At 43.2% G+C, this 72,089-nt stretch overlaps 3 protein-coding genes across 19 annotated transcripts in view; all 3 read right to left on the reverse strand.

Annotated features, from left to right (window-relative positions):
* Positions 1-4,739, reverse strand: part of MPP5 (membrane palmitoylated protein 5) — a 138,227-nt gene extending 133,488 nt beyond the window's left edge. For both annotated transcript variants that reach the window (XM_034769372.1, XM_034769373.1), the window contains exon 1: positions 4,555-4,739. The gene's annotated coding sequence lies outside the window, so the exon portion shown is untranslated. The remainder of the gene's footprint in view (positions 1-4,554) is intronic.
* Positions 4,740-24,410: 19,671 nt separating this feature from the next.
* On the reverse strand, positions 24,411-39,049 carry FAM71D (family with sequence similarity 71 member D). The gene is made up of 6 exons (XM_034769398.1): positions 38,966-39,049; positions 36,848-37,050; positions 34,229-34,499; positions 29,155-29,429; positions 27,989-28,035; positions 24,411-24,558 (listed from the first exon to the last, which is right to left on the reverse strand). Exons 1-6 carry the CDS (start codon positions 39,047-39,049, stop codon positions 24,512-24,514), a joined length of 927 nt encoding a protein of 308 aa, XP_034625289.1. The 3' UTR covers positions 24,411-24,511.
* A 14,266-nt stretch (positions 39,050-53,315) lies between these two features.
* Positions 53,316-72,089, reverse strand: part of GPHN (gephyrin) — a 539,113-nt gene continuing 520,339 nt past the window's right edge. For all 16 annotated transcript variants that reach the window (XM_034769381.1, XM_034769377.1, XM_034769383.1 and 13 more), the window contains 6 exons: positions 65,628-65,715; positions 63,179-63,252; positions 61,604-61,668; positions 58,487-58,590; positions 55,941-56,037; positions 53,316-54,332 (listed from right to left, as the gene is read on the reverse strand). In XM_034769381.1, coding sequence (XP_034625272.1) covers positions 54,199-54,332; positions 55,941-56,037; positions 58,487-58,590; positions 61,604-61,668; positions 63,179-63,252; positions 65,628-65,715 — 562 coding nt within the window. In that variant the 3' untranslated portion in view covers positions 53,316-54,198. The remainder of the gene's footprint in view (positions 54,333-55,940; positions 56,038-58,486; positions 58,591-61,603; positions 61,669-63,178; positions 63,253-65,627; positions 65,716-72,089) is intronic.

Consider the following 72,089-nt stretch of genomic DNA (forward strand, 5'->3'; position numbering starts at 1 on the left):
AACGGAAGAGGAGAAGGACCTAGGGGTCCTTGTGGACCGCAGGATGACTATGAGTCGGCAATGTGACGTGGCGGTGAAAAAAGCCAATGCGGTCTTGGGATGTATTAGGCGAGGTATATCTAGTAGAGATAGGGAGGTCCTGCTTCCGTTGTATAAGGCACTGGTGAGACCTCATTTGGAGTACTGTGTGCAGTTCTGGTCTCCAATGTTTAAAAAAGATGAACTCAAACTGGAACGGGTGCAGAGAAGGGCGACTAAGATGATCAGAGGAATGGAAAACCTGTCGTATGAAAAGAGATTAGAGGAGCTTGGGTTGTTTAGTCTGACAAAGCGAAGGCTGAGGGGGGATATGATTGCTATCTTTAAATATATCAGAGGGGTTAATACAAGGGAGGGAGAGGAATTATTCCAGTTTAGTACTAATGTGGACACGAGAACGAATGGATACAAACTGGCCGGGGGGAAGTTTAGGCTAGAAATTAGACGAAGGTTTCTGACCATCAGAGGGGTGAAATATTGGAACGGCCTTCCGAGGGAAACGGTGGGGGCGACGGACCTGTCTGGTTTTAAGATTAAGTTGGATAAGTTTATGGAGGGAATGGTTTAATGATAAAACATAGTAGTCAAGGAAAACCAAGCAATGGTACATGAACAACATAATGGCCAACAAGGGTCAGGCTAGAGACTCTTGCCTATATGCTCGGGGTATTACTGATCGCCATATTTGGGGTCGGGAAGGAATTTTCCTCCAGGGTAGATTGGCCGAGCCTCTGGAGGTTTTTCGCCTTCCTCCGCAGCATGGGGCAGGGATCACTAGCAGGAGGGTCTCAGCCGATTGAAGTCACTAAAACACAGGACTGGGGACTTCAACGGTAGAGTACAGGGAAGGGTCTTGCGGCCTGCAGCATGCAGGGGGTCAGACCAGATGATCATAATGGTCCCTTCTGACCTTAATGTCTATGAGTCTATGAGTCTATGAGACAACATGAAGATTAAAGACCCGGATCCAAATCCTAATGCAGTTAATAGGGAGTTTTTCCACTGACTTCAACTGAAGTTGAATTGGCTCTAAGGAGTCAATACAGAGTTATTAATACCCACATATTGAATATATCACTATCTAGAAGAAAGGGATACTAAAAGGCACATATCACCATGGTATCTAAGCATACCTGCTAGAGAAGAAAGATCCTGAAGAAATTAATGGCAAAGAACATTAGAGATATATCTACGGACACCTTAACAGTCATTTGTATACTTGACAAATTTACAGTGATCAAAAGCTATGCATACTAAAGAGTAGAATTTCAGAAAGAAAAACATTTCATACTTTGAGAATCAGAGTATGAATGTGAGCTGTAGCAGCGATGTCCATACAGTAATAAACATGTCTATCGGTTAAAGAGGAGACTGGATATTAGGATTCTGTTTTTGTTTACAACTCTGCTTCAAAATTTAGGCCTGGTCTACACACAGAAGTAGCGCCAACATAGCTACATCACACCACACAACATAAAATTGATTTTTACTGAACAAAACCTTAAATATTTTGAATACATAAATTTCTCTTATCAAAAGATGTTTCATGTTTACAGCTAAAATATTTATTAAACAGAGGGATTAACTGTTGTTAATGAATTAAACTGATTATTTCAGGTAAGCCTGGGAAAAATTTTTAAATATGCCTAAGTGAAAAGTTACTAGAGCTTAAGTTTCTATTGCCTAAGTTTCTTGACAATGAGACAGTCTCCTAATTTATTTTGGGTGAGCTACTGTGCCCTATTTATGAAGCTTGACCTCAGAAGTTAAAATAAGGAGGAAAAACATCTTTCTTTATACAGAAAAGCAGCCTTTAACTCAAAGTTTCTGATAAAGGCTCATGGATTTAACACATTTTTATTCAAATGTTTTAAGAGATAATAAATTTAGGCCTTTATGTATTTTGCATTAAATTCAGATTTCATTTTAAAAAAGAAAAATTATAATTTAACAATTGAAAAATCCAATTTAAATTAAAAAATATTTAAAAAAAATCACTGATATTTATCCACCTTGATTTCAGGTGCACAGCATGATACACCTTAAAGAGGTCTGATTTTTAGAAAGTGCGGCAGATCCACCCTCTGAAAAATCAGACCCCTATAAGGTGTCTGAAGTTGCATACACTACAATTGAGGCACTGAAAAATTACTAGTTACTTTTGAAAACCTTGATTGATGTTGCCATTGCAGGAGTAACCAAGATGTAATAGCATCATCACTGGAAATTCATCTATCAAATATTAGAACTGTACATGAATTAACTCCGAAGGATTGCCGTTATCACACTGAAACCATTTTCATTTCTAAACGTAAAAAGACTGCCATGTCCAAGTCTCTATGTAATGCTTCTCAAGAAGCAGGCCAATAAGAACGGTGTTCCAGGAAGATATTATTTTACTATATTGAAAAAAAGATTTTCCAATCGGATCAGCTACCTGCAAGATGCATCTGATCATCAGAGTTCAGGACAAATTCACACCGAAGACGCTACAGTGTGTAACCAAGACCAAACATTAGACTGACCTACCTACATTGCTCAGGACTGTGAATAATGTCAAGCCCTGTGCGATGTAGTAAGGTAGACCGCTGCTAGGTCCACAGAAGAATTCTTCCATCAACCTAGCTACAATCAACAGACTATGGTCAACAGCAGCAGAGCTGCAGCACCGTAGCTGTGCCATTGTAGTATAGACATACCATAATCAAGACCACTAAGAACACGCAGTTGCAATGCATTCATGAAGATCTTTGACTACAACTCAGACTCTTATCATTCCAGAAGTGCTTTCTTTACAAGGCTCTAAACAAAAGATCACCTAGGACAAAGTTACATAACAAGGCAATAAACACGGAAGCATGCTTTTATTTAAGAGTTCAAATTAAAAGATAAATGCACTCAAAACATGTTGGTTTTAACAGCAAGATCCTCAAGATTTTGATTAAATATCTTCAGTGGCCCACAACAAACTTGATTTTTAAACTACAGATTCTTTTATTTCTTGTGCATTTAGAAGAACTTAAGGGTTTACCTATAATCTTTGCTTAATTCTATGCCTCTGCAACAACTTGAAAAATTCATATAAACATGCACAAAACATTGTCAGTGGGACTGGTTCAGCAATCAGAAAATACATTTAGAGAAACTGCTAATCACTTGTACAGTATTTTTAAACATTATAGAAGTCCCCCGTTTCAATGGCACCATTAGATATAAAATCCAACATTTGCTTCTATCACAGAATTCAAAACTACTTTAACTCACACTTTGAAATAGACATTTTAATGTCCCGTTTTAAAATTAAATTGGATTTTACAATTCCTCTCACATCCCTTACATTTTTTTGTTTTTATAACCAGACTTTCCTATTTTGTTTGAGTGAAAACCCACACAAACAGGGAAACTAACTAGACAAAAAATACAAAATACCCCAAAGAAAACTGAACAGTGCCATCCCTCACGCCAATCTCTTTCAGTTACAGTAATTTTAATAATTTTGTAAAAAAAAAAAAAATCTGTATACCCAAGACAGTGAGGACACTTTGTAAGAGATTGTTTTGGGTAGATCTTTTACATAGGGTCAGCTTTCTAATAAAATCAGCAAGATACTTTAAAAAGCATGATAAGATGTAAGCTCTCTGGGACAGGGACGGTCTTCCTTGTTGCTTGTGTATACACTGCCTACCCAATTCCTCGATTAGAGTTCCTAAACATTACCGTAACATTCATCTGTTTATTTTATTGAATATTTAATCAATAGTCTGACCATTACCTATTGTGGAACGCTGAGTGTGTTGGTTTCCAAGCCACTTTAACTTAAGCCTGCAAAGCCCCATAAATCACTACATGGCAATCTCTTTACAGGAACATCATTTCCAAACACTGGCTTGCCAATAGATGGTTAAGAAGAGTAGGATTAAGTGCAGTCCATTATTAAAATAAATATATTCAAAAAGTAAATGAGGCTTTTACTCACGAAAGCTTATGCCCAAATAAATCTGTTAGTCTTTAAGGTGCCATCAGACTCCTTGTTGTTTTTGTAGATACAGACTAACACGGCTACCCCCTGATACTTGACACTCAACAGGAGTCCTTATTAATACAACTTTAAGGCCCAAACTTGAAACATTTGCACAAGCGAGTAAGCCCCATGTAGGATCATGTGGACAAAAGCTGCAGGATCGGGAATCCCTAGTTCGGACAGGAGGGGGACGGATACACAAACTGCAAGGCCACCCCCCCAGAAACACACCCACACACTCCCGACAGCACGGACCCGGCCGGGGAGCGGGTCACGCCGCGGGGACCCTGCCAGGCAAAGTTCACGCGGAAGGGGGAGGTGGGAAAGCGAAGTCCGCACCGCACCGCACCGCGCCTGCCTGTTCCCCTCCCCCGGGAAGCCAGAGGCGCAGCAGGAGCTGCGGCCAGAGCGCCCCAAGGAACTCGCCGCACCCCGCCCCGGCCTCCCTCACCCGGGGAGTCGATCACTGGGGGGAGGGGAAGGGGCGGACTCACCTTCCTACTCCTGCCGCTGCTCCCGCCGCTCCCTCCTCCTCGGCACTGACGCGTCCAGCAGCTCTAAGCCCCTCACGCGCGGCCCGGAGACACCGGAGACAGCCCCGGCTCGCTCACCCCAGGGAGCTGCGCAGCCGCCACGGCCACAGACCAGGAGACAAACACCTCACACCGCTGCGCCCGCTCCGCCTCCCAGCGGTGGCCCCGCCCCAACGGCCGCACGCACGCACGCGCTCCACCCGCCTCCCACAGCCGCACGTCCTCATTGGCTGGAGGGCGGTAGTTTGCGGGGCGCACGCCCCGCTCGCTGCCTGTGCCGGGCTGCTCGCCGGTGGAGCGGCTGAGGGGCGCGTGCTCGCTGCGCAGGGGGAATGGTGGAGAAGGGGGATGACGAGGACGAAGGGACACGGGGAATGAGGGGCTCCCTTGCTGCCCCCGCCCACAGTTATGGCCTCTCTGGACCGTCTCTTCCCTACCCTGCTCATCTCTCATGACCAGCCAAGGCTCCCACTCACCGGGACGGCAGCTCCCTCAAAACGCCCTTGTCTTGGCTAAGCGTCGCTCCCGCCCTCCTCTCGTAGCGTCTGAGCCCTTCTCTTCAACCACCAGCTTCTTCAGGCTGGACTGGCCACCGGTTAGATCCTCCTCTGCGCTGCCCCTCACTCCCGTTGCATCTACCTCCCTTACGCCTCTGCTGCTCTCAGTCCCGCTCCTGCCTGTATCCTGATCAGTGGCACTGGAGTCAGAGGGCCAGAGTAACCACAAGCTACTTTTTTCACAGCTGATTCTGAGAGACTGTTGCACAAGGCTGTTTTCGGGCTCAGAACTCTTGTTAGCATTTTTGACACAGACGCAGACCACATCATGGTTGTAAAACAGTCCAGCCCAAGCACTGACTGGACAAAAAATCAAAGCATTAATACCAGTTAGGAGAGACCTTTGGCAGCCAGAAGGATGGGGATACTCCCAAGAGGAGATGGTCATCAGTCGAAAAAAGCAGGCATTAGATTATAGGGCAGCCTAGGACCTACCAGCTTTGCAGATAGGCACTACTTTGAAGATCCAGCTATTAGACCCCAGAAGGAAGGGACTAACAGAGTTGTGAGGGATGCAGTGGCACCCAGGTCATATAAGTCATTATGCAAGAAGAACAAGTGATTCATAAAAACAGGAGACACTTATGAGCCAGTAGACATAACACCCAGAACAGAAACAGAACCATCCAGAGGCCAACCTCATAGGGAGGAAGAAGATTCCATTAAAAGACAGTTTGCTACAGTCAGAGATAAGTGACAGGGAGACAGAGATAGGTCACTCTTGGTATGGTCACCTGTTGAGAACAGATTATCTCAAAGTCTGCATAACCAGTGAAGACAAGACTCCAACTTGGCTATGTGCAGCAATTTCTGGCTAAAAGGACACAGGGTAAGTGTCTGGGCATCAATTATTTGTTTTTAATGTTTATATTAAAATATTTGCAAAATAGGACAGATGTATCATGATCAATAGAACTGGAGTCAGAGGGCCCATGTTGTCTGGAGAGACTGTTCTTTGTAGACACAGTACCAGGACCAGGTAGCCACTGAGCCACACAGACAAAGCAGTCCACAGGGTTAAATCCATGTGTTCAGTTTAACATACATTCAGCTTCACTCTTTGCTAATGAAACACTCCTCTTTTCTCCTCCACTAACTATTGGAAAATTTCACTCCACTTTCAATGAAGGGATGAGTGTCTAAACAAGATGTGGGACTCCAGGGTCACGTTATTTTATAGTCTTCATATTTTGAAGGGCAGGATAGTGCTTAGGTACGAGGTGGTGGAATAGAGGGTGGCTAAGGACACAATGTCAGCAAGTGTTTCTTGGACCACCAAAAAATCACCAAACAGCTGCCTCTTTAAATCTTTTTCCATCTGCTTCAGGTTCACCAAATGTTTCATGTAGTTTGTCTTATAGGTGTCCAGCCACTTTTTATCCTCTTGCCTATACTTACCCTGTCTGCCCATATTTTCTTTGTATCTCTTTTTTCTGAAACCTATATACTCCATTGCTCTTTCAAATTCAAATAGATCCTCTTTGGTTTTTCTTTTCTTGGCATGTAAACTGCCCAGCTAATCCTCCATTACTGTGGACCATGCCAAGATGTGTGCTTGCCTTTCCACAGAAGCATTAAAAAGCTCTAGTTTCTAGCCTTTTTACATTGCAGATGTTGTGTGCCTTTTAAGGCTCCCCTCCCCTTTTGTATTCCATTTTTTTGTGCAGCCATGTGTTATAGCTGTATGCCAAACCAAGCATTTCCACTCTGATTAGTAACAGGGGTCCATGTATCAAATGAATGAGATGGGAAAGACACTTGGGGAATAATGGAATCCAAATTCAGGCAGACTGCAGAACTATTATGCCTTCTGTAAAGGCATAGAAAGGGGGAGTGGCAGAGTGAGGGTGATCAGTTATGGCAGAATAGAAAGAGAGATGGATACTTCTGCTGGCCTTGTGTGACCTAGATCCACGATTTTATGAGCACTAATGGAAGTGATCGTAAGAATCCACAAATTACTTCCTCAAACCCTGATGCTTTCATGAAAGTGGCACAATGGCTAACTGGATGCTTTTAACAATAAAATGCTGCTTACTGGATGCAGAAACTCCATCATCCTTTGAGTTGTCCTCATCCAGCTTGATCACCACTAGGATGACCAGACAGCAAGTGTGAAAAATCGGGACGGGGATGGGGGGTAATAGGAGCCTATATAAGAAAAAGACCCAAAAATCGGGATTGTCCCTATAAAATCGGGACATCTGGTCACCCTATCACCAGCTCTGTATCCAAGATTTACACAGAGAAGTCCTATGAGCCCACAAGCTCTCAGTTCAGGCTTCTGTTTTGAGTAGTTCTCTTAGATGGCAGAGACCTTCCTCTCCTTCATGGGCAATCTTGGTGCCTGGGTTTGCTTGCTGTCCAAGAGCAGGTTCAGCTGAGCGGAGGGACACTTCTTCAGTATCTTGTACAACTTTTCATTGAGAAGACAAATGTAGACACCAGCCTTCGACTTTGTTTCTGTCTATTGCCTTCTTATAATTATATTTGAGGGTTTTGATCCTCTGCCAGTACGAGTTGGCAGACCAGGTTAATGCTGAGATCTTTACGTCTCCAGAATGTCTGGTTGAAGACCTGTTTGTTTCTTTGGTAACCATCCAGCTCCTTCTGGATCTCAGCCTTGCTCCATAACGCTAAGAAAGCATTAATGTTGGCCTTTAGCCAGCTAGCAGCACATTCATAAGATGCTTGGCTGAGACATACTTTTTAGTTAAATTATCCAAAAGATGAAAAAGTTTTATCAGCAGAAGAAGGTGTCCCCTACATAAATGTCTCAAAGCAGAGCATAGTGTTAGCAACATTATTTGTATAGGTAGGTGGGTCATAGGCAAGTCAGCCCCTAGATAGTATAGTGCAAAAAGATGACCAGAGAGGCTACTTCTGCAGGATATATCTAGGCAGCAGTGAGAAGACTATTTGCACTTACTGTATTAGCATGGTAGGAAACTTGACCACACTGGCATTCAAATAACTGAGGCAGGAATGACTGGGACTCAGTTTTGCTTTAGTTCCCGCAAAAAAAAGTAGTCTGGAACATTTAACTCCATTAGTAATTGATCAAAGTTCTTTTGTGTAAGAATTCAAGGTTTATATCAGTCTATATAGGAAGAAAAAATGTACCTTATCTATTGTAAACGTGTCCATAGACATCCAGGAGGCAATGCAGCTACAATATTTGAATCAAGTGCTGCCTGTGGACACAGGACAGAATTGCACCTGAAACAGGATGGCTGGTGATGGCATTGCACCAGTGGAGTGTGTGCCAATGCAATTATACGAGTTTAATTAGCATTGGTATAATTCTGTTGTGTCAACAAGGCCCTTGGAATCTGTTGGAAAAGAATTGACTGCCTAGCATTTCATAGACATATATTGTGATACATATATGCTTTAGCATGATCCCATCAACTCCTGTTACAATATGTAGTCATAGGACATTTCCCTTCTGATCTATAAGGGACAAATACAAGGATGTAAAATCCTTCATTGTCTTACAAACACTACATTGTAGCTATTAGTTTTAAAATATCTTCCTATTTGAAATTAGAGAAATTAATCAAAGGTATATATTTTTTCTTCCTGGTACCACAATACATATTGTCTAATGATTAGAATACATTCTCCAGAATAAATTGTTAAAAATTTCCAGTTATATTTTCTTTTGTTCCCTTCAAACTGGTAAACATATTAACCCTCTTTGTAGCACTTTTTCAAGCCCTTATTTTGATTATTGCAGCCTTTTGCTTCCCTTGCTTACTGAAGCCAGACTGTGCAGGTCAATTCAAATTGCTACTGTTACAATAATCTTCCCAGCCTGCGGTTCTGACCAGATTACCCCTCTGTTTGGTTCCCTTCATTGGCTCTCCCTTTTCCACATCAAATACAATCTTCTCATCCTTATGGCTGTGGCCCTATCTGCTTTGTTATTGTCACTTGTCACCTCCAACACTCTGCCAGCAATACCAGACTTTACCATCCATTTATCTTCTTCTGCTTCGAGCACCTATGTGCATCCTTCCATGCTGCCGCTTATATATACAAAATGCCCTCCCTGAAAAATCCATTACCTTAGACATTACCTTACCTTTCTCCTTCACATCCTTTCTTAAAACAGATTTCTATTCTGGTGCCTACTAAACACTGCCAGCTGCTAATGACTAAGGAAGTGTCAAGCTGAGATTTCTGCTACTGATCTGCTTATTTGTCTCCATGAACAAAACAAAAATATATACCTACAAATTGTGCATACAGCTAACCCATGCAAAAACATATTCTTTTTACTGTTACCCCATCCTCATTTTCTGTGCCTCTATTTTTTGTTTGTTTGTTTGTTTCAGCCACCCATCTGTTAACACCAATCTTAAACTAAGGCAGGAATTCTGAGTTACACTAAGACTCCTTTAAACCTTTCTGGCAGTGTAAAGTGGCCTAAAAGTTGATGTAAATTACACATTGTACATTTACACGTTTTAAGTATTCTTTACACTGTCAGACCAGTGTAAGAATCAAGCTCTCAGATTGTGAAGTCATTGGGGCAGGGGCTGTCTTTTATTAAATATCTGTACAAAGTCTAACGCAAGGGGGTGTCAACCAGAATAGGGTCTCTAAGCCAGTGGTGGGCAACCTGCAGCCCATGGGCCACATGCGGCCCATCAGGGTAATCTGATTGCGGGCCGCGAGATATTTTGCTGACATTGACCGTCCACAGGCACAGCCCCCCACAGTTTCCAGTGGCTGCGGTTCGCCGTTCCCGGACAATGGGAGATGCAGGCCACAGGGACGTGCTGGCTGCCGCTTCCCGCAGCTCCCATTGGCCGGGAATGGCAAACCGCAGCCACTGGGAGCTGCAGGGGGCCGTGCCTATGGATGGTCAATGTCAGCAAAATGTCTCGCGGCCCACAATCAGATTACCCTGATGGGCCGCATACGGGTTGCAGGTTGCTCACCATTGCTGTAGGCACTATTGTCAAACAAATTGTCACAGTTCAGGGCAACTCCACCTGTATTTCCCCTCACTGGTTCAGCAAGGGCACCCACTCTCAGATTCCAGCTCCCCAGCCATTGTCTTTCTAGGTGGAGATCTGTATCTCTCTCCCTTTTGACTGGGTTATTTCCAGGCTTCACAGTTCCCAGCCTTCACTGTGTATTTCCCAGCACAGAAAGGTTGCCCAAGGACACCTGTTTACTTTCTTTTCAGAGACTAATAACAGAGGGAATGTTACCACACAGCACTACCTGTGCAAGCCTAATTTATTCTTAAAGTGTGGATTCCCATGGTTCCCCAATAGGTTAGTTGGTTCAATTCTGGATAGAGGTTCCCCACCTTCCTTCCGGGAATATTACAAGCAGCCATTCTTCAGACAAAAGGGAGAAATATGTCAGGGCTGCTTCCCTGTGCAGTGGTTCTCAACCATGCATGCTTTTAACAGAATAAGAGTCGGGACAGGGAGAGTCTTCAAACCTCCTTTATAGACAAATTTCTGTCTCTGCCCCACCTCCCCTGAGGTCGGGACCTGGGGACTCCAGTGGCCTCACCTCTGCTTCTTTGGGGGTAGGGGAAGGAGTATTGATCCCTCACCCCACTGGGGTAGCCTTTTGTTCCCCACATACTAAGTTAAGGTGAGCAGAATTCCCTTTCCCACCTGGCTCAGGATCTGTGAGTGTCATCTCTCAAGTAGTTGTCCCTCTACTTGGGCATTTCCCACTCAGGGGTGTGCTATAGATATGGCAGAGCACCACAGCTGCTTAAATGGCCCTACTTTTCGCTGTAGACACTGCCAACACCATGCTCTTTTCTGCTTTGGTTTACCTTCTAATGGTTGGCAGATAGCTTACGGGGTTTAGGACCCAGCAAATTCTCTGTCAAGTCAAAACAGCAAGGAGTACTTGTGGCACCTTAGAGACTAACACATTTATCTGGGCATAAGTTTTCGGTGGGCTAAAACCCACTTCCTCAGATGCATGGAGTGGAAAAAAAAGTAGGCAGGTATATATACACAGTACATGAAAAGATGGGAGTTGCCTTACCAAGTGCGGGGGTCAGTGCTAATGAGACAATTCAATTAAAGTGGAAGTGGGCTATTCTCAATAGTAGAATACCAAGGGAGGAAAAATGACTTTTGTAGTGGTAATGAGGCCAATGTAACCAGGGTGGCCCATTTCAAACAATTGACAAGAAGGTGTGAGTTACAGTAGGGGGAAATTAGTATGGGGAAATTAGTTTTTGTAGTGACCCATCCACTCCCAGTCTTTATTCAGGCCTAATTTGATGATGTCCAGTTTGCAAATTAATTCCAGTTCTGCAGTTTCTCGTTGGAGTCTGTTTTTGAAGTTTTTTTGTTGAAGAATTGCCATTTTTAAGTCTGTTATTGAGTGTCCAGGGAGATTGAAGTGTTCTCCAACGGGTTTTTGAATGTTATAATTCTTGACGTCTCATTTGTGTCCATTTATTCTTTTGCGTAGAGCCTGTCCAGTTTGGCCAATGCACATGTGCCAGCAATGTCCCTCTGCCTACTTTATTTCCCCACTCTGTGCATCTGAGGAAGTGGATTTTAGTCCATGAAAGCTTATACCCAGATAAATGTGTTAGTCTCTAAGGTGCCACAAGTACTCCTCATTGTTTTTGCTGTTACAGATTAACACGGCTACCACTCTGAAATCTGTCAAGTCAGTAGGTCCTGTCCTGTCTCCAGAAACGTAGGCTATCTGACCCATCTCTTGCCTCAGGTATTTATCTGCATATACTGTGGATGTAACGGGATTCCACTTGGAGTCTGACCAGGGAATGTGCCCCCCACCCCAGCTATTCTATTTGCATTTTGATTGACACCATGCCTTGCCAGTCTGAAGCCACCTGATGATGGCTGATCCAGCCCTTCTATATTCAAAGCCATAAATTTTTCCATAAGCAAAGAATATGAACTATAAACTGACAACGCCCCCAGGGCCGGTGCAACCACTAGGCGAACTAGGCAGCCGCACACAGCCCCCGCTCTAATTCTCTTCCAATTGGCGCCGCAAGCCTGGGAGGGGAGGAGAATTAGAGCGGCGCCGGTGTGCTCAGTGGAGGAGGCGGAGCGGAGGTGAGCTGGGGTGGGCTTCCCGGGCGGGGTTAGCTTCCGTGGGGGGGGGCTCCCCGGGCGGGGTTAGCTGCAGAGGGGGGTAGCTGCTGCGGGGGGGGGGCCTCCCTGGGCAGGGGGGTGTTGGCAGGCTGGGTTAGCTGCCGCAGCAGGTGGGATTAACTGACGCAGGGGGGCTCCTCTGGTGTGGGGGGTGCGGGATTAGCTGGGTGGCACAAGGTGGAAGTTTCGCCTAGAGCGCGAAACTTCTTTGCACTGGCCCTGAACACACCTACAACCAGCACCCATCCCGTCCAGGGTCTGTATAGAAATCTGTGCTGTATGTAGATCAAAGGCTTTTACACCAGGAACCTTAATTATCATTTCACACTGGGAACATTTGTTGGGGTTTCATGACATGTGGCTTAACTATGGTCTTAGAAGTCCCCATAGCTCTCCAGCCAATAAATGTCTCCCCATTAACCACCAATCTTCTGCTCCCACTGGCAATGTGATATATCTTTACCCAGGAGGGTGCAGCATGACATGTACACAATGGTATGGGCTGTGAATGGTACAGCATGAGCATTATGTGCCATTGGCAAACTGACTGTGTGACTCTCTCCCTCCTGACTGTTGAGTCACAGAGTTAACTTTATGAGTTTGGAGTGCAACTGGCCTTTCCAGCACTGCACTAGGACTCAGTGGGCATCAGGCAAAGTAACCCCACTGGCTACATATGGCTCACCTCTTCTCCCCACTCATCCAAGGGCTCCTGAGAGGTGGTTTCCCTCCCCCCTTAGTGTGGGTCTCAGCTTGGGCCTGATCCCAATCCCTCCTTATTAGATTTCCTATCAAACCCAGGCTGACTATCTACATATTGGTCGGCCATTTCCCAGCTATGATTACATTTCTGGGCTTTTTTTTCTATTACCCATGGTTTGAGGTCAGGGTGGCAGAGTTCGTAGAATTGTTCTCTATCCATTAACTCATAGGCCTCTTTAACCATGGTAACCCCCCAATCAGTTGCCAGGTTCCTTACATAACCCCTGAGTTGAAACCTCAGCATAGGCCATGGCTCCTTTTTTTCTGAACTCCCTGAAATCTTCTCTTATATACTTCAGGGATTAGCTTAAATGTTTGTGTAAGTGGGGGAATAGGCCCGCTATTGTGGAGAACTTTCCTGGCTACTACACTACCCCGGTGAAATGGGATAGCCAAATGATCTGAGTTCTTGCTCCCACTTCCTTTACCCATAGGCCTGCCTGACCTCAAGGACTCCCCTTCCACTCTTCTGTGTGGCAGAGTCCTTGTTACCCCGACAAGGATGCATCCAGGATTTCTGGGGGCTTTTATATGGAGAAAAACAGTTGTGGCACAGGTGGAGTTTTTATAGCATGTTGGGTGAGCCTCAGAAAGAAAAAGGTTGAGAAACCCTGGTCTACACCAACAACTGGGACAGGTAGCTGGGGACTAGCTCCACCTACCGGACTATAGTTCTGCTGGTGCAGTCTCTCCATCACGAGCTGATACTGATGCTCAGTGTCCCATCCCCTCCATCTACCCCCTAGTGCTGCCACTGGTTTTCCTTCTCTTCTCTCTTGTACTGATAGTGCCTTTTCTGAGCTGCTCTCTGCTGGATTTCCAGATGCATTCTGTCCCTCTCCAGCTGCAGCTTCTTCTTCTCCAGCTGTTGAACTGTTCACCACTCCTGTTGCATTAGTGTGCTTGGTCTGGACAGAACATAGTTACTGCCCCTGTCAGCCTCATCCCTCTAGGGCATTGGCTTCAAGAGCGTTGCTGAACCCTTTGCCAGAAGGCTGGAGGTTCTCTGTGAGCCTGAACTATCATTCCACTACTGGTCATTAGACTATAGTAAATTTACTAGCTACGATTTTGTTCTATCCTCTGGGCTGATCTGCCTTTCTCTGCATAAAGAAGAACAGGAGTACTTGTGGCACCTTAGAGACTAACAAATTTATTAGAGCATAAGCTTTCGTGGACTACAGCCCACTTCTTCGGATGCATATAGAATGGAACATATATTGAGGAGATATATATACACACATACAGAGAGCATAAACAGGTGGGAGTTGTCTTACCAACTCTGAGAGGCCAATTAATTAAGAGAAAAAAAACTTCTGAAGTGATAATCAAGCTAGCCCAGTACAGACAGGTTGATAAGAAGTGTGAGAATACTTACAAGGGGAGATAGATTCAATGTTTGTAATGGCTCAGCCATTCCCAGTCCTTATTCAAACCGGAGTTGATTGTGTCTAGTTTGCATATCAATTCTAGCTCAGCAGTCTCTCTTTGGAGTCTGTTTTTGAAGTTTTTCTGTTGTAATATAGCCACCCACAGGTCTGTCACTGAATGACCAGACAGGTTAAAGTGTTCTCCCACTGGTTTTTGAGTATTTTGATTCCTGATGTCAGATTTGTGTCCATTAATTCTTTTGCGTAGAGACTGTCCGGTTTGGCCAATGTACATGGCAGAGGGGCATTGCTGGCACGTGATGGCATATATCACATTGGTAGATGTGCAGGTGAACGAGCCCCTGATGGTATGGCTGATGTGATTAGGTCCTATGATGATGTCACTTGAATAGATATGTGGACAGAGTTGGTGTAAGCGGGGGAATGGTCCCGCTATTGTGGGGAACTTTCCTGGCTTCTGCACTACCCCGGTGAAGTGGGCTAGCGAAAGGATCCGAGTCCTCGTTCCCACTTCCTTTACCCAGAGGCCTCCCTGCCCTCGAGGACTCCCCTTCCACTCTCCTGTCTGGCAGTGTCCTCGTAAACCCCGACAAGGCTGGGCCCAGGATTCCTGGGGGGCTCGATCCCCAACCCTGCTGTGGTCACCCAGGACAGGGGCTAGGGTGTCCCCACTCCGGGGTACTCTCTCTGTACTGGGCACCTCCCTGACCCACTGATCATTTCATACAATTTAAAGCAAATACAAGTTGTTTAATTAACAATTAATTTTAAAAAAGAATAAGGAAAAATGGGAAAGGTTAAAGGAAAACACATCACCCTGCTCTGTGGCAGGGAACATTACAAACAGTGTCTCTGGAACGTCAGGGCAGTTCAGTCTGTTCCTTGTAGGTCCCAGGCCTGCTTCTCAGGCCCTGTCTGTGCTGCAGGGACGCTGTGGGTTGGACACTTGCTCTGGTGGTGGCAACACGCTCTCAGGCTCTAGGTGGCAGGACCCTTCTTCCCAGCGTCGCCCCCGCCCGGTCGGGGTTATGATCCCCCTGCAAGTCTGGCCTGCAAGGCCTCTTGGCTGAGGCGTCTCCCTGTGCTGGGCCCACTGCCCAGGGTCCCCCTCACTCTCCCCAGCTGCTCACCGCACTCGGACTGCCCCAGCCCCAGCCCCAGCTCCGGACTGCCCCAGCCCCAGCTCCGGACTGCTCCAGCCCCAGCTCCGGCTCCACTCGGCCTCAGCACGGCTGCTGCTGCTGCTCTGTCTTCAGCTCCCTGGGCTGCTTCTCTGGCCTCTCTGGCTCTGGTTGCTGCAGCTCTGCCCCCAGGACAGCTCTGCTCTGCAGGCTGCTTCTGTGACTCTGCTCCCAGCTCTGACCTGCTTCCTGGCTGCTTGTCTGGCCCCTCTGGCTCTGGTTGCTACAGCTCTGCTCCCAGGGCAGCTCTGCTCTCTCTGGGCTGTGCTCTGGCTTTGGGGCTGCAGCTCTGCTTCCAGCAGCTTAGCTCGGGCCCCTGCTCTCTCCTTAGCTCGGCCCCACTCTGTCTGACTCAGGCCATTCCAGTTCACACGGAGGACGGGACCCCCTCTGGCCTCCTGACTCCCTGATTAGCCTGCCCGCCCTGTCAATCAGGCTGATCTAGAGCATTGGCCTCTCCCCATTGTTCCTGGGGACTGTCAGTCTCAGGCTCCTGATTTGCCATTGACCCTGCCCCTTTTAGTGCTGGGAGCTAGCAACCAAAACACCCCCACTGAATGTTAGTAAGGGGGCAACAGTCCCCTTACATTGGCATCGGGGATCAATCCACACAAGCGGTCCATTTCCTGGACACTACTGTGCTAATAAGCGATGGTCACATAAATACCACCCTATACCGGAAACTACTGACCGCTACACTTACCTACATGCCTCCAGCTTCCATCCAGGACACACCACAAGATCCATTGTCTACAGCCAAGCTCTAAGATATAACCGCATTTGCTCCAATCCCTCGAATAGAGACAAGCACCTACAAGATCTCTATCAAGCATTCCTAAAACTACAATACCCACCTGCTGAAGTGAAAAAACAGATTGACAGAGCCAGACGAGTACCCAGAAGTCACCTCCTACAAGACAGGCCCAACAAAGAAAATAACAGAACACCACTAGCTGTCACCTTCAGCCCCCAACTAAAACCTCTCCAGCGCATCATCAGAGATCTACAACCTATCCTGAAAGATGATCCTTTACTCTCACAGATCTTGGGAGACAGACCTGTCCTCGCTTACAGACAACCCCCCAACCTAAAGCAAATACTCACCAGCAACCACACATCACTGAACAAAACCACTAACCCAGGAACCTATCCTTGTAACAAACCCCGATGCCAACTCTGTCCACATATCTATTCAAGTGACATCATCATAGGACCTAATCACATCAGCCATACCATCAGGGGCTCGTTCTCCTGCACATCTACCAATGTGATATATGCCATCATGTGCCAGCAATGCCCCTCTGCCATGTACATTGGCCAAACCGGACAGTCTCTACGCAAAAGAATTAATGGACACAAATCTGACATCAGGAATCAAAATACTCAAAAACCAGTGGGAGAACACTTTAACCTGTCTGGTCACTCAGTGACAGACCTGCGGATGGCTATATTACAACAGAAAAACTTCAAAAACAGACTCCAACGAGAGACTGCTGAGCTAGAATTGATATGCAAACTAGACACAATCAACTCCGGTTTGAATAAGGACTGGGAATGGCTGAGCCATTACAAACATTGAATCTATCTCCCTTTGTAAGTATTCTCACACTTCTTATCAACCTGTCTGTACTGGGCTAGCTTGATTATCACTTCAAAAGTTTTTTTTCTCTTAATTAATTGGCCTCTCAGAGTTGGTAAGACAACTCCCACCTGTTTATGCTCTCTGTATGTGTGTATATATATCTCCTCAATATATGTTCCATTCTATATGCATCCGAAGAAGTGGGCTGTAGTCCACGAAAGCTTATGCTCTAATAAATTTGTTAGTCTCTAAGGTGCCACAAGTACTCCTGTTCTTCTTTTTGCGGATACAGACTAAGACGGCTGCTACTCTGAAACCTTTCTCTGCATAGTTCACCCAGCTGATTTTTCTTCAGCTGTTCATAATTAATTTTTCCCTGCCCTCTTTTCACTGTCCATTTCCCAAAAAGGCTATTGAGACTTTTTTTTTTCATTTTTGAGCATTTAAATGAGTGGATCCCAAGGAAATGCCATTAGTGCTCTGGGGAATATAGTTCACTGGTATACTGAAGAACACAGTACTGTCAATCAGGTAGCTACCAATATTTATCTTTGATAAATACATTTGTATGGAAATCTGAAAGGGATCCTTTGGCTCTTAGTAAATTGCCAATATAGTCTTTAATGTCTCTTAATCCAGTCGACCCTAATCTACACAAAAGGGAAACATGTCTGCAAAACCCATTGTATGACAAGATAAAGAATTTTCTGTGAAACTGCTGCCCTCTAGAGAGGGAATGAAAAATTACAGAATGATTAAATTTCAGAGTAGCAGCCGTGTTAGTCTGTATCAGCAAAAAGAACGAGGAGTACTTCTGGCACCTTAGAGACTAACAAATTTATTTGAGCATAAGCTTTCATGGGCTAAAACCCACTTCAACAGATGCATGCAGTGGAAAATACAGTGGGAAGATATATATACACAGAGGACAAGAAAAAATGGGCATTGCCAGACTAACTATAACGAGAGTACTCAGTTAAGGTGGGCTATTATCAGCAGGAGAAAAAAAACTTTTGTAGTGATAATCAGGATGGACCATTTCCAACAGATGACAAGAAGGTGTGAGTAACGGGGGGAGGGGGGGGAGAGAAATTAGCATGGGGAAATGGGTTTTACTTTGTGTAATTACCCATCCACTCCCAGTCTTTAGTCAAGCCTAATTTAATGGTGTCCAGTTTGCAAATTAATTCCAATTCTGCAGTTTCTCGTTGGACTCCGTTTTTGAAGTTTTTTTGTTGGAGTATTGCAACTTTGAGGTCTGTAATTGAGTGACCAGGGAGACTGAAGTGCTCTCCGACTGGTTTTTGAATGTTATAATTCTTGACGTCTGATTTGTGTCCATTTATTCTTTTGCGTAGAGACTGTCCAGTTTGGCCAATGTACATGGCAGAGGGACATTGCTGCCACATGATAGCATATATTACATTGGTAGATGTGCAGGTGAACGATCCTCTGATAGTGTGGCTGATATGGTTTAGGTCCTATGATGGTGTCCCCTGAATAGATATGTGGACAGAGTTGGCCATGGGCTTTGTTGCAAGGATAGGTTCCTGGGTTAGTGTTTTTGTTCAGTGATGTGTGGTTGCTGGTGAGTATTTGCTTCAGGTTTGGGGGATGTCTGTAAGTAAGGACTGGCCTGTCTCCCAAGATCTGTGAGAATGATGGATCGTCCTTGTAGATCCTTGATGATGCGCTGGGGAGGTTTTAGTTGGGGGCTGAAGGTGACAGCGAGTGGCGTTCCATTACTTTCTTTGTTGGGCCTGTCCTGTAGTAGGTGACTTCTGGGTACTCTTCTGGTTCTGTCAATCTGTTTCTTCACTTCAGCAGGTGGGTATTGTAGTTGTAAGAATGCTTGATAGAGATCTTGTAGGTGTTTGTCTCTGTCTGATGGCTTGGAGCAAATGCGGTTGCATCTTAGAGTGTGGCTGTACACAATGGATTGTGTGGTGTGGTCTGAATGAAAGCTGGAGGCATGTAGGTAAGTATAGCGGTCAGTAGGTTTCCGGTATAGGGTGGTGTTTATGTGACCATCACTTATTAGCACTGTAGTGTCCAGGAAGTGGATCTCTTGTGTGGACTGGTCCAGGCTAAGGTTGATGGTAGGATGGAAATTGTTGAAATCATGGTGGAATTCCTCAAGAGCTTCTTTTCTATGGGTCCAGATGATGAAGATGTCATCAATGTAGCGCAAGTGGAGTAGGGGCGTTAGGGGACGAGAGCTGAGGAAGCATTGTTGTAAGTCAGCCATAAAAATGTTGGCATACTGTGGGGCCATGCGGGTACCCATAGCAGTTCCGCTGACTTGAAGGTATACATTGTTCCCAAATGTGAAATAGTCTTGGGTGAGGACAAAGTCACAAAGTTCAGTCACCAGGTTTGCTGTGACATTATTGGGGATACTGTTCTGGATGACTTGTAGTCCATCTTTGTGTGGAATGTTGGTGTAGAGGGCTTCTACATCCATAGTGGCTAGGATGGTGTTTTCTGGAAGATCACCAATGGATTGTAGTTTCCTCAGGAAGTCAGTAGTGTCTCGAAGATAGCTAGGAGTGCTGGTAGCGTAGGGCCTGAGGAGAGAGTCTACATAGCCAGACAATCCTGCTGTCAGGGTGCCAATGCCTGAGATGATGGGAAGTCCAGGATTTCCAGGTTTATGGATCTTGGGTAGCAGATAGAATACCCCTGGTCGGGATTCTAGGGGTGTGTCTGTGCAGATTTGTTCTTGTGCTTTTTCAGGGAGTTTCTTGAGCAGATAATGTAGTTTCTTTTGGTAACCCTCAGTGGGATCAGAGGGTAAAGGTCTGTAGAATGTATGATTCCTTTAAAATGGTTATAGCGAGGGTTAATCCCAGGACACAGTTTAATCTGTAGAGTCCCTCATGATGGAGGAGAAACAAGACCCAAGTCCTCTAAACAGTACTATCCTCCTACATCTGTTGAGAGTGTAACAGAATTGTCATTTTCTAAACTTGTGGAATTTGGGAATGGGCATACTGGGACACCCAGAATCACAATGGAGATGCTGGGAATGTCAATATTGTTTGGTGCAGGATTAATTCCCATCTGTCTGCCCCATTAGCCTCTTCACCTTTATCTCTAAACTCTTTATCTCTAAACTCACTGAATCATGCAATCTACAACAGATGCACTTTCTCCTCCAACTTCATCTTCGATCCCTTCCAATCTGGCTTCAGCCCTCTCATCTGCTGGCATTGCTTTCACTAAGGTTTCTAATTACTTCCTTCTCACCATATCACAAGGTCTTTATTTCACCTGCCCCCTCCTCAACCTTTCTGCTGCTTCTGACAATGTCCATCACCATCATCATCTTCTTCTTCTCATTTTCACTGGGTTTTTGAGATTGTTCTCTCCTTGTCTTTCTTTTATCTCTGACCACTCAGTTAGCATCTTTGTAGGTGGGTCCGTCTACAACTGTCCTTGGGGCTTCCCTGGGACTCTGTTCTTGGCCCTTTGATATTGGCCATTTGCACCCCATCTTTGGGCAATCTCACCTAATTGTTATTTTAAACTAAGTATGAACAAAAGTGAACTTCTGATCTTCCATCTGACTTTTCTCTACATCCTCCCTTCTCTGTCACTGGTGACAACACCAGCATCATCCCCTTAACTCTCAGATTAAGAGCCTCAGCTATTTTTTTTACTCCTGCTTTTCCTTTGCCCCCCACATCTGAAAGCCATATTCAAATTCTGTACTTTTTTTCTTACTCAACAGCAAATGATAGGATTGGAGTATGGTTTGGAGATGTGTGGGCCAAAGGAGAGAAAGGAGTCCAAAATAACTCCTAAATTAAGGGGTATCTCTGACTTCCCTTGCTCTCCTGGACCCAGCCACAGTTCTCAGAGGCACACTTTCTGGTTGCCCATACCAGGCCTGTAAACAAACACTCTCTTTGAACCACTCATTGTGAAAAGTTCTTCCCATTATCCTTGGATATGTTGTGTAGTGCACAGCACACCCCTCTAACATGAATGGCATTGGGCATACTGGCATCCTAAGAGATTTGTGGCAGCATCATCTTGCTTTCAGTTGGTCAAATGCACATACCACCACTGTCCTCCTTTTTTCAGGTGCTCTGAAATCAGGTTATGGCTTCATCAGACAGGGTTATTGAGAATCAACTTAAGTCCCCTATAACAACAAGGGGGCACAAACACCCCTTTGATATTCATAGTATTGGGAGAGAATCCCTCCTCGTCGAAATAGGTAAACACCAGATTTCTGGAGTACCCTGACATCATGCACCCTGTCAACACAGGCCACACTGATGTTTATGAACTTCCTGCAGTGATTAGCCCAGGCTTGTAGAATGAGCAAGTAGCATTTTTCTGGTTGTCATATTCATATGCATCTTGTAAGGAGCAAACAACAGGCACGTATTAATCACTGATAGCCCCAGCACTGTTCAGGAACCCCTTTCTCTCAAAACCAGCTACTATTTCAGGAACATTAGCAAATTTCAACACCCATGGGCAAACCACATCTATAACTGCCTCGCAAATCCTTGTCACCACAGCACCAACAGTTGACTTGCTAACACCACACTGGCTAGACTGTGAGCTCCTCAGGGCACCTATCCCTTCTTGAATGCCTGGAAAGTCCAAATGAACTAAAAAAATAAAGTCTCGTCTGCTCAGACTCCAGCTGGACTCATCCTCTTCTTCCTGGGGAGCCTCTCTCTTCCTGCCCACTGAGCAGTTGGAGGAGATTCAGGGCCTACCATGCCTTCTTTGCTGTCTTGCTTCTCTTTGCTTTAGCCCCTGGCTCCCATTCACATGCCTCACTCTCCTTCAGCCAGGGTCCCCAGCCCTCCTTTTTCAGAGCTTGGGTCAGTCCAGTCTCTCACATGAAATCAGGAGCTCCTAGTCTTACTTCCCAGAGCTGGATTATAATGAAAACGACCCTTCTACTTACCTCACAATCCAATCTTGCTCCCCATAGCTGCCTGCAGTTTCCTAATCTTCTGGCATTCCTAGATCTCTCAAGCCTCCTAATTGGAATATTAGACTCCCGTTCAAGCTTCTCCAGTCCTAGGGACTACTCCAGGTGCCGGTCCCATCCGCCTTTACCTCTCTAGGCCTAGCCTGAATTAATCACATGACTTCACTACCTCATTTATTATTACCCACTTGAAGAGCTGAGCTGATCTTGTCACAGATGGGCTTGAGGCTCCATTTCCCCTTAAAGGGGCCAGCCAACTTGTCACAGGCCAGCAGCAGATGTTTCAGAGAAAGGTTCAAGCAATCCTATTACTGAAGAAACAAGATTAAGGAATAGCCTGATCATAGAAAAAGTTTCTGTTTTAACCCCATCGGTCAGAGCTGTAGTTGTGGTAGACCCCAAAGTGATGCTCCATCCAGTGAGCACATTTTCAAATACTACATGGAGCCCTTTAATCCATTTGTAAAGAAGTAATGGTTTTACAACACTTAATGAGAATATATATATATTTTTGTTAAGTTGAAAGTTGTTGCAATTAAACACTTGCCTGCAGAGTTGTGAATTGTGCTGATGCATGAGTACCAGGAAGTTATACTATCCAGTCTAATTTTACTTTCTAAGTTGAGTGAAATGAAAACATGAAACAAGCAGTGCCAAAGGTATAAAGTAAATTTGAGTTTAAAAATCTTCCAATTTTAAAGAACAGAGGTATTATTTTATGAGTTTTATGCTGACAACAGCCCATTCAGTGGTATAGCTTTCAGATGAGATTTAAAGAGATGGAGAATTGTTGAGCTGGAGACGTATAAGAAGGCTGTTTCAAATGGCAGGTGCTGCAGTGAAGCTCACTTGAACCCAGTAAGATTGTAGGATGTGGGAGAGAGCTGGTGACTGATAGACAAGCATAGGAAGGAGGATGGGAAGTAGAGAATGAAGGACCATGAGGTAAGCTGGAGCAGGTCCATTGTGGGTTTTAAAACAGGACAATATCCATTAGATTCTCAAATGAGTGGAGAGATTGTAGCATGAACATCCACTCATATCTTGAAGTATAAGTCTGTTAGATAGCACATGCTTAGTGGTGCTGGCCTGTTTATTACATTAATGGGACATATCCTGGTAACTATTAGGTGCTGTAAGAAATGGTGTTTGTGATTCAGTCAATGGCACTCTTCTCCCTTGAGTCAATATTAAATTAAAGCCCTGACCTAGAGAGAATGAGCACCGTGTTGCTGGAGGGATCCCTTCACTACTACAGCTCTCTGCCATCCTGCTAAAAATGGAATATTGGTACTGGTATGAGCTGGATGAAAACTTGTTATAGGCTGGGTTAAAATCCCTTTGAGGTTGGTAGGTGTGAACTCACCCTTCAAATAACACAGCTGTAAACATAAGCCTTACCTAACACAAAAAGTGTGCGGGAGAGAGTCCTGGCGCTTTTGGGCTAAATAGTGTTTTGGATAGGTGTATGTGTGTGTGAGAGAGAGAGAGAACACGCAGAAACTGAGAACATGAGGACACAGACGAGAACAGAGAGAGGCAAAGGAAAAAAAACAAGAAAGCCTAAGAGTAGCCACGGAGCACAGTATAACCCTGGAAAAAGCGAGAGAGCATTTTGGGTCTGTTGGCTAAAGACACTTGGGGTGTAATCCAAGAAACTGCTCCTTCTGTTCTTGATTCTTTCTGAGTTCAGAGACACAGGACTTTGTACATTCTTTGTAAATAAACAAAACTGAATAAAAGAAAATACCAGACTCCATCAATTTCTACTTCCAACTGGAACATCCTCAGGGCCCCGAAATCTGACTTAGCTACTCAGATCAAAAGGGACAACAGTACATAAAGCAGATGAGTTCTACCTAAACTTGCCTGATATGTTCAGTAGCACAGCAGGCATGTCCTGTGCAAAATCCAATAGGAATGCAATGTTTCTACTGATTAAAGGAGTATTCTATATTCTGCCATCATTTGTCTGACTACAACCCTCTGAAAGTTGCTCTGACAAGAAGCACATTTCATCACATAAAAATGTGACCTATATTTTGGCATAAGTATTTAAAATTAAAATGGCCATTTCATATATCATGAGAAAAATGGTCTCATATATTCCATTGGGAATCTAGAGCCCACTGCCAGGGACCAAAACTAATATCTCTTTGGTTGTTCATATTGGATTAGAAAAATAAAGAGATAGTGTTAGTGTTTCAACAATGTTTAATTTCATAATATTAAAAAGTAGGAGACAGTTTTGATGTTTCTAGGGTAATTTTTCTTCTCTCTCTTTCCTGCTCCAGTTGTATCTCATCTTCAGACTGCTTTGCTTTGTTTTTTCAATTCTTTCTTGTTGATAAGCCCCTTTGACTACTTGCAACAGATTACTCCGGATTTACTGCCACTCTTTTGATTTCCTGTAAAGAAACAGCATGAGCACAAGGAAAATAAAGCCCAGGAAAGCAGGGAATCAAAAGAGAGAGAGAAAGAAAGAGAGAACACACATAAAGATACGCACACACACAATTCAGGGCTATGACATTTCTCTTTTCGTCACCACCTCTTAAGAGGTCACAGCATTGAGTTTACCAGAATCAGTGCTTTGTGTTCCATAGTAGGGTGTCCCTACACCTATTACCCCTCACTCATTCCCACAAGCCACTTCTCAGCTGTTAACCTCACACCAGAAGTAAGTGAGGTTCATTCTCTGTGGAACAGCTGAGAGATGTAAAAAGTCTGTGCATACCTGACACCAGTTGACACCACCTGCAAGGTGCTGTCACATTTTTCAGTTGTTAGGCAGGGTTTGAAGATCATTTCTGTTCCTGCTAAAAACTGATCAGTAATTGAGAAATGTGCACAGTTTGCAGGCCACAGCTGGCTCAGGATGAGGAGACACTTCCTCTGCCTGAGAGTGGCCTTCGGAAGGAGAGAGGGAAGAATCACAGAACAAATGAAACGAGAGAGAAGCAAGGAAGGAAGAAAAGAAGAAGGGAAAATGGAAGAGGGGGCAAGGGCAACACAGAAGGAAAAAAACATTTGGAGGAGGAAACATGAAGGGGGATTGAAAGAATATGGAAGGGAAGAGAAAGAATATGAAAGGATAAAAGATTTAGAGAGGGAAAGGGGGAAAGGAAATGTTAATTAGAGAGAAAGCTGAAAAACTGTAAATTACTGAGGAAAAGAAGCAATTAGACACAGGAGGAAAAACAATGATGTGAAAGAAGAGAAAGGGAAGAACCAGGGGAGATAAAGTCAGTCATTCTTTATAGTTTATGAAAAGTTTATGCAAAAAACACTACCACAAAATACATATAAATGATTGGTTTTATATATCAGGAAATGGAGGCATGACTGTCGAGGAGGGATGCTCAGAAAATCTGGTAGTGAAGAGGCAGGTGGATCTGGGAACCCATTGTTTCAAAATAAAATCTGCTTTGGTTTTTCATGGCTTTTTGCAACATTGATGCTTTTGTGTGTGCAACATTGGTACTGTTTTTCTGAAGGCTTTAATGATTGTGTGTGTGTGTGAGATGGGGAGATATGCAAAGATATTTTGGTTCTGGTGGCTTTAGTACATGTTTGTTAGGTATGGTTAAAGCTACAATTTTGTCCTGGAGGTCACAGAATCCATGACTTCTGCCCTGGTGGCTGGGACCTGCAGGGTCCCGCTGCTTCCCATAGCGGCAGGGAGCTGTGAGGTACCCCTGCTGCTTGAGGCAGTGGGCCCCCAAGCTCCCAGCTGCCCTGAGCAGAGTGGGTACCCCGCAGCTCCCGGATGCTTCCGGGGACAGAGGGATCCCCGCAGCTCCCCGCCAGCTGTGTCGGCAGGGAAGACCCCCGCAGTTATCCTGCCACTGTCGTGGGGCAGGGGGACCCTGGCAGCTCCCCACCATCGCCATGGGGCAGGGGGACCACCGCAGTTCCCCGGCCACTGCCGCAGGGCAGGGGGATCCCTGCAGCTCCCCACCACCATGGTGGGGCAGGGGGAACTCCACAGCTCCTCTCCACTGCAGGGGGCAGGCGGACCCCTGCAGCCCTCGGCCACCACGGGGGGTAGGAGGATTCCTGCAGCTCCCCGCTGCTGGGGAGGGTGGAGGGGAACCCTGAAGCTCCCCTCTGCTGGGAAGGGAAGAGGGACCCTGAAGCTCTGAGGCTCCATGGGTTCAGCTGCCCAGTCCCTTCCCATTTTATCATGGATATTTTTAGTAAAAGTTACAGACAGTAAAGAAAAATTAATGGAAGCCCGTGACCTGTCTGTGACTTTTACTAAAAATATCCATGACAAAATCTTAGCCTTAGATATGGTGTCTTATCAGAATATAGTTTACTATAGACCCAATATTCAAGGATTGAATTCTATTTGCTGCACAATTTATGTCAAAGTTAACATTTTCTGCACAATTTATGTGTGATTGTCTTAAAATCTTCTAAAATGTGGGAAATTGCACTGAAATTAAACAATTTCTAAGAAAGGGTAATCCCAGACCCCATTTCATTTAATACTTTTCACATAAATGTTAATGCTGGAGAAATGTAAATATTGTATATGTATATATGGTGGAAGGATTGAGATAGTGTGCTGAATATGTGCTGATTCACATCTGCCCCAAGTGGGCTTGAATGGCTATTGTGGGAGATGGAGGAAAGAGAATCATAGATGAGACAGTCACAAAGATTCACATACTGTACATAACCACGGGCAAACAGACACATGCAGCAAGACTCTTAGCCAGCCAGATGAATGGACAGGAACTAACACATTAAGTGGGTGAAGGAAAAACAGATTTGTGCAGGCAGACAATGTTTTGAGATTATTATAAGTAAAAAAAAATTAAATGTGGGTGCATAATGAAACACAATAGGATCCCGAGAGCCATCCATGCCAGGTGAGCCATTGCAAGATCACCACATAGCAGGTAGGAAAAGGAGTGGCCCATAACCAATAAGCCAAGTAGAAAGAGGTGGACAGAGTAACAGCATAAAATATTCAAAGAGTGACTTCCACTCATTCCAATTTCTGTGACTTGGCTGAAGGAGGAAGTTCATGGGGAGGATCACAAAAACTCTGGTTCAAATCTCTGCTTTACTACCCTGTTTCCCCGAAAATAAGACAGTGTCTTATATTAATTTTTGCTCCCAAAGATGCGCTAGGTCTTATTTTCAGGGGATGTCTTATTTTTCAGAAATGAAAAATGCCTTATTATCGGTGGATGCCTTATTATCGGGGAGGTCTTATTATCGGGGGGATGCCTTATATTACAACGAGAGGCAAAACTGTAAGTAGGCCTTATTTTCGGAGGATGTCTTATTTTCGGGGAAACAGGGTAGTATGCAGGATGCGCACACCGCAAATTCAGCCATGGGGTGGGGGAGTTCAAGAATGTATTAAATCTGCTCTTAGTGTCTTGTTACCATTTGGCAGGCAAAGACAGCACCACTTATCCACTGAAAATATAGGAGAAAATATTAACGCAGGGAGTTTTACAGGAGTAAAGACTTATAGTCCAGGTGCCAGATTCTTCCAGAAGGAGGCATTGTTGGGAAGGATGTAGAAGTCCAGGGTGTCAGGAAGTTCCCAGTGACTAGATACCCAACTTCACTCTGCACGAGACACTGTATATGGCATGGTCTAAGCATCCTGACTATGGGGAACTCTTAGGTGCTCCAGTCCTAGCTTCTCCCAGCAGAAATCACCATAGGCCATGGTGTAGAAATCCTGGCTGTAGGGACTCCCAGCTACTCAAGTTTCAGCCTCTCCTGTGCACACTCATTGTAGGAAAAAGTGTAGAAACACAGTTGGTGGGGATGGAGAGGGGAATAAATATTAAAACATTTAATTCATACCTGAAGCCTGCAAATTGTTTTCTGTTTTATATTCTGCTACATTTTCCCTGGAAACAGAAAGTTAAGATGCTCACTTCTGTCACAAATAGTCACAAGAGGATTACATAATATGTTCTGTTATTTTAAACTCTCTCTGCCAGCAGTTGGAACATGCCCTGCTAACTCTGTGTAACAGTGCTGCCCTTGAAATGTAGGTGTGATAGAATATACAGGAAATTTAGATGCTATGGACTGCACTTATGTAACATGCAACTGAACTATTTAATGCTGTTAATGTGTGAGTTGACAGGTGTGAGTTAATGCGGAGTATGGGCCCCGTGCACTGGTGCTATGGTAACCCCTAACTAAGGCACTGCTTCTGGAAAATGTGCTGAGGGGAAGCGGCTGCTTCCCCTGCACCCCCCCTAGCTACGCTACTGCTGTCAACACTTAGGTAAAGATAAAGGTAATCAGATTTCACACTTCTGGATGTAAAGCCACCTGCAGGGTAAAGGCAGGGGATGGGAAGAGGATGGAATTTCTCCAATGTCTTCTTGCAATATGCCACAATTAAGTGCAGTATGGGTGCGTGGGGTTTTGTCTTGCTCTGAACCATAAGCCAGTGCGCACTGCTAGAGGCAGGAAATTAGCTAGACCAGTAGTCTGCTCCAGCACAGAAGGAGGCAGGATACTGAACTCCATAGGCCAGTATGGAGTTCAGGACACAAGATACTGGACAACTGGACCCCTGGCTTGATCTAGTATGGCAAATAGTATGGTCAAAATTTTCAAACATGGGTCTCTAAAGTTAAGCACCTAAATCAAAGTGGCCTGATTTTCTGATATGCTGAGCATCTGCAGCTTTTTCTGCAGTCAGGGTAAGCAGTGGGTGCTCAACATCTTGGACAATCAGGTCAGTTTCATTTAGTACCTAATTATGGATTTATGGATGGGATTTCCAAAAATGCCTGCATGACTGAGGAGCCCAAGTCTAGGTGCTTTTGAAAATCCCTCTCTATGTTCCTAAGCAGCTCAACCTAATACAGCAGCAGAAATATCACAGTAATTCTAAAGTGTTGCTGAAAGAATAACCTCCGTAATGACAGGAACATACCACTTCTCATTCTCTAAAGTTCAGCTGTGGACACCCTCTGTCTTAGCATCAATATATCCCCAACCACACATACCTGGATTTCTTCCTCTCTCTGCTCTTGGTCTTCTTTACCTTCAGGTGATCTTTTCTTTGTTGTTTCTCTGACTGCCTGCTGGGATCTCTTTTGGTCTCTTTTATTATGGAGCTGCGTGAGGCAACTGCCAGCCCTCTCTTGCTGCAGCCACACTCTTCAATAGGACCCACTATGCCAGAGATGGTGACTCGCTTGGAGGATGCTCGCTTAGCAACTTCCTCCTTCTCTGATTCTGGGATATCAGTAGAATTCAGAGTCTCTAGCTGGGTGTCTCTCTGTAGGGAATAAGGAAGACACCCAACAAATAAGACAATAGGAATGGGCACAAAGTAAAGGCTCAGGGTGGAGCTGATCAGCACCACTGGGACTTTGAGTGGAGATCAGAAAATAATATCATATTTATCAATTCTTTATTTATATTGAATTTTGTGTTGGTTAGGAGTGTCAGACTGCCAGTCCTGAGAAATGGAACTACTTACCCATGGGACCAATACAGCAGGGACCATGGCAGTGAAAGCTTCCCCCCTCGGCCATCAGGTACAGCCCCCAGCTAAAACCTCTCCAGCACATCATCAACCATCTACAACCTATCCTGGAAAATGATCCCGCACTCTCACAGACTGTGAGAGGCAGGCCAGTCCTTGCTTACAGATAGCCCCCCAACCTGAAGCAAATACTCACCAGCAACTACACACCACACCACAGAAACACTAACCCAGGAACCAATCCCTGTTGCCTACTCTGTCCCCATATCTACTCTAGCGACACCATCAGAGGACACAACCACATCAGCCACACCATCAGGGGCTCATTCACCTGCACATCTACTAATGTGATATATGCCATCATGTGCTAGCAATGCCCTTCTGCCATGTACATTGGCCAAACTGAATAGTTTCTACGTAAAAGAATAAATGGACATAAATCAGACATCAGGAATGGTAACATACAAAAGCCAGTAGGAGAACACTTCAACCTCTCTGGATATTCTATAACTGATTTAAAAGTAGCCATACTTCAACAACAAAAACTTCAAAAACAGACTTCAAAGAGAAACTGCAGAGCTACAATTCGTTTGCAAATTTAACACCATTAATTTGGGCTTGAATAGGGACTGGGAGTGGCTGGCTCACTACAAAAACAATTTTCCTTGTCTTGGTATTGACACTTCCTTATCAATTATTGGGAGTGGACCACATCCACCCTGATTGAATTGGCCCTGTCAACACTGGTTCTCCACTTGTAAGATAACTCCCTTCTCTTCATGTGTCAGTATATTTATGCCTGCATCCGTAATTTTCACTCCATGCATCTGAAGAAGTGGTTTTTTTACCCACGAAAGCTTATACCCAAATAAATCTGTTAGTCTTTAAGGTGCCACCGGCCTCCTCATTGTTTTTGTGGATACAGACTAACACGGCTACCCCTCTGATACTTCCCTACCCTGTCCCTTTGCCACTGACTATTGACCAATATGTCAGACCTGGTCCAATACCTTGCCACTTGGTAGGGTCACACTCTGAAAAAGTTATTAAAATAGAAATAGATAAAGATAACTCATGTTGATAATTGCTTTTAGCTTCACCTGAAAGTTTCATTTTTTTTGACTTGTCAGATTGGCATATCTACTCTCCAGCTGGTGAGTAAGTGCTCCTCAGTGCCATTTTCCCTCACCCAGGCGAGTACCAGCAACCACCAGACTCATACCTCTCCAGTCCCTCTTAAATGCAACCAAGTGGTTCTACACTTGTGCATGAGGTTTTGCTGGATTGCTGCACCAGAGTCTGGACTATGAGGGTGTGATTTGTAGAAAGCACCAGTTGCTCTAACTCCCCTGTGTGACCCTACTGGTGTGCCCTAAATGTTCCTTAGTGCACATTAATGTAGTCCTGATTGGAAGAGGACTGCATAAATGCACACTAGCAGAGACTACATGGTGAATTAGAGCGCAGCACCCTGGAACACTGTATAAATCACACCCCCAAAGTGTGGACTGACTTTGAGGTCATGAAGACAAGCCTGAGGATTCATGGGAAATCCACAGACCAGATCCGGCCTATGGGTCTTACATTCGACACCCCTGAAACCTCTTCTGGGTATGAGTGAGGAGTTCATTCTCCATGGGATCATGGAAGCCAATACTGACCAAAATTAACCTTTGAGCATTGTTTAATGACCTACATTGCAAGTTTTCTTTTTCCTTTCTTCATCCCATCTATATCCAACAATCATTACCCTGGGTTTTCCTCTGTCTTTGCTCTGACCTGGGAGCAGATACCAGGTATTTGTCTGATGGCTAAGGTTTAAGGTGTCTGGTTACTTCTCAAGGAGATGATATAAAAGTCACAACTGCAATTGCAAACTATCCCAATTCAAAGAAAGTATAGGAAGAATAGTAAGAGGCCAATATGGCTCCATCAGGAGCTCTTTAATGACCTAGAAATCCAAAAGGATTTCTATAAAAAGAGGGAACATGGACAAATTGCTAAGGAGTACAAAAGAATAGCACAGGCATGTGTAGATAAAATCAAAAAGAGTAAGACACTGTGATAATGTGTGTACCCCACATAGGTCCTAAATGGGTTAATGTGGGCCTGAGAGGCCAGTTAAGTTATCTGTCTGCACCTGGAGGGAGAGCCAACCTTAATGGATCATGAAGCCCAGATGGGCAGCAGGAGCCTGCTGGTTAGCATAAGGAGAGGAAGTTTGTAGCAAAAGGGGTCTGACTGGAGAAGCACTTATAAAAGTAGAGATAAAACTATTAGAGCTAACTTTTTGGGCAAAGATAAGAGGGAATCATGAAAATGGTAGTACACAACAGATTTATGGGGATTGCTGAGAGTTTAGTAGACAAAATGATATGAATTGCTACAGACCTTCCTCATAGTATCGGGGTCAAAAATGGGTAAAGGAGATATGTAAAAAAGAGAAATTGAGAAAATGAAACATTTTTACTCAGGGAAAATCAGCTTATAGCTGATCACTTACTCCTCCATATGTGGATTTGGAATTGTATGAAAACAACAACAACAAATGAAGGACAAAAAACACACATTATGACCAATGACATTTATGAATGAAAAATGGGGCCAGCTTTGCAAAGTCTATAGAGATAGATCTAAAGATGACAGCACAGGTAGAGAAGGAACAGCCTTTTGTGCTCCTAGTATTAGAATCCAGAAACCAAAAAGGCTCTGTAATTTCTGATGGCTGAACTAGTGGGGATAATATTGGCACTAACCTGGATAAGAGATTTCTGACCAGCTGAAGCTGTAATTTTATATGATTCCTTGTCAGACATAATGACAATCAGAATAGGGACTTTGGAAAGCAGAAATGACATAAGAAGTGAAATAACATTCCTATCTCTAGAAATAACTCAAATAGATATCTGTGTAACAGTAGCATGGATTCCAGTGCATATCAGAATACCTGGAAATGAGTTGGCTGACAAAGCAGCAAAACATACTCTAAAAAATTAGGAGGTGGATATTAAGATACCCTTAAGTACACAAGAGTTTAGAAGTGTGGTCAGGAAGGAGCCTGCAAAGAAAGGGCAAGAACTATAGCCAAGGAAACAAAAGGATGAAGTTCTATGGTGTATGATCAAAAATCAAAGATAATACTACATTCCATTGACATGACAGAAAAAGTGAAGTAGCCATTTTTAGAGTGTTAACAGGTCATTATGCCTTAAATGAAAAGTTAAACTTATTAAAAAGACATAAAGATGGGCTGTGTAATGTGTGCAAAACTAAAGAAACTGTTGATCATGTTCTGTGTCATTGCGGGCAATATTCTATGGAAAGAAAGTTTCTTTATGAAAAATTGAGTTGACTTGGAATTAAAGATTTTATCCTAAAGGGACTAGTGAGAATGTCAGGGAAATAGATCAGTGCAAAAAAAAGCCTTACTGCATTTCCTTAAGGATACTAGACTGAGTGAAAGGAGAAAACCCTGACCTCTGAGGAAAGAGTAAACAAACTGGGCATGTTTAGTCCTGAGAAAAGGAGACTAAGAGGGGAGACCTGATAACAGTCTTCAAATATGTTCAAGGCTATTATAAAGAGGATTGTGATAACTTTTTCTCCATATCCACTGAAGGCAGGACAAGAAGTAATGGGCTTAATCTGTAGCAAGGGAGATTTAGGTAGATATTAGGAAAACTTTCTAATTGTAGTTAAACTTTAGCATAGGCTTCCAAGGGAGGTTGTGGACCCCATCATTGGAGGTTTTTAAGAACAGGCTGGACAAAAGCCAGTCACTTGTGTGCATGTGTCTCTCATCTTCTCATGGCCCTCCTTCTGCCAGGCTGAAGCAGGGGCTTGCATGGGTGTGGCAAAAAAGAGAGATGTGGAGGTGCCTATGCCGAAAGTCTCTGTTACTTGCTTTGGGTAACACCTTTAAAAATGTACATTCAGGATCAGCAGCTATCCTGGTCTCCTTGCTAAGTGTGGACCAAGGGCAGTGTTTCCACCAATTTTGCTGATGAAAGCCCAGAGTATGAATATATTGTCTTTAGCCCTCCATCCTTCCCCACGCCTGCTGCCTCTCTGTCTTTCAGTTGTAGCAAGTGGATACCTCTGACCTTTCTAGCTCTCCACTAATACTTCAACCAAGAGCTGGAATACCCAGCCCCCTCCCAACATGCAAACTGTCTAATGCACCTCACCCATCAGCTACCACAGGCCATGTGAAGAACTCAGCTATGTTATGCCTCTTCTGCTCTGCCCTTTCCCCCCACATCAGAGGGGAAATTCAGAAGGAAAGCACCACTAAAGGCCACAGCAACCCATTCACCAAAATATCAGGAAAATGAAAGCCAGGACAATGGTGTCAGGTACCCCACTTCTTGACATCCAAATAACCAAGCAGGGCTGCACGTCTGGCTGCCACCACCCTCAGATTCTGTAGGGACCTTATGACAGGCCAGTTATTTTTATATAAACTCCTTATAAACAGAATTGTAACTCCTTTGAATTCTTGTCTATTGCACAAGCTTTGACTTGTGCAATAATAAGGAATGGTGGAACAAGCATGTGAATTTTTTTACGAACCACCGCCAAAGACTCACGTTGTCTGACTGGTTCCTTGTGCCTTGCATTCTCTCAACTTGCTGCCCATTAAAATTCTCAAACACTACATTGACTTGAGTATTGTTGTAGTTGTCTTGGGGAAGTTTCAAGAGAGAAATGAGCCGCAGCCATTGACGGAAGAGGAGGCACAGCTTGTCTGGTGGGGCACAGAGCTCCAGGTAGAAGGAGCGCCCAGTTGCCAGCTTCAGCTTGAGGCGACGCCTCTCAGCATTGTGAACGGTGATCTCCACAAACTTCAAGGGGAAGAACCTACAAGAAAACTCAGGTGTGAGACCAGCTAGAGTCTTTGCTTACAGGAGACCTATATCCATTGCGTGATTCAGGAAATGGGCTGCAGGGGGAGTAGTCTGAAGGGAAATGCATGCAGACTCTTCTCAAAGAAGACATTGTGTCTGTCTTCTCTGGGGGCACATCCCGACTGCAGGGGAGAAGTCTGTTGGGAAAAGCATGGTGAGTGTACCCTGAGACACTCTTTTCAGATGCCACTATGCCCTTTGTAGGAGAGGTGCTCTGCAATAGCTCACAGCACCTGTGACATTAAAGCCTGATTTTTTAGAAAGGGCACAGTATATTGACTAGGACACTACAGTTAACTCCTATTCTTTCTGAAAAGTGCCCTTAAACTTTTAATTTCCAGGTATGACAATTCCTATGTTTCTATGATCAATCAGTAGTCTGTATATTCGCTATTATATCCTATCCCATCCTTTATATGTCCTAACATTTTGTTTGACTTCTTGATTGCTACTTCACATTGAACAGAGGTTTTATTGCGCTGCTTACAATGATGTCCTGATCATTTTTCTAAGTGGTTACAATTAATATATAATCTAGCAATTTGTGAGAGTAGTTCAAATTATTCTTTCCAACAATTAATTTAATCTGTCATCAGATTGCCCATTTAGCTCTTTTCATTAGGTTCCTCTGGAGTTTCTCACAGTCTTCTCTGGTTTTAACTAACCCAAATTATTTTGTGTCATCTGCAAATTTTGCCACTTTACTGTTCACTCTTTTACAGATAATCAATAAATATATTAAACAACACTACTCCAAGTATGAAAACTTAGAGCACCCCAATGTTAACCTTTGGCCATGTTGAAAATTGACTAATTTATTCCTACTTTGTTTTTTGTATTTCAGCCTGTTTCAAAAGCAAGATAATAGTTCACCCTCTACTCCATAACTATTTAGCTTCTCATGAGAAAATTTGGTAGAGGCTTTTTGAAGTCCAAATAAATTCTATCAACCAGTTTTCCTTTATCCACTATTTTGCTGACATGCTCAAAAAATTTGAACAGTTTAGAGAAGCATGATCATGTGTTTAATAATTCTATTTTTCATTATTGTTTCAACCAGTTTTCCTAGTACTAAAATTACAGCATCTCTTAATTACCAGCCATAGGGCCTTTATTGAACAAATAGCAACAACATTTGTTCTGGTCTTTTGGTATGGTTATTGATTTTAATGAGAGATTGTATATTTTATCAGCTCAACCACTTAATTCTTATAGATTCCGCAGCCAGAAACTACCATTGTGATCATCTAGTCTTACCTCCTGTATAACACAGGCCATAGAACTTCTCCAAAAATAATTCCTAGAGCATTTATTTTAGAAAAACATCCAGTCTTGATTTAAAAATTGCCAGTGATGGAGAATCCACATGACCCTTGGTAAATTGTTCCAGTGGTTAAATACTGCCACTGATAAAAATGTATGCCTTATTTCCAGTATCAGTTTGTCTAGGTTCAACTTCCAATCCTTGGATTGTGTTATACCTGTCTCTGCTTGATTGAAGAACCCATTATTAAATATTTGTTCCCCATGTAGATACTTATAGATAGCAATCAAATCACCCCTTAATCTTCTGTTTGTTAAGATAAATAGATTGAGCTCTGAGAGTCTTTCACTATACGGCATGTTTTCTTCATTTTTAAATCATTCTTGTGGCTCTTCTCTGAACGCTTTCCAATTTACCAGAACTCTTGGATGTATTCCATCCATTCCTGGTGACCTCTTGCTCTTTATCATTTTGTCCCAACTCCTCCTCTATTGACAATTCATTTTTATTACCTGAAAAAAGTATATTTTGAGTAGGTGTCTCCCCAGCATCCTTTACTGTAAAAACTCATGCAAACAAAATTAGCTTATCTGATATGCCCCTATTCCCTTTGATTGCTCCCTGGTAACCCAGCAAGTCCACCAATTTTCTTACAGGCTGTCCTGCTTTTAATATTATTAATTATTATTTGTATTCTGGCAGCACCTAGGAGCCTAGACATGGACCAGGAGGCCATTGTGTTAGGCACTGTACAACCACAGAGCAATCTACGTATAAGACGAGAGACAATTTATTTGATGAACTTACAGATTTACTTAAGTGTTTTTAATGCCTTTGGCTTGGAATGGCCACTGGAGATTGGCCAAAGGATGCATGTTTTAGCTAATGTTTCATCCAAAGGACAGCATTACTAAATGGACACTAGTGGAGAGACACCTGGTTACAAAAATTTGTCCAAAATATGACCAAGACTTACAAAAAGCCCTTGTGGAAAGCGTGCTCTGTGAACTGACCACTCCTTCTTAGTGCTAACTTACCTGCTGAGTACTAGCTGCTCCATGGAGGATGGCTGCTTTGAGGCCTTCCAGAGCTTTGACACAGCTTCCTGGGAAGATGTAGGCACTGTGTGTGCTAGCAGCATCACATTGGGCAGTGATAGACTGGGGCTGGATGCACAGATGCCTACAGTCACACAGTTGGGACGGTTATGAACATAAATTGGTTCACCTCTCCTATTAACCTGCATACAAAAACAAAGTCATTACAGTATGTCATGGAGCCATTACATTGATAATACATTACACAGACCTATTGTGGTACCAGTTGCCTGGGACTCTCACAACTCAGGTGGTGAGAAGATAAGGGAACGTAAAAGAATGAGAGGGGTGTGTGTATGAAGAAAGGGAAAGGGAGGAGAAAGAAGTGAGTCAGAATGAAGGGGTTGGAAAGGTGGCATAATCAGCTAACTGGACATATATTCAGCTATTAGCCATCTCTGCATTACCACTTCTCATGGCCCGTGGTGAAGGGGGCATGGCAAGGGTACTGCAATGCTCTGGTGATCCATTATTATTAATAATAATTACATCTCTTCCCCAATATAACGCGACCCGATATAACACGAATTCGGATATAACGTGGTAAAGCAGTGCTCCAAGGGGTGCGGGGCTGCGCACTCCGGTGGATCAAAGCAAGTTCGATATAACGCGGTTTCACCTATAATGCGATAAGGTTTTTTGGCTCCTGAGGACAGCATTATATCAAGGTAGAGGTGTATTATTTATTTGTTGATTTGTATTACTGTAGTACCTAAGCGCTCCAGTGATGCACCAAGACATCAATGTTCTAGGTGCTGTACAAACAAAACAAAAAGACGGTCCCTGCCCCAATGAATTACAATCTAATTATAAAGACAAGAGACAACAAATAGAGACAGATGGACCCGCAGGGTAGTACAAGGAATATATGACACACTATTGGTCAGCATGATAGGCAATGGTTTCAGCATGCCAACAGCCTGATGGTTGTCAATTTTTTTGTAGGCATTACAACAAAGGAGAGTTTGAAGGAGAGTTTTGATGGAGGATAATGAGGTAGCTTTTTCGATGTTTATGGGGCGCATGGGCAGCATGGGTGAAAAACACTAAGATGTTTGTTTAAAAATGTACCAGAGGGTGATAGAGGTTGGTATCATGGGCTGATTGGGGGCAGAAGTCAACATCTTGATAGCAAATAAGATAGGGTGGGGATAGATTGTGAAGACAAGAGCTTATGTTTGATGTGGGAAAGAGAAGGAAGTGGAGGGATGCAAAGAGATGGGTGACTTGTTTAAAATGATGGGCTAGGAAAATGGTCTTTGCAACAACATTCTGAATGAATATGAGCAGAGCACGATTGTATTTGTCGAGGCCAAAGAAAAGGTTGTTGGAGTTACTGAGATGCGAGATAATGAGAGCCTGGGTAGGAGTTTCAGCAGTGCTGATGGATAGGAAAGGCTGCATGTTAGGGGTCTCATGGAGAAAGAATTGGCAAGATTTAGACAGCCTGGATGCGAGGACCTAGAGAAAGAGGGCAGAGTCAAAGATGACATTCAGGTTATGGATCTGAGTGACAGGTAGGATGGTGGTGTTTGCCACAGTGATTGAGAAAGGAGGGAGTGGGGAAGATTTTTGGAGGGGGAGATTAGGAGGTCTGTTTTTGCCATGTTGATCTTGAGCTGACAGTTAGATATTTATGAGGAGATATCGGAGACACAGGCCAAGATTTGCTAGAATGACTACTTAGGGGGTGTTGCAATTGGGTGCAACCTTAAGGCTGCTCTAAGTTGCACAAGGGGTTGAATCAGCACCCAGTTATTCCCAGGATAAAGGTGTGGAAAAGAGAAAAGGGCTCACAAAGCCGCCTTTGTTCTCCCCTCCAGATTAGCTGTGTGCAGCACTAGCATAGCTTGGTATCTAGCCCAGTGTATGTGAGGGGAGAGTAGGATAAGTGTGTATGAGAAGGGGAATATACACGTGTTGGAGTGAGACAGAGAATGAGAATAGTGGAAATGAACAAAGGAGTGGGCAGCATCCACACTGGGGGATAAAAATGGAAATTCTCTATGTAAGGTATGTCAAACCATCAGTGCCAAACAATTTCATTTAAATGTTTACCTGGACAAAGTTGCTCTCAAACATGGGAGCGGATGTGAAGGGGGCATATTCTCCTTCGCTAAGAACTCTCTGAAGATCTCCCATAATGGAGATCTGGCTTCTGGAGGCTCCACACACACTGAAGCTCCTAAAAGAGAAGTAGCTTCTAATGTTGTCTACACACAAAACAGGAAAAAATTAGTAAGTTAAGAGGGGATGTTCCAGAAAAACACAAATAATCAACTGATGGGGAAATAGCAGAAGATAGAACAGCCTGTGTCTGTTCCATTTCCTATCACAGGCTGCATCAGGTTATTCGAGAGCAAAAACCCACACAAACATGCACATGCCTTCAAGGTATGACTTTCCAAAGGCACTCCAGAAGCTGGACAGGATTTGGCGATGGAGAGGGGATCAGCTTGGGGAGCTGATCAGACATAGGGGCGGGAATATAGACAAGAAAAAAGGAACTATTTTTACAAAGTAACATCTTGCCAAAATCCACCTTCAGTGCCTTTGTTGTTCTGTTTCTCTTACACGACTTACTCTGTTGTCTTCATGCTTTCCTCCTCTTCATCATCAAATCTCACATAGCATAATTCTATGAATAAATATAGATAGTTCACATATGAAACTTGCACAAATACAGTAGAAACACAAACTAGATCAAATGTGCTATGCTGTATTTCAGATTGTTCCCCTTGCTTATAATTAAGTGAAGAATCTTAATATAATGGTAGGATTGATCAAAATACTTTTTTGCCATTGTTAGGTGATGACGATAACAACAACATTTTGCCCTTTCATGTGAGCATACCAATGTATCTTGCAAATAATGGGTCTGCTCAGCACAGCTCAAGAGGGATGTGGGAAAGATGACTTGCACAATCTTAGTGCCCCCTGTTCATGTTGCTCCCAGGTGCTGGTCTGGTCTTGAGATGCAATTTAGAGCAGCCTTAGTACTGCTCTAAATTGAGTCAGTTGTCTAAAACTCAAAAAGGATATTCCAGCAGTCAGGAATCCTTGGGGCAAAGGAACACCCCAACTATGTCTAGTAACCTGTAGACATGCCTCCTTTGCTTGGAGTGGGAAGAGGATGTCCTCTACCAGCTGGCTAAACTGACTTTAAGGCACAAACAGAAGATGGAGCAACATAAAGTGGTCACGCTTCAGGAGAGGCTAATAATTAATTGAACTTCATAAACACAGCACCCCCCCCCATGTTAGGTAGGTAAACATCATTATTCCCATCTATGCTTGTGAATACAGAAGTTACATATCAGGGAGTAAGTTAAATGACTTTTCCAAGGCCACATAAGTCAGTGGCAAGGCCATGAAGAGAATCAAGATGTCTTGTCTCTCCTTTTTTAAATACTGTGTACATTCCCTAAGTAGACTCCTACTTCTAGGAATTCATGCCTCGTTTTACTGAAACGAGCCCATTTCTTACATGGAGGAGTCTACCAAAGAAAGAACAAGATACAAATGCTCTAGCTTGTTCTGAAGAGCTTTCTAGAAGTCTGCTGCACTAGGAACCCATGACTGTCAAATTCAAGTAGATTTTTGAATAGCAAGTTCCCCCTCTTGAATTTCCTTAAACAGTCAATGCCTACAGGTGAGGCAGCAAATCATGTCATAATAGGAAGGCAGAGTCGGGCAGGGGCTGCTGGCATCATAATCCACTGGTATGGCCTGTGTGCTCTCAGAGGACACTGAAACCAATTAAATTGCTTGACTAAATCAGGGAAGAATGTGGGTGATATGAATTTACCCAGTCCAGACATGCTGCATGTATACAGGCTACTCTATATTAGGGATTTTTGCAGAAGCATAGCTCCCCCAGTGCAACCCCATAGTGATGAGCTGCACCAATGTAAAATGGGGCTTGCACTGGTGAGACTGAGGTAAGTCATACTGAGTGCAAACTCCAGACTACACTGGTAAACTGCATTTGCACTGGGAGAACTTCACTGATGCAACACCCCTGGGTATGAAGCCATCGATAGAACCGGTTGAAATTTTTTTGACAAAACTTGTCTGTCAAAAAATGTTGTTTTGTCAAAATCAAAACCTCTCACTGTCACCCAATTAATATTTCATTATTTATACAAAGTGGAATAGTTTCAGTAGGAGACACAATGGCAAGGGCACCCACCTGGGCCATGGTCGGCCCCGGTGAGTGCCCTAACCCTCATGTTAATTGCTATTCTGGGGTCTTGCTCTCTTTCTCTCTGTCTAGTTTTTTCACAAACAATTTTAAAAGGTCTAATTTTTGTTTAATTGCGGGGGGTGGGGGAGGAACGGACACCCAAACCAAAACCACATTTTGAAACCTCTAAATTTTTTGCTAATCAGAATTGTTGTTTTCTAGCATGCCCTAGTCATCAGCCCTTAGGAAACTCTAACTAGTATGAACACAGCAGTGCATTTCCTCAGCAACACAGGCTGCCATGAGCACATCAAGCCTGTCCTTCGCTCTCTACTCTGGCTCCCTATAAAATACTGAGTTAAATCAATTGAACGTGGCCAGTGAGGCACAAGTTTCAAAGGGGCCATTATGGAAAACACTCTGCCAGCTCCCCACTTTCTCTTATGTGACCTCAGGTGCCACTGCACACACACAGACCCTAGAGGGTCTGTCCGATAAGTAGGTCAGAACCAACACCTTAAATTTTACCAGCAGCTAACAACTAGCCAGTGGAGACCCAAAAGCACTGGTATCACATGCACCAGAAATGCACCCTGTAACAAACAAGCTGCCAAATTCTGCACCAGCTTCAATTTGCTCTACTATAATTGAGTACCACTGTGCTTATCCCCCTGGAATGCACCAATTTTTCACCTACCAGGTAGCTATTAAATGCTATATTTCCAGGGGGCTCCCACCAGCCCTTACCATGAAACTGCCTGAGCCAGGAGCTCATCCACAAACATGGAAACATGGAATGTACAGAAAAAGATAAGCCTGAACTTTTTCTTCCATGTTTGTTCATGTGCGCATTTTACCTAGGCTACCACCTTACTGGACTGCTGGCAGGTCAGAGTAATGCAAGAGCAGCTCATATCACTAGGCTGTCAGTGGACAATCCAAATGGCTGTAACCCTGCAATAAAAAGTCAGCATTAAGAGAATATCAATTATACCAATGTAGCATAGCTGTAAATAGGGCCTTTCTGCACAGAGCAGGACAGATCCTCAGCTGAGTAAATCAGTGTTGTTCCACTGACTGAAAATTTGGCATAATGCATTTCAGAGTAAGAGAAGGTTCCCAGATACTAGGGGTCTTGCCAAGCTTTGATAGCCTACCATGATTTCAATCTCCACTTCAGCAAATGACATTCCGGTGTTCCTTCAGGGTGGTTATAGTCTGGGTCAGCAGTAAGTAGCTGCCAGTGTGGCAAAGATTTCAACTCCACTCCAGCAGTGCCTTCTGAGTGGTGAGGTAATAATACCTCAGTAGAATGCTGGAGTTAACAAGGATGTGGGGACTTATTTACCATTTTTCTGGCATCCTCTTCTACCCTTGGGGCAGGACAAGTAGGAGTTTTGCAGATTTCTCATGTCTCCCACAAGAGAAGTCAGAAATTTTCTTCTAAGGGAAATATCCAGGCCAAGAGGCCTGCTCCAAGGTAACTGTGGAGAAAAATAGGAGACTCTGTAACCCTAAGGAGAAGGAAACTGTTAAATGTATTTCTGAATGATCCATTATTTTCATAATCATCCTTCAAAAGACAGTACAAATACACATTAATATTTGAAATTAAGTGGTTTAAGATCATGGACATTTTCCTTTTTCCTCAAAAGTGATCCTTCCCTTTTAGCCCAGGCCACCAAAAGTTTTTGGGTTGTTTTAGCCACACAAGGTAGCTCTAAATCCATTTAAACTGGCAATTAAGATAGGTTTATGGCTGTTTTGGGTCATCAAGGTAACGTGAAGCAGCTAGAGCATACCAGTGAGTCTGGCCGTTTAATTCTATACATGAAGCAGGTATCTCCAATGTCTTTTAGAAAAATATTAGATTGATATTGTCAAAGGAGACTTAGTGATAGGCACTCTTATTGATTAACTCTTTTAGGCTCTTTAGAATAATCCCAGCCTTGATAAATAATATTTTAAATAGTGTTAACTCCTTAAGTAAAGGAGAAGTTTTGGTTTCAGGGGCAATTGACTACAGGTGGGCATGTCCGTTTTAAACACTGTTTTGTGTAATGCTGCTTAGAGCAGGCTACACACACAGTGCTTAAAACACTGGTAGCTGATGGTACCTTGTCTACACTAGCATTCTCACTTTTGGTACCACCAGTAGAACCAGTGGTAGCAATGGCAGCCAATTTTAGTGGTGTAAATTTAATGTAGACGAGGTCTTAGACGGGCCAGGATCAGTGTGAATGGACTTTAAAGCCTCCAATAGTACTCCAACTATCCAGAAGAATTGAAAGCCCATTCTGTTTTGTGATAATTATTTCATCTCCTTGTATGTATTAAAATTTGTAAAGCTGCGATATGCAGTTCACTTCACACCTTTATGAAGCATTATTCCCTCAACTCTGGAGCTAGATCAGATGTGTCAGATTGGGTGGGGTCTTTCAATCTCTCTTCAGGGACCAGCTCTGCTCTCATTTACACAGGTCTAAATCCAAAGTACTTTCATAGATTTCAATAGAATTACTCCAGAAATACACAGGTGCTTTGAGAAGAGAATTTGGTCTTTAGTATTTCTCACCCAGCCTCTTAGAATGGCAACACCTACTTAGCCTTCTACTATGGAGATCTGTACTGTTGGAGTAAGTGCTCATGTGCCAAACCACTCAGCCTTCTTCAGCCTTTGCCTACCCCATCACGACCTTGGTCCTCAGTATCCTTGGACTTCATCATAAAGCTACCCTACTCCCATGGTTGCATTGTCATCCTTGTTGCCGTCAACCTCCTCACTAAGGTGGCATACTTTATTTCCATTCAGTCCCTGCCAACTATCCAGGAAAATGGTCCACCTTTTTCTAGATCATATTTTTCAGCGCCATGAACTGCCAACTGGAGTAGTCTCAGATCCAGGTTCACAATTCACTTCCTGTTATTGGCACCAACTCTGCAAACTCTTAGAAATGAAATTTCTTACCTCCTCAGCCTATCACCCGCAGACCAACAGGTAGACAAAACAAGTGAACCAGGTCCTTGAGCAACACCTCTATTGCTTTCTCAGTTATTGTCAAGGTGACTGGGTTGTCCTCCTGCCATATGCAGAGTTTGCATATACACCTCTATATAATGCGCCCTGATATAACACGAATTCGGATATAACGTGGTAAAGCAATGCTCTGGGGGGACGGGGCTGTGCACTCCGGCGGATCAAAGCAAGTTCGATATAACGAGGTTTCACCCATAACGCGGTAAGATTTTTTGGCTCCCGAGGACAGCGTTATGTTGGGGAAGAGGTGTAATAGTTCCACTCATGCATCCACCCAACATAGGTCTTTCTATGCAAACTACAGTTTCCACTCTAAACTTAATTCAGCTGCACCTCCAGACTCCCAAGTCCCTTCCACAGCAGATCTAGTTGCTCACCTTCATTAGGTCCAATGAGAGCTTAGTGAACACCTTGAAGTCTCCAAGAAGACATATAAACATCAGCTGAGCAAAAATGCCAAGCACACTGACCCTGTCTGTTGGAGATAAGGTCTGGTTGTCCTTCAAACAGCTAAAATCCACCTGTCCCTCAGCAAAATTGGATCATCAGTACCTATGCCCATTTAAGATAGCAGAACCAATTAACCCTGTAGCATTTAGGCTCCAGTTGCTAGATGGTCCACCCAGTTTTCCATCTATCTCTTCTGAAATCCAACATGGAGAATCCCTTTCCTGTTCACTCCACTCTACTCCACCACCACCTTTAGTAGATATCCAAGGCCAACAAGAGTATGAGGCCCAGGAAATTCTAGAGTCCAAGTGGCAAACACTATAATCTGGTGGACTGTGTGTGCTATGAACCAGAAGCACAATCATGGGAGCTGGTAGAAAATGTTCATGCTCCAGAACTCATACATACATTCCTTCAGAAATACCTCCTGAAGTTAGGTCCTCTGGTGCCCTAGCAGGCACCCTTGAAGGAGGGTTACTTTTAATGTCAGTACTCAACCATGGCCACAAGAAATTCTGCAGCTCTAGGTCTTGGGTTTTGAAGGGGCTGAAATGGCTGGCAATTGGCATCTTTAACACCTTGAGTCTGGGCTGGCTCTCTGGGGTATAAAGGCACCTTCTGCCATACAACAGACCATCCTTCAAATGAAATCTTGAGTGGGGCAGAATGTTAGGAGCATCTAGAGTCTGATAGCTCTTAGTAGCTTGGAGGTCTTGGGGAAGCAGGGACCAGAAGAAGGGTATCAGGTTCCTGTTTGCTGTCCCTTGGAGAAAACTTGATGGGTGTATAATGGTACCAAAGGGAGCTATGTCTTACTCAGCATATTAATCCTTGCAGGACAGAGCATCTGCCATCCCATTCTGTGATCCAGGGAAATACGTGTCAACAAAATTGAATCTTGCAAAGAAAAGTGACCAGCAGCTCTATCACTACTAGTTAAAGTTATGAGCAGTTTGAAGATATTCCAGATTTTTGCGGTCAGTAAGGATCTGGACCAGGAACTAAGCTCCTTCTGGAAGGTGTCTCCATTCTTCAAAATCTGCCTTTATGGCTTTGCTCTAGATATCATAACTCTTCTGAGCAGGGGTTGGGGGCACTGGGATAGAATTAGTTATGTGAGCCAGTACGTTGTGTCAGAATGGCTCAGATGGCAAAGTTCAAAGGATTTGCCTCAATGGTGAAGGGCTGGGCAGGATTCAAGTACACAAGAATGGGAGCTGAGGTAAAAGATCTTTTTAGCTGATCAAATGTGAAGTGTGCTTCTGGCAACCAGATGAAATGAATTCCCTTTCAAAGAAACGCAGTTATTGAGGCAACTAGGTGAGAGAATCCTTTGATAAAATGCCTGTAGAAATTGGCAAACCAAAGAAACTACTGAATGCCTCTTATGTCCTTCAGGGCATTCCATCCAGAGATGGCAAATACTTTCCATGGATCCATTGTTAGCCCTTCGGGGAAAATGGTATACCCGAGGACCTTGACTGTGTCTTTGTCAAACTCACATTTCTCCAGTTTGGAGTACAGAAGGTTTTGGTGGAGTCTGTTAAGCATGTGGTGTACATGTTGATCATGCAGTGCCTGGTTTTCAGAAAAAGCAAGAATGTTATCCAAAGAAATAACCACAAACTGGTCCGATATGTCCCAAAAAATATTGATGAAATTTTGAAATGTTGCCGGAGTGCTACACAACCTAAAAGGCATAACTAACGCTTCAAAATGTTCATATGGGGTGTGGAACAGTCTTCCATTCATCACCTTCTCTGATTGAGACCAGGTTGTAGGCCCCAAGTAGGTCTGACTTAGTAAAAAATTTTGGCCGAGTAGAGCCTCCCAAAGTAGCAAGGGGTAGCAGTTTCAGACTGTCACCTTGTTCAGAGCTCGATAGTCAACACACGGGTATAAGGAGCCATCCTTCTTTGCCACAAAGAAGATTGGAGGCCCCACTAGAGATGTATGTGTGTGGGCAAATGAACCACCTTCTCTAAGGTGTCACGGAGACTCCCACAGCATCTGGAGTTCGGAGAGTTCGGATTCTAAGAGGGACTATATGCAGCCAACAGGAATCTTGGCTGTGGGTTGCAGGTCAATTGGACAATCATAATTATGATGGGGTGGCAAAGCATCTGCCCTCTTTTTATCAAAAACATCGCAGTAATCCAGAATTTTCACTGGGATTCCTGAAGCTACCAAGGGAGTTGCAGGGATGGCGGCAGTCCCCTTCAGTGTACCTCCTTTGGTCTCTGAATTCTCAGGTAGCTGGCAAAGATTGCAGGGGGTTTCTGGTCCAGCACATGTGTTTGGGACGCAAAATTGATGGTGGAGTCTTGATGTAAAGTGTACTGTGCCTGTCCCCCAGTGGATGCATGGGTTATGGGTAATGAGCCAAGGAATGCAGAAGATGATGGAGGAGTGAGGTGCGTGGATCAGACTGAACTGTAAAATATCCCAGTGACGCTAGAGCATTGTAACCATCAAAGGTGCTGTTTGATGAGTAACCAGGCCAGTGCATTCTTGGCAGATAGTGTGCAATTTGGATCATCAAACACAATTGCCATAGTTTGGATGAACTCTTTGAACTGCTTCAGCAGAGGATTAAAAGTCTCCAGGAGGGGAGATGGCCAGACAAGGGCATCCTTAGTTAGTAGTCTAGTAATAAGTCCTACTTGGGTCTGGTCAGTGGAGAATGACTGTGGCCAAAACATGAACAGGATCCAGCAATGGTTCCCGAAACTGTAGACGTTGTTATGGTCCCCCATCAAACTTATTTGGTATTGGAATCCCTGGCTCCCTAGAAGCCAGGGCAGCAGCTATGGGCAAGACAGTTTGAGCATATAGGGTTGCACTTTGTACCGCAAGGCCATAACCTGGGCCAATAAGGTCTGCAGAATTGCCACCATGTCCAGCAAAGACACAACTGCCTCTGCAGAATCCATCTGAAGGGCAGTCCAACCATTACCCGCACTTGTTCAATCTTTTGAGCTGCTCAAAATATCAGTGACTGAGCTGCGAGTGGTCTGGCTTAGTGTCTGGAGCAAGAGTCTGACCTATCAGGTAGAGCTGAATCCAGATGGGGCAGGTGCAGGAGTCAAGCCAAGAGTCATAACCAGGAGTCAAAGATCAAAGCCTAAGATGAAGGAGTCATAGTCAGAAGGTGGAGATGAAGATCTGAGCTGGAAGTCAGAGATCAGGAAGGAGCTGGAGTAGGAGCGGGTACAGGCTGGGGCTAGAGCAGGAGCTAGGCTAGAGACAGTGGAGGCAGAGACAGGATCAAGCACAGTTGCAGGGGAGAATGTGAGGAGAGGGGCCTTTAGATGTGGGCAGGCCAACACCTGCCCATCCCCAGTGCTTCAATAAGTGCAGGCTAGAATGTGTTGAATGGCCATTGGACTGGTGCTGCTACTGAGCGTAAGTGTCAGCCTGCAGCCAATCAGGTGGTGAGGTTAATTAGATAGCTTCTTTCAGGGCCAGCTTTCATTGGATTGCCAGGAGACTGGCTCTGCTGCAGGCTGGCCCCAGACACCAAGTGCCTGAAGATATTCCAGGCAGTGCTGCAGCACACAGAGCAGCATGGGGCGGCTGCTGTAACTTAGATAGGCTCTTAGGGTTGGCAAAGATATGCTGGGGGTGGCCTCTCTAGCCTCTGGAACAGCCAAGGATCAGGAGGGAGCAAAGGTAACTTAAAGCTCCCTTAGCCCTCTCTCTCCCTGGGTTGAGTTCCCAGGGTTCATTCTTATGTTCTAAGGCATAGTATCTCAAAACTCACACCATCATATAAACCTTTCATTCTATGAACTTAAGAGGGAAGGAGAATTGTAAATTAAAAAAACAAACAAACAAACAACAAACCCCTCCCCGCCCCCAAAACTGTTTTCTTAAATGATGGTCACATTAACTTATTATATTCACAATGCACAAAAATCAGTCTCCCCAAAGACAAACAAGCACCAAAAAAAGCACAAAAAAGCAGGGGGACAGGGAAAAAATGCTCTTTTACAGTCAGATGTGGGTTGAAGCTGGTATCTCCTTATTCTTGTCTCAGTTCCTGGTTCATCTGAGATCAGGCTGGAAGACTGATGTAAAGATGAGGTCTGGCTGTTGGACTAAGTTTCTTCCTCTTTCCTGTGGCCAAAAGCCAGCTGCGCCAGTGTCAGATGAGCAGGCTGATACTAATCCAGGACTGGCTAGGGTTTACATTCTTAAAACCCAAGGAACAGTTTTGACCTGATGTTCAGTAAGCTTCATACCACTTAAATCTTATAATATAAATAAGGATAGGAAAGAAAAAAAAAAGATATTGAAATGCCAATAGACCAAAGTTGGCAAAAATGCTACCTTCACTTCAGAATCCTTTAGCTTTTTATAACTGTATAGTCCTTGGAAAACTTCTCAGTCCTTGAAAAAATCTGGAAAGAATTTCTATAATCAGTCTTTTAACCCAAATAATCATAAACCAGAAATATTTCTACAGTCCCGTTCTAAAAAAAAAAAAAAAAAAAAAAAGGCTCAAAACAAAGGTCCCAGTATGTATTAGGTTCTTCTTAGCATGACTTTTATAAGGTGGTGCATAGTCCAAAGACCTTAAATCTATTACAGAGTCTCTCTTGGAGATAGGTCAGTTGGGCTCATTGTCACATCAGGTTATGAGGAGGGTTGGGCACTACAGGACAGATTGGGAAGGGCATTGTGTGTGTGAGATGTGGAAGACAGCATAGGAGAAGTGAACCAGTGACCAGTCTAGGTGGGCACTACTGGTGGAGTGGAGGAAACTGGGGTGGGAAAAGAAATTGAAATTGCTGGTGATGGTTAGAGAGGGAAAATGTGGTTACTCAAAGTGGAATTTGGTCAGGACATGGGGGCTATGATCCCAGCTCATGATAAAGGACATAGAAATATTTAATAATCATAAGTGTTGAGAACCTTGGTTTGAACCCCCACCTCCCCAAAACCAAGCATCTGCAGCAGCTTGGCATCATACTGGATTCAGTACTGACTCAGAGTGAATAGCTCACCTACTCACCAAAATCTCATTGTTTTCTGGCAGAAAGATTCGGTCCCATCTATCCTCCAGGCATCTCTTCCTTCCATCTCTGCCTTTGTTGTCTAATACCATGCATCCTAGCTTCCAACTAGACAAAGTAAAAAGTCCCCCTCTGGACTCTGAAATTCACTGAAATTCAGTCACTCCTTGGCAATCACTGTGGAGGAAAAACTGACAGTTTCTGGTCCTGGGCTGTGTTGAAGTGAATATGAAAATAACAGGAAAGAAATATCCTGGAAGTGAAAGTAAATGCAGTGATGTAACTGCTGGGATACTACAATTTTTAAAAGTTACTGTATGGCTAGTGAAAGAAGCTAAGCTGACATCTCTGATTTATCTGTGCAAGAACTACATCATAGACAGCAGCAGTACAAGCTTCTTCACACCACTGCGTGCGTGTAGTGGCTCCATTTCTCCCCATAAAAGAAGAGTTAAGTCCTTGGCTTGTTTGCTCATCCTGTCAGTATACAGGTCTTTGGAGCTGTGCTCCGGCTCCGCTCCAGCCAAAAACCTGCAGTTCCACTGCTCCGGAGCTGCTCCGTGCTCCAGCTCCGGGCTCCGCTCCAAAGCCCTGGTCAGTAATGTAGTCCATTAAACTGGTGGTTTCTGTGTTGCTGATATCTGTCCTTTGGGAACTGAGAAGACCCTTCCTCCAATACAGTTCATATAGACCACCAAGGAGCCTTCAGCTGATAACTTTCAGTCACAAACACTTCAGACCAGATTTGAACTAGTCACAGAAAGGTTAAAGATTAATTTTCCATTAACAGTCCTCTGAGTCATCCACTTCCCTAAAGGCAGCTGATCTCTTCCATGTAACATGAGGGTTGACATAGTTGAATATCACTCTACAGGATAGAATGAAGGTTGTAATTGTTGTACTTAAAATCTTAGAGATTAGTACTGGAAAAGATCTATTAGGTCATCTTATCTTCCACTTGTCCAATTCAGTGCAGCAAATTTCTATATGTGATATTACCCAGAGTCCCAGTAAAGGTTCTGTATCAGGACGCCAGTAAGCACATAAGTCACTATAGGATCCAGCTGGATGAATATGACTCAGAAAGACTCTTGCATAAGCTTCTACTGTTTAGCATCGCCTTGTATACACTGCTGAAGAAATCTCCAAACTACAAGACAAGTGGGGAACCAGGTCAAAAAAGAGAAAAACAGAAAAGCCAAAATACAAGCCCTACCTTCTGTCACTTTATATATTTTCTAGTATTACACTGAGTTATGATGAACGTTACCCTGTTGATAGTCCTGGGACTGAAATACTCTGATTATCCGCTGGAGAGGTAAAATTAATGCAAATACCCCTCAAATTAGCCTACCACTTTCTCATTCCTGAGCCTGTATAACCACATAGTGTGAGAGAATCGAGACCCATCATTCCTTGACTTCTTTTCTGAAGCTGCCAACAAGACTGTAAGTTATGATGTGAACATCTGTCCACTAGGAACTGTTTTGAGTTTATCCATCTATTTTACAAAGGCCAAGAAATATTGTTCAGATAGTAATGTTAAGTCTCGCAAACCCCCTTGTGCTTCTGGTCCATAGCGCACACAGTCCACCAGATAATAGTGTTCAGTCACTATCAATCTAGGCTTGGTAGAAAGTGATTTAAAAGGCTCTACAGCCCATTAAACAACTTTCTGAGCCACCTACACAACACACCCTGTCATCCTGGATACTAATCTACATGTGAGGGGATTCTCAGAAACTTTGATGGAATAGGGTCTGGCCAAACATGAATAATGTGCCAAACCAGTTACTGTAGCTGCAACAGGACTGTTCCCTGGCATTTTTACCTTTAAATGTTTTAGTTGTACACAATGATGGTTAGCTGGTTGTTGAGATGAGTTGGCTTGTTCTACACTGATACATAATGTTCAACATTGCATTAGTTAACATGCTTGTTCACAGCCATATTCAGATAGAGTGAAATTTTGTAACATAGACCAGGCCTAAGACGGCTACTTGTAAATTTTCTTGAGTCTCGCTATCTTTCTCTGTAACAAAATGCTCCAACACTATGAACAACCTGCCATCAAATTGTTCCTAGTAATGTGGTTAATAAATCTTATTTTTATTTTCTACCCTGCCTGATATTTGCCTTGTAACTGATATAATAATTATTTGTCTGCATCATATTTAAGAGTCTCACCTTCCAGAGCATTTTGCAAAGGCTTGTTACTTTAGGTCTCTCTCACTAGGTATTTCTATGGTCCCCATTATTGCAGAACCAGTATCTGAGCATCTCATAAATGTTAATGTATTTATCCTAGCACCATCCCTGTGAGGCAGATAAATATTATCTCCATTTACAGCGGGGGAATTGTGGCACAGAGCAAGGAAGTGTGCCCAAAGTCACACAGTTTCAGAGTCTGCGGCAGTCAGGAACTGAAACCAGATCTCCTGAGTTCCTCTCCAGCACCTTAACTACAAAACTACTAGCCAGAATTGATCTGACTTCATTAATGGAGCAGGCATGATAGCACCGACTCCACAGTGTAGGATCATTCTAAAGCAGTGGTTCCCAAACTTTAACAACCTGTGAACCCCTTTCACTAAAATGTTAAGTCTCGCAAACCCCCTCCTAAAAATAAATATTTCCAGGGATTTTCTCCTTTACGTGAGTATAAATTATAAAAGCAGTGATCTTGGAAATATAAAATTTGTTTTTATGACATGCTTATTACACACAATTTATTATTATTTATCATTACAGTATTTTTATTACATTATGAAAACGGCAACACTCCTCCAAGAGCTCACTGTCGTAGCTTGCATCACTTTGAATAAGCCTGTTATAAGACAAGGCTCCTATGTTTCATCAAGGAATATCAGATGTGAAACAGCATGAAGGCATTTAAGAAGCCAACTCAAAGAGTTCCTCCTACACAAGCATTCAGGTCTTGAGCAGTCCAGACTCCAGGCAAACAACGCACGTTACAACAAAGCTTAAACTTGTTCTTCATAATAATTTTAAAAACAATACTAGCTGCCTATTTAATTTTAAAAACAGCAAAAAATATCTGCCTCCCTTTCCATTTCTTGTTAGGAGTCTTGAAGTTTAAGTCTCCTCAGAGTGATAGATTGCTTAGCTCTTGGAAGTCCAGTGGCTCCGTGCTGCTGGCCCCGTGCTGCCTGGGGTTCCTAGGGACAGCTCTGTCCGCCATTAGGGAATTTTTTCCTGAGAACCCCCTGTAACATTTCGCAAACCCACAGGGGTTCATGAACCCCAGTTTGGGAACCACTGTTCTAAAGGGATGTAATTTATGGACTCTGCAGCTATACATGGAACCCCAGAGCACATAATTTGGGCAAGTTGTGAATGGACAAGGTATTAACCAAAGATTCATGAAGAGGAGAGAAAGGACCGATAGTATCAGGCCACCTCTAGTACATATCAGGGGTTAGTGCCGAATTGCCATGCAATTCAACGAAAGCACAGCATATTCTTCAGTGCCTTTTCTAGTTTATTTTTAAATTAGCCAGTCATGGGTTCTTCCACCTCTTCAACTGGGAGATTATTCCACAGATCTTATACTTAGAACAGTCTAAATGTCTTTTTTGTCTAATTTTAGTTCACTCATTATATCATCCTAGACAATTTCTTTTATCCCAGCTATTCCCCCCCCAAAACTGAAAGAAACATTATTCCCTATTTTCAAACAACAAGGCTAAAACGGTGAAATTTTAAATAATGATCAAGGAATTTTTTTTATTCATTTAAGTTTCAATATCATTACAGAAAATGTTATGGTACAGAGTTGTTTAACATTAGTTTTATTTCTTTGCTCATTTGATTTCCACATGAATGCTGGTAACATTAATATCTGTACAAGATCAGTCTTTGATTTTTTTTTTTTTTAGTTTTTATTTCTGTACATCTTTAAATGTATTGGTTAAAAAGGCTGTCAGCACTTAAGGAAGCAATTTTTTTTGTTTGTTCAAATAAAAGGTATCCAGTTACTGCCCAAGAGTACTGAGCCAGGTGGCTGCTGGGCCGAGAGATATCCCTGAACGCGCAGCGAGGGGGGAAACCTCGGGGCTTGATCGGGTTCCCAGTGCAGCCACTCTGCTTTTGGCACTGTGCACATCAACACGAGATACAAGATAAAGAACAAGCAGAAGCTCTCTGTGAAGCAGTTATGAAGCATACTAATAAGGGAAATCCAAGTGTTGTCTACGCTAGTATAAATAAGCAGACAGCCTTGTTTTAAGAGCATAAGTAGTTGTATCTTAAAGATGAGAAAAAACACAAGTTCTGCAGGCACCTACTGCTGTCTACTAAAAGCTACTGCTATCAGAACTAGCATTGAACACACAAAGCAATTGCAAGAAAGGAAAAAGTTGCTTTGATATAATCAGAATAAATTTCTTTGTTAAGATTTGTTTTTTTAAAGTTTTTTTTAAAAGGTATTTATTTAAATTCCATTTGAAATATAGTTCAAGATGTTGACTATACTGATCAACTTTATCCAATTCAGAAAATCTAGCTGTGCCGTTGCATATTACAGGATACAGTCAATGATATGTGGACATGCATCAAAGCTTCACTCTTGCTGGTGACATCATAGCCTTCCGATGACCATGACGTCCACCACCTCGCCCTTGTGAAGCTCCACGTACTGCTCTGTCTTTGGAGGTAGCATCAACAGTCCATTGGCACTACGCATACTCATCAGACGACTGCTCATCTGATTCCCTAGAGCAGAATGAGAGAAAGATTGCGGTTAACAGTACTACTACCACAATCAGATGGATGTGTAGATCCATGATTCTCCTCCTAAGAATAGCCCTTTTTTCCATGTTGATGGAAAGAAGATGGAAAAAAGGGCTATTCTTAGGAGGAGAATCATGGAGCTAATTTAGTTATGGAGCATGGGGTCTGCATACTCAATGGACATATGGCAAATACCTACAGAGTACCCAGGAGAGAGAACTTTTTCCAGGTTCTCCAAACTTCCATTCACTCACTTGTCCTCCTTGCTATCCAAGCTCCCACATTTCTTCCCCTTACTACCCCACCTTTCCACTGATGTTCTCAAATCTTCCTGTTTTCAGATTGCCTTCCCACCAGTTTCCACTGACACCATAGTTATCTTACAATTTGTAAGTGTGTCTAATCCATTTCATACAATAACTAAAAACCTAGCACAATCTACATAATTCATCCGCTCATAAGAACTCAGAACTCCCACTTGACACCCTCAGACTTGCAATATGTTGTGAAAGTGAACAATTTCAGCTCTGCTGGACCAACTGTAAAGCAAAATACAGAGGCAAAAGTCCCGACAGAGAATACCCTGCCTTTGGCTTCTTGGTGTTCAAACCTAGGGACTGACAGTGAGAGCATTCCAGTTGGTATCAGCTGTCTGCCTGGAACATGAGAAAAGAAGTAGCGCATAAAATAACCAGGAACTAAACCATGTAAAGCTTTACAGATAAAAATCAACATCTTGAATTGCCCCTCTAAAAGTGGCTATTCAGTCTTTGGAATCAGAGGTGTAGAGCTCCATGTGCGAAATCTACCTATGTAAGCAGTGAGACACAATCAGTACTAACAAGTCTCCAAGGAAAGCTTCATGTAGGATGTATTGTTTTAAACCAATCCGGAGGTGACAAAAGCATGGGTAGCTGCAGCATGATCTACATCCATCTGAGAGAGAGGCAAGGTCAACTTACTAGCCACATGCCGATGGAAAAACTACTCAAGTACTGCTTCAACCTAGAAACCTAGGAGCAGCTGAGGATCGAACAGCACCCCCAGATTGCAAATCTGGTGTAAAAAGTGACCATATCCTCTTGATTGAGAGAATAGATACCACCCTCAGCTATCTCTACTGGATGTTTCTCCCATTCAGCTAGCAACATCTCTGTTTATTTGGCATTAAATTCAATCACCCAGCTCCCATCCATGCCCTAACTTGTATTTAGTAAGTGTATGAGTGTGGAAGTGAGCATGTGAGGAAGTGCATGTCTATGAGTGAGCACAAACAAGTGTGAGTGAATGTTTATGCAAAAGAACATGTAAATAGGCAGGCTGAGTGTATGCAAATGAATGTGTGTCAGGGAGCATGAAGGCAAGCAATTGTGTAAAAACTGGTGTAGGCTAGCAAGTCTGTGATCTACAGCATCAGTGAACTTGCATGTAAGTATGTGCAGGTGTGTGTGTGTGTGTGTGTGTGTGCATGTGTATGTTAGCAAACATGCAGTTATAGGCATAAGTGTGCAAATATGTGTATGTATTTGTTTGTATGGTGGATGTTTGGGAGCCTGTCTGTGGGTGTGTCAGTCTACGTAAGTGGCTAACCTGTACTCTGTGCCCAAGGCAGTGGTTCTTGGTGATGCCAAGTCAGTATGCACCGATGGTATTCTGGGCGAGGATCCAATTTTACATCACATGATAACTGCAGGAGAAGCAAAAAGAGGAAGAAGATACAGGCTTTCATTCACATTTCATTAGACAAGCTAGACTTTATTCTGCTTTAGTCATCTGCAACAGGATAAAAAGAAGAACAGGATATGCATCCGAAGAAGTGGGCTGTAGTCCATGAAAGCTTATGCTCTAATAAATTTGTTAGTCTCTAAGGTGCCACAAGTACTCCTGTTCTTCTTTTTGCGGATACAGATTAACACGGCTGCTACTCTGAAACCTGCAACAGGATTGTCAGCTCAGTTCTGACTGTAGAATATTTACTACTGGTGAAGGTTGGGTAAACTCACACAGCTAGTACATTTTATCCCAAGTTTACCTATCCACCTCTGGGGTGGAACACAAAAGATTTTGTAACTGCAGAGCAGCATTATATAACTGTTTAGGACTAGGACTGTAGAGTAATTTATGCAATTGAAATTGTAGGGAGAATTAAGATTGGCAGGAAGTAATTATCTCAACCGGATAAACCCAAGAGCTAATATTCCCTGCTACTGTCAAAAATTCCATGTGCAAGTCAAGTGGTCAGGACCTCAGGCTTACATCTCATTCGAAAGATGGTGCTTCAAACAGTGCAGTTCTCACTAATTACACTCTGTGGTATTGGTTGGGTACTGACTCAGAGGGAAGAGTGGCATCTAGTTAATCAACATCAGCACTTCCTACAGCCCAATCCTTGTGAGATCTGATAGGATCCCTGGACAGAGTGGCATGACTGGTTAAGAGGCAGAAAGAATAGAGCTTGCTGTTGGGATCGCAGGTAGTGTTTGCAGCATTGACAGTTTACGAGTCCATAGATTTTTTTCTAAACTGAGCAAATTCAAAACAGACTTCATTAAGAGGAGAGAAACATGGACACAACAGTGATTTTATAGACACTATCTCAAAACCTTCCTATTTTCATTCAACATTCTGATGTGAACAGAGAGGATTCTGATATGTTAAGTAAGTTGGGCTGACTATATGTTTCCTGCATCTCTAGGTAATCCTTCTACACAAACTTAACAGCTGAGAAAAGCTTAACAGAAATCCCCTTTGCTTTCCCCCTTTTTCTTTTCATCATTTCAGTCCACGTGCTTGAACTCACCACATCCTGTGCCCTCCCACAGGCAGCTCTTCCTGCAATTGTCTGAGCTACTCTTTCAGGCACTGCCTTTCTTATGCTCTTATACTATGTCTCTGACCTTCCTACTATTACTCAAAATTCTGGTAAAAAAAAGTCCTTCCTCACCCCACCCCACCCCACCCCACCGCCATAGTTCTGGGCTTTGGACAGTCAGTTCTTTCAAATGTAACGTCAATATGACTCAGCAGAACATTTCTTGATATCAATGATCTTTAAACATTTTAGTACATTATGTAAGCTGCAAGCTTATGGGTGTCAGCTTGGAACACCAGCTAGGATTGCTTTTCTTATCCTTCTTGGATTAGACATCAATGCAGTACTTTTTGACTTGCTTCAGTATTACTTAGTGGACCATGTACATCTTCAGAGTTGCCCTATGCACAGCTGGTACATCCAATGAAATGGCAGCACTTCATAAAAACACTGCCATGTTCTACAATTACACAGTACCTACAGAAAATTCCAGCCTGGAAGAGTTTAGCCCCCTTCCAAATCCAGAAATTGGCTGGAGGAATGAGCTAGAGGGAAAGCCAGCTGCTTATGAAATGCATAAGAGTTAAATGGCCTCCACTGCTCAGTGAGTTGCAACCTGCACTGTCAAGAACATGCATGGATGAGACTGATATTACCCACTATTCAAAGTAAAGGGTCTGGGAAAAATGAAACAGAGATGCAGCAATGTGTAAGTGAAAAACGGATCCATCTTGCAGTGATTTCAGGAGCTAAAATGATCATTAAATGAAGCTAGGAATGATGTTAAATGAGCAAATTTGCAAGTATGTGGATGGGCTGGTTTGATAGGCCTAACAGGACTAGCTGGACTGTTATGCAGGAAACTGGGATTTGCTTGATTCCTTGATCCAGTCTCCTCTTTCCCTGGGCTGACAGTAGCTTGGAAGAGGCATGGTGGAAATTTTACACTCAGCCCTGGGATTGGGGAGGAGACTGGAGAAAGGGCCTCCAATAGCAACCTCTAAGCCAACCCTAAACTATTCCCTTCTCAGTGTAAACACCCATTACATCTTTTCAGGCAATTGTCTTATGACCTTTAGTTTTTGTTTAATCAAATTCAATCTATATTTAGCTTTTTAAAATCTTTCCAAATCATTTACCTTTAGTCATCTGATCTATTCTCTGCTGTTAATTCCCTTCAATTTATCATCATATCTCTAGTGCTGAAATATCCAAAGTTAGTCAGAGTATGGGGGGGAGCGGGAGTGGGGCGGGCTCACTGAGCCTGTCAGACAGCAGGATCTCAAATATATTTTTCAAATATCCTATATTTGAAAGTCCTTACCCTGGCTTTGATAATGGTGGGCCGAGGATCCAGGATGCCTTGCATTTTCCTCAGTGCTGGGACAACAAAGAGATTGCAGGTGACAACAGCTGATACAGGATTTCCTAGAGAGAAAAACCCAACAGTAGTTCACATGTGAGTAATTCTGAGTTAAGATGTGAAATGATGAAATAATCTCACATTTCCATAGCAACTTTCATCCTAAAGGATTCCAAAGAGCTTTTCACACTATGTACACAGGAAAAACTTCACTTAAATCTGGAGTGGCATATGGCAGTTGTTAAGCAGTACACAACTTTACTACTCAGGAGTTTAGGACAAGAAGTGAAGCAGAATATTGTAGTCAACTGAAACTGAAAGGGAAATTTAGGGCCACAGAATGTAATTTATCAGATTATAATTCAGACTAGACATTGGAATAATAACTGCACAATTGTAAAAAGTGTCATGGGATCTTTAATGACCGCACATGCTCAGATTCTTCAGGTATTAATTGGGAAGTTGGTTTTTGGCAGTATAATGCTCCCTAATATCATGCCAGCAAATTGTTTTAGTACTAATTCAGAGGGACTAGCACCAGCTACTGATATTTAGTATTGACAGAGCGAAGAGTACCACCTACTTTTTACAAACAACACTTCGGGTGTCTTTGGTGACAACTCTAATAATATACATTATACAATTAGGTAAATGCTCTTCTCCTCTATCACCTGAAAACAATCAATACAGGAGAGAAAGAAACCCTAAGCACATATCTAAAAAAAAAAAAAAAAAAAAAATCACTATCTCATGAAGAAGTGCAGTTCTTTTGTGGTCACAAACGCATGCAAGGTAAACAGAGTAAAGCAAGTTCTTCCTAGCTTCAGAATATGCAGCTTCCTGTCCACACTGCTAATGCAACACTGAGGGTAGGTCTATACTACCGCTTAAGTCCATGTGACTTATATCTCTCAGGGGTATGAAAAAGACACCCCGCAGCCATGCAAGATATATCGACCTGAGCACTGTCCACACTGACACTTTGGCCTGGTCCACACTAACCCCCCACTTCGAACTAAGGTACGCAAATTCAGCTACGTTAATAACGTAGCTGAATTCGAGGTACCTTAGTTCAAACTTACCGCGGGTCCAGACGCGGCAGGCAGGCTCCCCCGTCGATGCCGCGTACTCCTCTCACTGAGCTGGAGTACCGGCGTCAACGGCGAGCACTTCCAGGATCGATTTATCGCGTCTAGACAAGACGCGATAAATTGATCCCAGAAGATCGATTGCTTACCGCCAGACCCGGAGGTAAGTGTAGACCTACCCTATGTCAGCACATGCAGCTGCACCAATGAAACGCTTCTAGTGTATACCTGCCCTCATTCTGTGCATATTGATTTTCAAAGAGATACAGTGAAGTGAGGCAATAATGCCCTCTTTTGGTTCACACACCTTGAGCATGCAGTGTTGTTGTAGCTGTGTTGGTCCCAGGATATTTACTCCTGGAGAAATTCTGAGCCACTGCGCATGTGCAGAATTTATGTCCCCCACAAATTTCTTTGCTTCCCTGCAGAAAAATGACTTTCTGACAGGGAAGCAAAGGGAAGCCACAAGAGCGGTCATGCGACTGTTCCCAGCAGTGTGTTTTGGGTGCCCAGGGCAGCTGACAGAAAGGTAAATCACTGTGGGGCAAGGGGTGGGACTGGGGAAGACCCGGCTGGTGGCTCCTACTCTGGGCCAGGCTCAGTTGCCAGTCCCTGGGCTAGGGAGGATGGGACTTCCTCTTCCCGTGCATGGCATCCGGGGCCATGACCCACACCCAGATTTCTCTCCTGGCTGTAGGAAGCTCTGCACACTCCCCCCACCATGCTTCCTGCATCCATCACTCCTCAGCTGCAGGGGGAGGGATCACTGTACAGGGAGCTGCTCCCCCATCCACCCAACCCCTGTGCATCCAGACCCCCTGATGAGCCCCCTCCCTCTGCACCCGGACCACCCCAATAAGCTACTTGTGCCTGAATCCCCATCCTACCGAGCCCCAACCAGCTATACCTGGATCCCCACCCCACTGAGTCCCCCAGCATCTGGACACCCCCCCACACCCTCACCCCCTGCCAAGTTCTATCCCCAGACCTAGACCCGCCCCCCCCGCTGAACACCAACCACCTTCACCTGGACCCCCTGCAGAATCTCATTACCGTTGCACACAGAAACCCCCCCCAACAAGCATCTATGCATCCAAATCCCTTCCACACCCAGATCCCCCACTGAGCCACCTGCACCATACTGCCCCACACAGAACGTTCTCAACCCACACGTGGATCATCCACACTAAGCCTCTTCACACTTGGATCCTGCCTTGCTGAGCCTGTCCACCTGCACCTGGCACAGAGGGGCAGGGTTTTGGGGTGCTTCTGGGGCAGGCCAGGTCCTTGTGTTGTGTCAGGGTTGGGTGCGGCCTCACCGCTGAGTCTGTGTCTCGGGAGGGAGCTGCGTAGTGATCTCTCACCTCTGTGCAGCCAGTGGCCTGTGCTCCCCAATGCCATGCTGGAGCCTCCAAATTTATTTGACAAATAAAATTTGCAGTATTTTAAAGTATTGTGCGCAGATTTTTTATTTTTTTGATGCAGAATGCCCTCAGGAGTAAATATTAGAGAGACAAGGTGGGTCCAATAACAGATATTACCTCATGCACTTTGTCACAACTTGAGGATGACAAATAAGACTACAGTTCTGTGACATATTCTGGGACTGTCTAGTTTTTGTCTATATTAGTGGTACGTCAGATTCTGTGATTTAACTAACACAGATATTCCTGCAGAGAATATCCATTGGGAGGGTGGGGAAATAGGCGGAAAGGAAACTGCACTTTTATTATTTAAAAAGACAAAGGAAGTCTCTGGATAGAACAACTGTAGGTCCTGTGCTCCATCACATAGTTAGACAGAGGTAAGAACTCTCTAGCATACCCTCAAATAAACCCTTTGCTGAATAAAAATTGGTGGGAAAATCTCAAATGTTTTGTGCTTAGGAGAGCAAGTGCCAGGCCTCTGACCTTCATGAGGCATACTGGTTTTATTTTATGGATCTCTGTACCTGTGGAGAGCAACAAAAATCATTACAAAAATACCTTACCTGGCAGTGCAAAGATTATTTTTCGTACACCATCAATATCCAAAGTTGCAAATGTTGTTGGCAGGCTAGGGGGAAAGAAAGTTGTTAATAAATACACTGAACTCGTATCTAACGTGGCTGTGCTATTATAATGTATAGATTACCTTCCATTCCTTTCAAAATCTGAAATTTTCCTTCTTTCCTTTATTGTCACTGCCTTTTTAACGCTTAGAGCACTGTGAGCATAATCATCCTCATTACGCTGTGTTGAAGAACTTAAGCTGATTAAATTCACCTCCTTGCCCTCATCCCTCCCTCTCTCCCAACAATCACCTTAACCTGCTCCTCAAATGCTAATCCTTCTCCCTAGTAACCAAATCTCTTCCCAGCTTCCTGACCTCGTGCTAATACCCATTCCTCCTAAATTGTTCTAGTATTATTAATACTTAATCATATTGTAGTAGCCCATAGAATCCCAATGAAGGACTGATTACTCTAACTATACAACTCCCACTGCCGCTCTGGATTTCTCTCTTCTTGCTGACTCTTGTCTCAATTCCTTGAGCCTCTGGGCAGCCACTCTCAAATGACCCAGCCCCTAGAGTACTAACTCAAACAAAATCTCACCTCCCATACTATTAACTACACGGAGTTTCCAGGTGTCATCCACCTGGGACCTGCTTAGTGTTCCAAGGGTTAAGGACTTGCCAAATGCCTTCATTCTATTTAGAAAAAGTGCTGCTGCTACAACAGGTATTTTCTGTTTTTCATACCTGTTTTTTATTATTAAGAACTAGCCAGTCAGCCAACCAACCAGCCCTGCACCAGCTTTAGCCACAATCAGAATTTAGAATCCTGAACTACCTAGTTTGTAAACAAACCACCCTCAATAGTTATTGAGACAAGGAGCTGAGAAAAGACTCCATAGTCTTGGATTTGAAGAAAAGAATTCTCTGCTCCCAGAAGACCCACATTTTTCAGTGGATCCACAGAGCACAGTACCAGCACTACAGTGAAGTAGTGGTGAGGCAGAAGCAGTACATTCTGTGTGTTTATATATAAAACAAGCACATAAAACATCCTGCATCGCCTCAGAATTCCTATATGCAACATTTAGACAACTAGGAGCATTACAACCTAGATCCTACTCCATCCTCCTCTTATTTAAAAGCTCCTTGTTGTACCAATATAGGTGATGTGAATTCTGAAGTGAAGTGAAATGCTTAATGAGCATATCAACAACCAGAATGTCCATCCATTTCCCAGCTGCTTCATAGCAAAGCTGGTGTCTGAGCTCTGGCAATATATTTAGGGCTCTGCACATTTTTTAATGTGTTGATTTTTTCCCTGTGATTTCCAACATAGAAATATCTGTTGCTAATCAGCAGTAAGCTTTCAATTCTGGTTAAATTCACTAGCAATGGTAAGGGCTGATTTAATTAGGGTTGATACTACTTCCTTCCCATATCCAACTACCCAATGGTTTATATTAGGTTTTAAAATAGCATCTCTACCAAAACAGAACAAAAACCACATGTAGCAGATTTGGCACAAGGCAAACTCCATCAGAGCCACAAAATTAAAAATATTTCTTACCCTGGTTTCATAAAAACTCTGCCAAAGTGAATCTGTGCATGAAGGTCAATGTCCAGCACCTGTTTAAGATAGTCCTGTTTACATTAAGAAAAATAAAAAAAAATATTAAAGTAACATCAAAGTTGTTTACAGTGGTTTACAGCATCAAAGATGTCATGTACATGGAGGCCCTGTTTAAAGTGTTATAAACTAGTAGGGAATTTCCAGTACTAGAAAGGAGTAACTTGCAGAAAGATGGGTGAGGAAGAGGGACTATAACTCTTTTAGACTCTGAACATGCAATTGACTCAGTGTGGATACAGGGATCCTTGCCCAGTCAACTGCAGTACTGGCATCTTCAAAGTGTCCAAAGATATTCACTACAGGAAATTTTTAATGCCAGCTTGTGAAATCTGGTGCATACATTCCAAAGACAAAAACATTTTTCTTGATAAGTCAGGGCTAAGACTTAAACCCAATAAAACTACTTTTCTTTCGAGACTGTAAATTAGCTACTAGTGGAATTCAGTGATCAGCCAGTACCTTTCAGAACTAGGATGCACTGTAGACCTCAAAGTCTCTCAAAAGGTCACTGTAGTTTTTTGCAGTGTTATTGTAGCCACATTGGTCCCAGGATATCAGAAAGAAAAAGTGGGTGAGGTAGTATCTTCTATTGGACCAACTTCTGCTGGTGACAGAAGTTGGTCCAATAAAAGATATTACCTCACCCACCTTGTCACTATAGTTTTTGTAATTTCTTGGGGACATCATATAATTCACAGCTATAGGTTATTTAACTAAAGTTTCTGTAAGAGGGAAATTAGTGAGCCTACACTTTCTGTGCGTTGGTTCAAGTTAAATTATTTTGGATCAACACAATCAATCCATTAGATCAAAAAGTCCGGAATTCCTTATGCTGTCTCTCTGTTGATAATAGCTGTGCTCACAGATGTGTATCATAACTGAAAATAACAAGCCTATATAAGTTTATTTCTATTAGACTCCATGCATCTTAAATTAGGTTATCACCTGCAAGAAATGTCAGTAAAGAGAGACTTTAGAAGCAATGAACCCGAGGTCCCTACGCAGATTTCTGACTTTTTTTCTTAAATCTATTTTGTCCAAAGCTGTGACCCTTTTTCTGTCATGACACAAATTCTTGATTGTTGACTCCATTAAGTCCTTGTCTTTAATTTGCCATCTAAATTCTCCTTAAGATGTCTTCAGATATTTCATGAACACTACCAAGAGTCCAATATAAAAAGGATGGATGCCTCAAGGAATTGGTAATGAGATATGGAGCCTTTCAGCTTTAGGCTACTGTCTCAAATGCAGTCTAGATGAGGAGTGAGCAAAAATTATTGGCATCCAAAGGCTGTTCAGATACCTTTGTGAAATGAAGTGGTGGTCTCAATTCAGTTCCTAGTGGCCATGTGTCTGCATGACACCACTGTTCTAAAAATTCATGGATCAATCAACACTTCCCTTTCTGATCACAGTTCCAGGGCCACTGACTGTGGACTTTACAGGGCCTGAAAGTAATTTTTACTGGTCCAACAAAATGTTTCTAGTTCTCCCTTAATGCAAGATACTAGCCTTTTGAAGAGAGGATCTGCTCAGAAAACTGACTCTAAAAATGGAACCATTGAGCTTACTGTTTATCATCTCTCAGTGACTCCATATAAAATCTGCTCTGTTACACCTAGATAAATGTTTATTTTAACTGCCATTCATGCAAACACAACCTGGGATAAAAAAGTCAATTTGATTTTTTTCCTTCTCATATGTCACCACAAGTTTTAAAGGTTCTCCAGGCCCATTTATGCCCTTTGTGACATCTGTCTTCACTGATTTTGCACAGGTACTACCAACTGCAACTTAGCAAACAATTCTGTTGATGATTCACAAGAAGGCAAATAATCCAGCTCACTGTCTTTTATGTATGCTGTCTCTGCAGAGGTAAGAGGAATAAAACACAACAAAAACTATTTTAAGGTCAGCAGATATAGCTCTGATACACTCAGAGAACAAATCTTTCAGTAAGAAGGAGCCAGTTTTACACATTCACTTGCAGAGTAGTTTGCACTGCTACTACCCACATTTTATACTCTATGGATAAAAAGAAGTCTTCAGTCTTCAGATGCTGTTAATCCAGCACCTTTCACGAGCACTAAATTTATATAATCACTCCTTAAATGAAAACTAGATACAAGATGATTTTGGAAAGGGCTGATTCCAACAACACTTAGAATCTTCCCAGCAATATCACATACCCACTATAGTATTGAAACAAAAGCATAAAAGAAGGACAGTATTAAAATTATTTTTTTAATTAATCCACCAGCGCTGGGTCCAGGGACCTGGAATGTCCTGGTAATAATCATGAATACATTAGCAGTTGCCATCAGGAACTCCTGACCTCATGCCTGGTATTCTTATTGCAATGTAGCAATCATGCTTCAGCTTATACCTTTTCACCCATGGACACGCCTCCTGATGTGATGATAACGTCCGCACGGCTGATACCCTCATTCAGTGCATTCAGTAAATCATCTGGGCTGCAAGAAAATCAAAGCAAAGAGATTAATGAACAGAGAAATATTTTTAGGTACTGGATAAAGTAAAACATAAATAGATCTTTGCACACTCAAAATATAAGGTAATCATAGAATTGTAGGACTGGATGGGAGCTCAAACGGTCATCTAGTCCAGCGGTTCTCAACTTTTCCAGACTACTGTACCCCTTTCAGGAGTCTGATTTGTCTTGCATACCATAAGTTTCACCTCACTTAAAAACTACTTGCTTACAAACTCAGGCATAAAAATACAGCACACTATTACTGAAAAATTGTTTACTTTCGCGTTTTGTCTGTATGAAATTTTAGTTTATACTGACTTTGCTACTGCTTTTTATGTAGCCTGTTGTAAAACTAGGCAAATATCTAGATGAGTTGATATATCCCCTGGAAGACCTCTGTGTACCCCCACACTGATCTAGTCCAGTCCCCTGCACTCATGGCAGGACTAAGTATTATCTAGACCATCTCTGACAGGTGTTTGTCTAACCTGCTCTTAAAAATCTCCAATGATGGAGATTCTACAATCTTCCTAGGCAATTTATTCCAGTGCTTAATCACCCTGACAGTTAGGAAGTTTTTCCTAATGTGCAACCTAAATCGCCATTGCTGTAATTTAAGACCATTGCTTCTTGTCCTATCGAGAGGTTAAGGAGAACAGTTTTTCTCCTGCCTCCTTGTAACGACCTTTTATGTATTTGAAAACTATTATCATGCCTCTCTCAGGCCTTGGCTACACTTGTAAGTTACAGCGCTGTAAAGCCTCCCCCAGCACTGTAACTCACTCCCCGTCCACACTGGCAGGGCACTTGCAGCGCTGTATCTCCCTAGGTACACCACTGCAGGTACTCCACATCTCCGAGAGGAATAACAGCTGCAGCAGAGTGGCTACGACTCACGGGTGTGAGTGTAAACGCTGGTAGCGCTGTACTAATCACCTTGTCAAGTGGCCAATCCTCTCCATTGTTGTGAACGGCTGCAGGAATGCGTAAGTGCCGGTTTCAAAGCTCGTACCACAGAGAAAAGCAAACAGTTTGCAGCTTGCTTTGAGTGAGTAAATGAATGAGCAGGGGGCCGGGAGTTCGGAACTTGCAAAATAGAGAGCTGACATGCTCCAAAAAGCACTCTTTCTCCCCCCACACTCCCTGTCACAATCCACCCCCGCCCCCCCGTTTTGAAAAGCACGTTGCAGCCCCATGAATGCTGGGATAGCTGCCCATAATGCACCGCTCCCAACACAGCTGCAAATGTTGCAAGTGTGGCCACACCACTGCGCTGGCAGCGGTCAGTGTGGACAGACTGCAGTGCTTTTCCCTACTCATCTGTACGAAGACAGGTTTACCTCACAGCGCTGTACAGCTGCAAGTGTAGCCAAGGCCTCAGTCTTCTCTTCTCCAGATTAAACAAACCCAATTTTCTCAATCTTCCCTCATAGGTCATGTTTTCTAGACCTTTAATCATTTTTGTTGCTCTTCTCTGGACTTTCTACAACTTTTCCACATCTTTCCTGAAATGTGGCACTCAGAAGTGGACACAATACTATAATTGAGGTCTAATCAGCGTGGAGTAGAGCGGAAGAATTACTTCTTGTGTCTTGTTTACAATATTCCTGCTAATACATCCCAAAATAATGTTTGCTTTTTTTTGCAGTAGTGTTACACGATTCTCTGTTTTCTTTCATAGGACTGCACACCCTTCTTAAGTAGATAAGCCAGGTTTACTCATGAGCAAGTGATCTAATCAAACACCAGGTAATTTGATTCAGTTCTGGCCAAGAGGTCTATGAAGATCATTAAAAGAAGAACAGGAGTACTTGTGGCACCTTAGAGACTAACAAATTTATTAGAGCATAAGCTTTCGTGGACTACAGCCCACTTCTTCGGATGCATATGAATGCATATCAATGAAGATCAAGAGGTATATAAATGTGCAAGACTAGAGCAATAGGGGGCACTACAGGTTAGGACTGAGGTGTACTGGCAGAACAGCAAAAGGGGCTCTGGCACTGGAAAAGCAAAATGACTTTCAGGTTAGGATTTAGGTGCATTGGAACAGTTGCTTGTGGGAAGTTTACATAGTGCCTCACCACACTTTGCCAGGCTCTAGTCCACGCTATTAGTCTCCCATTGTCATGAGCAATAAATCCATTCATAAAGATTAAAAAAGGTGAGAGTGATCCCTTTGTTTGGTCCTCAGCACATTGTCTAAAGTCAATCCCAATTTCCCAAGCTTTTTCGCTAGTTTTATTCCACAGTCAACCAAGGGAAAGTAGGGCTGTCACCTGACATAACATACACTAGAATAGATACATATTCAGACACGAAGCCCTTCAAACAGGGATAAATACTTTGCATCCTATGTTGAAGTAGAGATTCAGACTGATGCAGAATCAGGAATACACTGTATTTAATGGTGAAAATACTGTAAATGGGGCTGAGTAATGGAAGGCCCCTTAATAACATATCTAACCAATCCCTTCTTCACTATCATGCTGACATCTTATTTTTTGAAAAATAAACATTTATTACTAAATATCCAAACTTTCATCTTCAAAGCTGAGTGACATGGATTAAAATAAATTAAAATAGTTCCAAGACATCTATCCTTTCTACTCTTTATATAGTTGTACACCAGAGATCCTAGGATGCTGTTGCAAACTGCAGGAGGCCACAGTGACCTACTACCCACCAGTCATTACACACAACTAAAGGGTAGACCCATGCACTGACTAGGAAATTTCACAGGCAATACTGTTTGGCATGGGTGGAGGTTGGGTGTGCAGGAAAATGGTCAGGGGCTGATAAATAACAGACATTGGTAAGAAAGAGTTGTACTTTGCCAATATAGGGGGAACATTATCTGAAATAACCAGCCCTTCCAGTATATGGCTGACTCCGATTATGAGCAAATTAGTGTATCATCCAGTACATGGTATTAAGTCAATTGCCCCTTATAGTACATAGCAGATAAAACATAGTGGCACTGACCAAAAAAATCCAACAACAAAAAACCCTACAAAGTTAACATAAAATAAACACTAGAATAATTTTTCTCCAATATATTACATTCAATCTCTTTTCCCTTAAACTTCTGCAGACAGATGATCTAACCCACTCCATTTTTCTGGTGTTTTGTTTATGTAGGATTTCCATTCAACATTCCACAACAAACTGTAGTGTTTAGCAATCTTCAGGATCAGATTTTTCATCTGTTATGGACTGGAAATGACTGTTCTCATGTTCAAAAGCATAAATTTAGAGCAGGTGTTCCCAGTTTCTGTTTCTGAGCCCCCAAACTACCCACATTTTCCTACCAAGGCCATGTTTCCCAGAATTCATTGCATGTTACACAGAAAGGACCAGAAATGCAGTTCTCTTGCTGTTCTGTACTCACAACTTTGGCTGCTTTCCCCTTCCAACAAAGGTCTATATTCCTGTTCACCTTCGCATTCCTCCCAAAGTCGTGAGGGGCTGCTTATCTCGTACTGCTCCAAATGTCTTTGGGGCTAATGGTGGAACTCACAGCAGCCCTTCAGCCTCAGAACTCCTCCTTCTCCCTCTTTCTGAAAACCATGGCTGAGCAGCTCCCCTGTTTTAGAGCTTACAGTGTGGACACTTACTGAGCCTGAGCACTGCACAGACCCAGGGCCGGCTCCAGGTACCAGCTTGCCAAGCAGGTGCTTGGGGCAGCCACTCTGCAGAGGGGCGGCATGTCCAACTATTCGGTGGCAATTCGGCGGACAGTCCCTCACTCCCCCTCAGAGCCAAGGAGCTCCCGCTGAATTGCCGCCGCAGATTGCGATCACAGCTTTTTTTTTTTTTGGCACCGCTTCGGGTGGCAAAAACCCTGGAGCCGGCTCTGCACAGACCTCATAGGTGAACACATGGGATATGTCTATACTGCAGCTGGGAGTGAGCCTCCCAGCTCAGGTAGGCAGACTCCTGGTAGTGGGGCTTGAGCTGGCGCACTAAAAATAGCAGTGTGGACACCGCTGCTCTGGCAGAGACTGGGACTGTCAGCTATTGCTGCAACCTCTTTCTGTCTATTACTGTTCAGCTACTATTATATTGATGAATAAAACAGAAGATGCCCAGTCTGCATTAAGAAAAGTACAGTTACCGTGAGAAGCTAAGAGAAGGGGATTCCTGTTTGTCTATATATCCATTCTACAGAAAAACAACATGTAGAGAATGCACAGGCAAGCACTCAAAACTTGGCAAATACAAAAATAAGAGTGCACGAGTAACCTTAACTTTGCCTCCTTCTGCATATATATTGTAATACTGTATTTAATTATTTGATAATTATATTTCTGTAGTGGTAGTGCCCAAAATACGTTTGGGAGCGTACAAACATATAGGAAGGGACAATCCCTGCCAAGGTCTGCTGTTTCTAGAGGCATCTGCGGGAATCCGTGGTTCAAGTGTGGGTCTGGGAGTTTTGGGAATCTTTCTTAAATAATACAATATAGAACACCTCTACCTCGATATAACGCTGTCCTTGGGAGCCAAAAAATCTTACGGCATTATAGGTGAAACCACGTTATATTGAACTTGCTTTGATCCGCCGGAGTGCCCCCCCCCCCGAAGCACTGCTTTACCGCGTTGTATCCGAATTCATGTTATATCGGGTCGCGTTATATTGGGGTAGAGGTGTATAATTAATTTTTTCTACAACATTGGATATACAAAAGAAACACCATCTACTGTAGTGTACACCAGACAAAGAGTCCACAAACATCATTTATATAGCAGATGTGTAGAGAGTGAGTGACCTGCCAGCACTTTTCCACAAACTTCCATAACTGGTGTGGCATAATGCAGGTGTTGTTCAGTGATGTTGTATTTTCTCTTTAGGAAAATGCAGTGAGAGTAGGGTTGTGTGGAAAATGATTTTCCTAACTTGAAAATATTTTAAAGATTTTGAAATGTTTCTCAAATTGAAGAGACAAAAAGTCAAAATCTAGAAAATATTCACGAATAAAAAATAAACCACCCCAAAACAACAAAACCTTTTTTTTTTCCATTTTGGGTCAGTTGAAACACTTTGTTTTGACAATTTCAAATTGTTTCATTTTGATTTTGAACGTTTAAAAAACTTCTTCAGTCTAATTAGCCTAAGTTTCTAAATGAAAAGTCATTTTGAACCAAAAAACCCCAGATTTTGTCTGAAAATCTCAAAACTAAATGTTTTTCTGTCTAACTTATCTTGGTTTCATGAACAGTTTCTGATTTGTCAAAAAATTCCTGCCCAGCTCTAAGTGAGAACTTTTGCCCCCTGACTCGGTGCACTCCTGCAGACAGATTCATGGAGTGGAACTAAGTGATGGTGTGGAATGGGCTAGAAGAAGAAGAAGAAGAACATGATACATGCTCATTTTCCAGTGTGTCAGCTGGTAGGATAAAGGTCTGTAGCAGGGAGAGAGGGCTTAGAATGTAATGTGCTTTGCTCAAGGAAAGAGAAACCAGCTGTGACAAGAAAACAAACAAACACAAAAAGACAAAATCTCTTTCTTTTAGTTAAATAGCATCTGTGTGATTTAAGAATTGGGAGTGGAGGATTTTGATCTCAGTATCAACCACTCTTACTATTTCAATTTCACATGGTGGCCAAGATTTCAAAAAATAGGAGCCTAAAGTTAGTCTTCTAAATCCATATTTAAGTGCCTAAATAAGAGGCCTGAATTTCAAAATTGATGAGAGCTTCCAGCAGCACTCACTGAGATTAATGGAAGTTTTGCTGAGTTGTCAGAACTTTTGAAAGTCAGATCACATTGTGACAGGTTGGATCACAGAAACCCCCCTGAAAGCTGCCAACTGATGTGCCAAGACTACCCCTGCTCCTGTTTTCCCTGCCAGCTCAGGACTCCAGCACCCTGTCTTGCTGAGCCAGACACTCCCATCTGCTCCAACACAGACCCAGGGTCTGAATTACTTGCCGCAAAGCTGCAGGTTTACCTGAAAACAGCTCACAGAAGTGTGCTTGTCTATAGCACTCAGATGCCCAACTCCCAATGGGGTCTAAACCCAAATAAATCCGTTTTACCTTGTATAAAGCTTATACAGGGTAAACTCATAAATTGTTTGCCCTCTATAACATTGATAGAGAGATATGCACAGTTGTTTGCTCCCCCAGGTATTAATACATACTCTGAGTTATTTACTAAGTAGAAAGTGATTTTATTAAATACAGAAAGTAGGATTTAAGTGGTTCCAAGTAATAACAGACAGAACAAAGTAAGTTACCAAGCAAAATAAAACAAAATGCGCAAATCTATGTCTAATCAAACTGAATACAGATAATCTCACCCTCAGAGATGCTTCAGTAAGTTTTTTCTCAGACTGGACACCTTCCAG

This window comes from Trachemys scripta, chromosome 4 (assembly GCF_013100865.1).
Source record: "Trachemys scripta elegans isolate TJP31775 chromosome 4, CAS_Tse_1.0, whole genome shotgun sequence".
Classification (NCBI taxonomy): domain Eukaryota; kingdom Metazoa; phylum Chordata; order Testudines; family Emydidae; genus Trachemys; species Trachemys scripta.

Coding starts and splice junctions, on each gene's coding strand:
- FAM71D (XM_034769398.1), bottom strand. CDS start 39,049: ATGGGAGATCTTCAGAGAGTTCTTAGCGAAGGAGAATATGCCCCCTTC. Junction 34,500..36,847: donor GAGCAGCTAGTACTCAGCAG/GTAAGTTAGCAC, acceptor GTTTTCTTGTAG/GTTCTTCCCCTTGAAGTTTG. Junction 29,430..34,228: donor CAAGGAACCAGTCAGACAAC/GTGAGTCTTTGG, acceptor TATTCCCTACAG/AGAGACACCCAGCTAGAGAC.